The 72,089-nt window shown below is 36.7% G+C and overlaps 3 protein-coding genes, 1 long non-coding RNA gene, 1 other non-coding gene and 1 pseudogene across 8 annotated transcripts; 1 reads left to right on the top strand and 5 right to left on the bottom strand.

The window, feature by feature from the left end:
* Positions 1–4,446: 4,446 nt before the first annotated feature.
* Positions 4,447–7,363, bottom strand: LOC138906396 (uncharacterized). The gene is made up of 2 exons (XR_011413728.1): positions 7,250–7,363; positions 4,447–4,723 (listed from the first exon to the last, which is right to left on the bottom strand). It is a non-coding gene; the product is annotated as an uncharacterized lncRNA (long non-coding RNA).
* A 1,193-nt stretch (positions 7,364–8,556) lies between these two features.
* On the bottom strand, positions 8,557–9,152 carry LOC104098476 (uncharacterized). Its single transcript, XR_011413723.1, has 2 exons — positions 9,006–9,152; positions 8,557–8,664 (listed from the first exon to the last, which is right to left on the bottom strand). It is a non-coding gene; the product is annotated as an uncharacterized protein (transcript).
* A 33,738-nt stretch (positions 9,153–42,890) lies between these two features.
* On the bottom strand, positions 42,891–50,493 carry LOC104098477 (uncharacterized). Of its 2 annotated transcripts, XM_009605221.4 has the most exons (8): positions 50,371–50,493; positions 50,034–50,174; positions 49,740–49,934; positions 48,323–48,396; positions 45,458–45,607; positions 44,777–45,062; positions 43,611–43,844; positions 42,891–43,527 (listed from the first exon to the last, which is right to left on the bottom strand). In XM_009605221.4, the coding sequence occupies exons 3-8, from the start codon at positions 49,884–49,886 to the stop codon at positions 43,159–43,161; spliced, it is 1,260 nt and encodes a 419-aa protein (XP_009603516.1). In that variant the 5' UTR covers positions 49,887–49,934; positions 50,034–50,174; positions 50,371–50,493; the 3' UTR covers positions 42,891–43,158. The 2 variants fall into 2 exon arrangements, with proteins under 2 accessions (XP_009603516.1, XP_009603517.1); XM_009605222.4 differs by lacking the exon at positions 50,371–50,493 and having other exon boundaries at positions 49,740–49,928; positions 50,034–50,173.
* On the bottom strand, positions 44,490–44,554 carry LOC117277292 (U6 spliceosomal RNA; annotated as a pseudogene).
* Positions 50,494–52,351: 1,858 nt separating the features above from the next.
* Positions 52,352–53,544, bottom strand: LOC104098478 (pentatricopeptide repeat-containing protein At4g38150-like). The gene has a single exon (XM_009605223.4). The coding sequence runs from the start codon at positions 53,455–53,457 to the stop codon at positions 52,498–52,500; it is 960 nt and encodes a 319-aa protein (XP_009603518.1). The 5' UTR covers positions 53,458–53,544; the 3' UTR covers positions 52,352–52,497.
* Positions 53,545–65,667: 12,123 nt separating this feature from the next.
* On the top strand, positions 65,668–71,784 carry LOC104098479 (NADPH:adrenodoxin oxidoreductase, mitochondrial). 3 transcript variants are annotated; one of them, XM_070179519.1, is made up of 13 exons: positions 65,668–65,854; positions 65,965–66,035; positions 66,605–66,740; positions 66,850–66,903; positions 67,048–67,164; positions 67,842–67,951; positions 68,040–68,113; positions 68,272–68,333; positions 69,216–69,414; positions 69,972–70,035; positions 70,654–70,721; positions 70,990–71,132; positions 71,262–71,784. In XM_070179519.1, exons 1-13 carry the CDS (start codon positions 65,738–65,740, stop codon positions 71,493–71,495), a joined length of 1,449 nt encoding a protein of 482 aa, XP_070035620.1. In that variant the 5' UTR covers positions 65,668–65,737; the 3' UTR covers positions 71,496–71,784. The 3 variants fall into 3 exon arrangements, with proteins under 3 accessions (XP_070035620.1, XP_070035616.1, XP_070035611.1); XM_070179515.1 differs by having other exon boundaries at positions 65,965–66,069; positions 66,627–66,740; positions 69,975–70,035; XM_070179510.1 differs by having other exon boundaries at positions 65,669–65,854; positions 65,965–66,069; positions 66,627–66,740.
* Positions 71,785–72,089: the final 305 nt, after the last annotated feature.

Here is a 72,089-nt window from a genome sequence, read left to right as displayed (position 1 = left end):
GGACCGCACAATGGGTATGCGGGTCGCATAATGGACAGCAAAACTGATGCCCGAAACTCGGCTGCACTGGTCAGGTCTGCGACCATTTTGCAATTCGTATACCACTTTTGCAGTTCGCATAATGATTCTGCTGTCGCACATCTGACCGCAGAATCACATTCTTCCAGCCTTTAGTAATTTGGTTATAACTTCTTGTAGGTGTGTCCAAATGACGAACGATTTGAAGCATTAGAAACTACACTCGAGGATCTTTCATTTTATAAGTTGTTAATAACGCCTTATATAAATATAGATATGCTCGTCCAAAGTTTGGCCTTGTGCATACTCATTTAAAACTTTAGACCCCACACCACTTATAATATATCTCGTACACTTATTATCATATCCAATTGATATCCATCATATTAATAGTACTCGTCTGTACATAAAATAATATAATTAGCACACATCAACTTTCTTAATTGTACTTAAGTACTTCAAAAATTTTTGGGGTGTTACACAAGGTTCCTGGCCCTGATGGGCTTCACCTATTCTTTTACCAAAGGTATTGGAGTATTGTGGGGAATTCAGTAGTTGAATGATGCAAGTCATATTTTAACACACACTCCATGGATGAGACCATGAACCAAACTCTCCTTTGTCTCATCCCCAAGTGTCCCCAAACCATTATGCTCAAAAACTTCAGACCAATAGGGCTTTGTAACACCATCTACAAGATCATCACTAAGATCATTGTCAATAGGATCAATCCCCTTCTCCCTGCTATAATTGGCCCTAGCCATGCGAGTTTTCTATCTAATAGAATGGCCTCAAATAATACAATCATTGTCCAAGAATACATCACCTATTTTGGAAAAAATGAAAGGGAACCAGGCTCATATGATTCTCAAAATTGACTTAGAGAAAGTCTTTGACAGGTTGGAGTGGTCCTTCATTAGGGACACAATGCATGCCTTCAACTTAGCTCATCAAATATCTCTATCCTAGTGAATGGTGGCAAAACTGACACCTTCAAGCCTTCTAGGGGTATCAGACAAGAGGACCCAATCTCCCCTTACATGTTCATTCTGTGCATAGAGAGGCTCTCCAGGTCAATTAATAAAGTTGTCCAGGATAAACAATGGCTCCCTATCAGTATCAGTAGGTCTGGCCCAAACATTTCTCATCTCTTCTTTGCTGATAACCTTACATTATTTGCAAAAGCAAATATTAGGAACTGCACCATAATATACTTTATCCTGCAATCCTTCAATGAGGCTTCTGAGCAAAAAATCAATCTCATCAAGTCCAGGGTTCTCTTCTCCTCTAAAACAAATCCTGACACAATGAAATATCTCACAAATGCTCTTTCAATCCAAGCTACTACATCTTATGAAAAGTACCTAGGATTCCCTATGTTCCATAGGAGACCCACCATTAGTGACTTTTAATTCATACTAGACAATATGTAATCCAAGCTAGCTGGCTGGAAAACAAATTGTCTAAATATGACTGGAAGAATCATCCTTGCCAAAGCCTCCCTTCGCAGCATCCCAAACCATGTTATGCAATACATCAAATTGCCCACCAAGACTACAAACCAAATTGATAGAATTCAGAGGAATTTTATCGGGGGCACCACTCCAAATAAGAAAAAAATACACCTGGTTAGCTGGGACAAAGTCACTAGGTAGAAGTCACATGGTGGGCTGGGCTTACAGAAATCTAAGTATATAAATAAAGCCTCCCATGTTGGGATGGCCTGGAGGATCTACCATAACACCTCCAGTTTATGGGCTAGAGTCCTGATCTCTAAGCACTGTAACTGGAATCATATCCCCCAAAAAACTCAAATCTCCAACCTGGCAATGTATTCTCTAAGATTGGGATACATGCAATAAGGCCAGTAGAGGGGTTGTCCACAAGAAAAACGGGGTGAGCTTCATCAACGATGTCTGGATCCCAAACCAATCAGCAAATAGGGACATGATTGAGGGCCCATTAACCCCAAATGACATAGCTACCAAAGTAGACACTATCCACAATTCTGAGAACTACGATACCTCATCCATCTCCATAGACATCCTTGAGAAAATTACTAATTTGATCAAATAAACCTTCATCCCTACTAACTCTGCCAAGGAAGACAAACTAATATGGGGGTTGACTCCAAACGGGTCTTTCACCACCAAATCAGCATATACCTTCCTTAGCAACAACAAAGAGAATTTGTTGAAAGAGGAGGAAGGTAACTTCAAATGGATATGGAAGTTAAAAGCTTCTAACAAAATAAAAAACTTCATCTGGTTGCTTGCTCAAGATGGGCTGCTAACTGGAGCTTTCCTGCACAAAATTGGGGTTAATTGCAACCCTCAATATTATTTTTGCTCAACAATGCCTGAAATCAATAACCGCATTACCTTTGAATGCCCCAATGCAACCCAATTATGGTAGGAAATACTAGTCAAGGGAACTACTAAAAGCAAGCAATTGAATCCCAGCTTCTCAGCACAGCTTTGGCCAACAACCTGGAATAAGCTAAAGAAGCTATCTTTTAATAATATTATCCCCTAGGAAAATATCCTTCCTTTTTTGCTTCTAGCACATCTGGCTAGCAAGAAACCACAACCTTTCCAATAGTAAGAAAGATAACATCTCAGCAAAAAATACCATCTTCAAATCAATAGAGTACTATATGCTGGCGCAACAAGGTGTTGTCAGGAAGTCATTCCATACCAGAGTTAAATGGGAGCCCCCTAGGAGCGGACACTATAAACTCAACACGGAAGGGGCTGCCAAGGGCAACCCAGGCATTGGGAGAATTGGTGGGGTATTATGAAATTATAATGGGGATTGGAATATGGGGTATATGAAAAATATACCACACACCACCAATACCATGGCAGAATTAAAATCACTGCTAAAAGGTCTCCAACTAAACATAACAAAATGGATGGGTTCCTCTGGACAGAGCTATAGATTCGGCTGAAGTAATAAAAATGCTACTCATATGCAATATAACTTATGATCATATGATTTGTGAATGCAAATGATTGATGTAAATGATGGACATGGTGGTGGTGAGACACAGCTACAGGGAGCAGAATAGAGTGGCTGATGCATTGGCAAAAGAAGGCAGCAAATTCAATTTTTTTGGGTAGAACTACCATGCTATCAGTTTCTCCGATGTATGCAAATGATGTATTTTTGACAAACATCCTAGGAACTGAAGTAGTTAGAAATTTTTTGGCATGTAATATTGATGCAATTGAACAAAATATGGCTGCTTTAGAGGAACTACAGTACCCCCACTTAGTGAGTAATCTGCATTGTAATTCCTGACTATATATATATATATATATATATATATATATATATATATATATATATATATATATATATTTTCCCGTTGACCAAAAAAAAAAGTACTGAAGTTTTATTCAGTCAATTTTGTATGAATCATTTTTTTCATTTTCATGTCATTTTCCAAGATTTAATTATTTCTAAATGTGTTCGATGGGAGCTGGATTTGAAGATGTACCTGCGTCCCGGTTGTAGCTGTCTCTTGTTCGTGGTAGCCTTAGATCTATAAAACTATGTTTATGTACTTTTCAAGCAGACGATATATTTATTTTATTTCATCTTTGTAAACACTATTCTTAGAGGCTCATGGTTTGAACTACCAGTCCTTGAAAAATGTATAAGACTCAGATAAAATCTTTACTTAACTGTCTTATTAAATATCATTGGAATTGGATAGTTGTTAATTGGCTTACCTAGCGGTTGGGTTAGGTACCATCACGACTAGCTGGATTTTGGACCGTGACAAAAAGCCGTGGCCCGTCGCATAGCAGACTTCTTACTTCATTAATAAGAGTGAAGGATTGTACTAACTACAACAGAAGGAAAATGGCACGGCATCACCCTTCGTGCTTTACACTCACATGACATGGCATAGCATCATCCTTCGTGCTTTACACTCAAATAAAATAGCACGGCATCACCCTTCGTGCTTTACACTCACATGAAATGGCACGACATCACCCTTCGTGCTTTACACTCTCACTCACATGATAATATATATATATATATATATAGCTTTACACTCACATGAAATGGCAAGACATCACCCTTCGTGCCTTACACTCTCACTCACATGATAATATATATATATATATATATATATATATATATATATATATATATATATATATATATATATATACACACAATGGTACGGCATCACCCTTCGTACTTTACACTCTTTCTCACATGATAATGTATATGAAATGGAACGGCATCACCCTTCGTGTTTTATACTCTTCCTCGTTAGTTTTGAAAAAAAGTTACAAGCTCTTGAATTATATTTGCAAATACTATTTCGGGATGAAGTATTTTTAACTTTCATATATAAATTTTCTAGGCCAGCAAAATTTTATTCAAGTGAAGTTCAATTTCAAACACGACTTCTAACTTTTAAAAAAAAAAATCTTCAGCTTCAAATATTCTTTTTTTTTTTCAATTATAACTCAATGTTCTTCAAATGCAAACCTTATGTTCTGGTCACAAAATGTTCAGCAATAACATTCAATCTGCAGGCATATCTGCAATCAAGACAGGTCGGATTTGTCACAGTATTAAATGGAGGAAAATACAAAAAATAAGTGGAACATATAATTCAGTAAAGTAAGAATTAGGTCCATTGTCCATACTGCTATGCTTTAATGTTCCCTGCTTTTCGTATCTGCAAGGAAGGGAAAAATAGATAGAAAAAAAATGGTGGGAGCACCAAGACAAGCTTTAAAGTCTTAAACATATGAACACGAATCAGTTGTTGTTGCCCATTGGTCTGACATATTGATCCATAAAATCTTGACAACATGGGCCAAGTAACTACTAAATCAATTGTTTCTGCTTTAAACTTTTGCAGAAGAAATTAGGAACATTAGAGAGTGGCCTCACAATCACTTGTCATTATTCATGTTAAAACCATCTTAGTTTTTTTTGAAAATCTAACTGGATTCTTCCAACTCAAGCATAAGGAGAAGATAGAAGATATTAAAAAACTATCTTAGGGAGAGTTCATTCTATAAACACTATGAATTTAAGACCAAAACTTGATCTCTTCCATTTGCAACATAGCATCACATTCGATATTTTAATTTTTAATAAGATTAGTTACTTCTATAATTCGATCGCTTTTCGCTCAGCTTATTTTTTACAGTTTTCTTAAAAATCTTTCGCAAACAAGCTTTGGCAGTACGATAAAGCAAAACCAGCTATTTTTGTCTCTATACTTTTTCTATTTTCCGAGGTTGAACAATTTGAAGTATGAAAAGTTTATATAATACACGAATTGTCAAGTAAGTAATTGACTCTCTAGAGAAGATATTAAAAATTGATTGAGCAGTATATTTAAGATATTGTCATGTATTATGGGGGTTCATCGATATATCATATGGTAATGTCATTTCTAATAAGTGGGATCATTCCAAACATTTTGTGTATTCTTTCCTTAAATTAACTTTTCCTATTGTAAATATACATGCTATAAACTAGAGACATTTGTATGACTAATTATTTTATTGCAAAAACACAATTAATGGTTTAAACACTTTACATTTTTAAGCAAAGATGTAAAGTACTCTTGTTTAAACAAATTAAATGTTTCCTATGTATCCTATGTATTTTACATTTTTAACTCATGCAAAGATGTAAAATACTCTTGAAACATTTGAAGCAAAGATGAAGAACTAATGGTTTAAACAAACCTGAGTCACATACATCTCTTGTTTCTACTTGATTTGGTCTTAAACCGTTGCTAAACGTATCCAAATCGTTGCTATTTATCTATTTGAAGTAGTAACGTGTAAATGCTACAAAATGTTCCTAACCCGCCGCTATATTTTTTCTATTATTAGTAAGTATATAGAGAGAGGCTATTGTACTCACCAGGGAACCTTTAACATATATATTTTAGGGAAAATGCCATTATTACCCCTGTACTATTGCAAATATTACACGTTTGTCCTCCGTTTCACTTTACATCCAAAACCCACCTTACCATTAACAAACTTAATGAAATTGCCCCTAACCTTAACGGATGGCCAATGTGGCAGCTGACCCACTTTATTTTTTCCATGTCAGCTGCCACGTCACTTATTTACTCAATTAAAAAAAAATTAAAACATATCCCCCAACCCCCCCCCCCCCGGACTCCCTACTTCTTCTTCTTCCATGAGTTCTTCATCTTTGCTTTAAATTTTTCAATCCAAACTAGGCCACGTTTTTCATCAAACTGACTCAAGTTGTAAGCATAACTTCTCAACATTAATATTCTCAACAAATTCCAACTAACACTTTGCTTAAACTTCAGCAAATTAGAATACCCATTTTATGTTCTCAAGCATTCTTACAAATCCTTCAATGGTAATTTTTTTTCAAATCTATACACATCAATGTTATTCTTCCCGTTTCAAGCTCCAATTTTTAATTTTTTCACTCGATTTCAGTAGGAAACAAGCAAGAATTTCAGATTCTTGAGTCTTTTTTTAACTTCAAATTTCGGCAACCCAAAAAATGGAGTAAAAATTTGTTCTTCACTTAAATCCACGAAATTAATGTTTGATTCACGATTTTAAGCTCCAAACAACAACACCCATCTGATTTCCTTCATATATAATCAACGGATCGAATTGTCAACTTCAATTTTTCGACACCCAAAGAACACACCATAGTTGATTTCGAGATTCTCACCACTAAATTTCCAAACTTGAAACAGAGATGAGTGATAGCACCAGTGAATCCAAACAACTTCATAAAAGATCAGAAAATTCTCCAACGGCGAACACAGGTGGCCTCAAAATATTGTATTTTTTCATAATCATTCAATCAGATAGAGACTTAGGAAAAACTATACCCACAATTTATTTAAGCACAAGATTAGAATGCACGTCCAGACTACTATAGCAACATCACAATTGAAAATTTAGTAACAACATTTTCAACCATCAAAGACGTAGCATCTGACAAATAAGAGCAGTCGAGAAAATCATGGGCCAGAGACGGAGAAACAGTGAAAGTGTGAGCGACACCAAATCATGGTCAATCACAAGCAATCGACGAAGCATACTAATTTCACAACAGAAAAATCACAGTAGTAGGCTAACGAGCGACGTCCAAACAACAAAGTCACCGAAAACTTAGCAGTCACTGGAGTTTGTGTATTCTGGCCAGATTAAGAGAAAAGAAAGGCCACCAAATGACATACCGGTCACATCCGTTCAGATTCGACCAGATCCATGGTTTCAGATGGACCTTCAACGAGATGGAGTTTCCAGTGATAGAGGTTCCACCGTTTTGGCCGCTGCTTTTGTCGTAACTCAAGAAGAATGAAAGAGAAGGGGAATAGTTGAGTGGAGACTAGGCTGACTTGGCAGCTGACATGGAAAAAAAGGAGTGGGTCAGCTGCCACATTGACCATCCTTTAGGGTTAGGGACAATTCCATCAAGTTTGTTAATGATAGGGTGGGTTCTCGACGTAAAGTGAAACGGAGGACAAGTGTATATTATTTACAATAGTACAGGGGTAATAATGACCTTTTTAACTACGATTATCTTAATGAGCTACAAAAAGAAATTGTCACAAAATACTTTATACTCAAGTACTCATTTTCTTGTAGCTCAACAACAAACTAAACCGTTTAGACATAATTTTCTTTTTCCTATTTTCCAAAAATATTTTCAAATTAGCAGTTGGTTATATATTTAATTGAAGTACTAAAGACGGGCTTCAAATTTTGAAGATGAGTTTCAGATTTGAAAAGGTGATTTTTACGTCTTTTTCAAGTAAACAATGTTTTTCTCTCACAAAACTGTAATATTTTTTCAAGTAAAATGCATGTCCAAACACAATTTCAATATTCAAATACTTTTTTTCTAATTTAACTTCAAAAACTTTTTTTTTTTTTTTCAAATCTCACATTTTTTTATGTCCAAACGCCTACTAAATCATTCAATATCTAAATCCGCATCCACATCTTTTGAACCAACTGAAGTTTATCCTCATCGCAATTATTGGCTAACTACTGATTTTTAGTTTATTCCCTCTTCTTTTCTTGAACGGAGTTTAAAGGTTAGCCACTTAACAATTCATTGAAGATATCAAGAAAAGTAAAAAATAAAAAGGAAACATATCGAGGTGTAAATGTATCCATAACCTGCTGTGAGCAGAAACATGGAACTCCAATTACACACACACGCACACCCTTTTGAACCTTTTAACTTTCCAATGTGTTGTAGTATTGATAAACAATAAAACTCTTCTGATTAAAAGTCGGCGTAAAAGCCAATATCAAAAGGTATTCCTTCGGGATTTAACAGTGGAATGAGAAAGGACAGGAAATCCCCAATGACAAGAAAATACAATGGCAGGACATACATCTTCCATATTCTTCATTCTTTTCACTATCTCCCCATATATTCTAGCAATCCTCCTTGGCAATATTACCATAGAAAATGCCTTCCAATTCAGCTTTCTAGACCGGGATAACTTGATACCTTTCAATCTTCCATTCATTTTCTTGATTAGCCAACACCTTCTTGGCCTACTTGCAACTTTCAGATCTTCAACTTCGCCAAGTCTCACATATCTTCCTTGAAACCCCATCTCCGGCAACATAATATCTTCAAAATTTAAATGATTCTTGGACTATTTGCAGAAAATAACATTCTCCAATCAAGTATTTATAGAAGAAAGAAGCAAAAGAAGATGTTAAAAGAGAAAGAATGCATGTGCCGTCAGTTAGCACATGGAGAATCTTGCTCTTTGTATTACTTCAAAGAGGTAGCTAGATGGCTAGGATCATATTATAGAACAAGTGCATTGCATATAAGGGGAAAAATTAAAGGAGAAGTTAGAGAGCAGAGTACTAAAACATGTCGAGTATTTAAACAAGAAAAGATGCTCTCCTATTCTTTTGGACACATGGCTAGCACAATGGATTTCAAGCTTTAAACAGACTTACCAGCTCAATATTCTGCATTGCCGCTCTCCTCTGTTACAGAGTTTTGTTTGTTTCCTTTGATAATGTAATTAGCAGATGATGAGTGGAATGGAATATTATTGTCATGTGCAATGATTGATGTGAAAATTTTAAAAAATGGAATGCCAATGATTTGTTTGGAAGATGTGGACTTTTTGCAGCTTTCCATTCTGAAACAATACAAATTTATAGTCATTTTTAATGTATTTGACAGAGATTAGTTTGGAAACTTTCGTCTATGGACAGAGATTGGTCAAGGACTAGGAGCTAATCAGTCTAAATTGTCTATTTTCGATAAAACGAATGTTCTAAATGTTGTTTAGTCTAAGGGATTCACGTCTAGCTAAGGCTAATGACATAATTGAGGTCTATGTTACGAATGCTAAGTATGGCTTAGAAGAGGTCATTAAGTATTTAAACTGTCTTAATTTGGCTAAAGGGTAAGTCATTTGTCTTGTTGATCAGTGCTTTCACTATTCTAATTTAGTTAATCAAAGGCAATTAGATGTAAAGATTTAAAATCCTAAGATACAAGCTACGGCCTACGGGGATCAAAAATGGTTTTAAGTTAGCTCCTAACAGTATTGTCTAGAGAAGAGTAGGATCCTACGGACCGAGTTTGTGTCAACATTAATAAACTCTGAAGCTAATGTAACATACAAAGTTTAAAACAAATGATTGGATCTACTTAATTTTTCTCTTATATCGGATTCTACTTTTTTCTAGGAAGAATGGAAAAAAGTAAAATATTTACTCGATCTATTACCGACTATTTTTAAATTATCATTTAATATATTTTCAGGTCATTGATACGCTTACCATTAGCAAATCGTTTAATATACTGAAAAGCTTTGAACCCAGTCAACATCTTAACAGGATGATTCACGTGCCAAAGTATTTTTGGAAGTATGTTAGGATTCATTTTTTATTTTTAAATCTATTTGGGAAGTAGGAACGCAACTTACTTTTTCTAACGCATTTGACTTTCGATATTTCAGCATCCCAGAGGGAGATACTTTTCCATTGGACGATCTATGTCATAAAGTAAAAATAAACACGATTGTTCTCCTATATTTTTCCCCAGTACGCATCTAGTAATAGGATTTTAATTTACACATCTTTGACATGATAAAACACGCAGTTAAGTTTTCAACCTAAGCAATGAGTATTTTTTATGCCTTTACCATGTTTTTAGTCAACTAGTTTGGTTTGATTATTTAAGTCTGTATACTAGCTATATTTGGTCAAAGTAACACTGTGTACATGGTCCTCCTCAAATAAATTTCAACGGTAAATAAAATCTTGGTCATTTAAGAGTCTAGTTATTATAAACGCCAAAGGCCAATTTACTAATATACTTTTGAAAATGGTCTAAGAATACCTCTCGTTATACTATTGGGTTATCTATATCCCTGCAGTCAAACTTTGGGTTCAAATATACCCCAGAGAGACACGCGGCATCGTCCTGTTGGCAGAGGCGGACCTACGTTAAGGGTTGAGGGGTCACGTGACCTCGTTAGCCTCTGCCAAAAGCATGTATATAGTATTATATATATATATATATATATGTACATTTATATGGGACCCCTTAAATATTTTAAGTGTGCCCCCAGAAACAAAGAGGCAGATAGGAGAACTGGTTGCTTTGAGCACTTAAATTCCCAACTTTGCTGGTGACGCAAGTTCGAAACCCATGTTCAACTTTTTCCTCCTCATTTCTATTTTTATTCTTTGAGTACAATGTAATTTATATTTAATAGCAAATTGCTTTATCTTTTACTTTTATCTCTTTTTTTGAATTCAATTATAATTTAGTACTAATATATAATAGTCAACTTAATTAATATTTTAGTTCTTTGAATACAATGTAATTTATATTTAATAGCAAATTGCTTTATTTTTTACTTTTATCTCTTTTTTTTTGAATTTATTTATAGTTTAGTACTAATACACAATAGTCAACTTAATTAATTTTATTCCTTTTCTTCCCATAGCACCCATTTTGCGAAGAAATCTCTCTCTCTCTCTCTCTCTCTCTCTCTCTCTCTCTATATATATATATATATATATATATATATATATATATATATTTGTGCGATTCCCTTTTTTTCTTTAGAACTTTTTTCTTAATAATACTTGGATGATAAGTTATCATAATCGTTAAGTTTTCAAAGAGTTGCACGCCGAATTTTATCGCTAGTGATTAGCATACAGTGGTGCCCCTGTCGTGCTCAAATCCTGGGTCCGCCTCTACCTGTTGCTCAAATCCTGGGTCCGCCTCTACCTGTTGGTTAATTAAAAAGACCCATTACTCATATACGATTTTTTTTTATTTGTAAAAACAGAAAAAAATTGAAATTATTTTTACTAAAAACTAAAAAAAAACGAAAATATTTTTTTTTCAGTTTTTATAAAAAAACTGCCTTAGAAAAAACTGAAAAATATTTTCAAAAATAATATTTTTGTAAAAACTGAAAAAAACAAAAGCTGAAAATCAATTTTCAAAAGCAATTTTTTTGTAAAAACTGGAAAAAAAACTGAAATAATTTTTACTAAAAATTGAAAAAAACGAAAATATTTTTTTTTCCAGTTTTTACAAAAAACACTGCTTTAAAAAAAGCTGAAAAATATTTTCTAAAATAATATTTTTGTAAAAACTGAAAAAAAAACTAAAAAGCAATTTTCTAAAGCAATGTTTTTGTAAAAACTGAAAAAATAATTTATTTATTTTTTCAGTTTTTAGATAAAAATATTTCAGTTTTTTTCAGTTTTTAATTACTTTAGAAAATTGGTTTTCAATTTTGTTTTCCAGTTTTTACAAAAATATTGTTTTAGAAAAGAAAAAATCAGTATTTTTAAAGCAGTTTTTTTTGTAAAAATTGAAAAAAATATATATATATTCATTTTTTTGAGTTTTTAGTAAAAATAATTTCAATCTTTTCTAGTTTTTACAACAAAAAAAATATTTTTCGTGTATGGAAAATGAGTCTTTTTAATTAATTAGGAGATATTTAGAATAGAACAACAGGACGATAACACGTGTCCCTCCGTTTAAATGAGGGGTATATTTGAACCCAAAGTATAACTGCAGGGGTATAGATAACCCAATAGTATAACGAGGGGTATTCTTAAACCATTTTCGAAAATAGATGGGTATATTTGGCCCTTTGCCGTATTATAAATATAAGAGACTTATCTTTTTTTAACAATTATTTGAGCTGTACTGAAGTCAGAAACAAACCTCAGCTCATTTGATTGTCTGAACCTGGTTCGAGAATTGAAAATATTCGTAACCACTGATAAGATTGAAGATTTATCCAAAACCATTTAAATTAGGAGAACTTGCTCTATTATTATGAGCTAAAGTAAACTTTAGGAATAAATATGATTAATCAAAGATTGAATAGCACACTGACAGTCTGACACGAGTCTATGGTTAGATCATCATTATTGAGACTCTATATGGATATTGTTATATGAATCATTAAAAACTGCATGCCTGCATCTTGTAACTTGTTAAGTCCATATCAACTTTAAAATATTAGATTATTATAGAGCACCTTCATTCATATTTGTTAACTTTGCAAAATCAAGTGTGATTGAAGGATTCATTAAGGGAGATTATGGTTCGAGAAGCTTCTCAGTAGAGAAGACTAAGACCAAAAGAAACAAATGAAGAATGAAAATGAGTCGGTCCCCTCATTAGAGTTGGGCCTACTTCTTTATATACACAACCCGATAACCCGGTCCACTACTTTACAAATATCAGTTCACCACCCAAAACTAAAGAAAAGAATGACTATTCTATTAAGAGAAACTCTGTTACAAATAAATATTTTGGGCGAGAAGCCAAATACTCATGTTCTCGATTTTGGGCCTGAAGCCAAATACTCAGAAAGCCCAACACCCCTTTCAAGTTGAAGGGGGAGACCACCTTCAACTTGCCCAGAAATGAATGATGGAGAGCACTAAGCAATGGTTTGGTAAACACATCCGCAAGTTGGTGAGCAGTGGGCACATGATGTAATTGAATCATCCCTTCAAGCAACTTAGTCTAGATGAAGTGACAATCCACCTCGATGTACTAGGTACGTTCGTGAAACATTGGGTTCCTGGCTATGTGAATGGCTGCTAAATTATTACAAAAAACAGGAATAGGATATGAAACAGGGACATCGATATCATGCAACAATCTGGATAACCATGTTAGTTCAACAACTACTTTGCTAACAGCACGATATTCAGCTTCAACCGAAGACAGAGAAACCACTGGTTGCTTCTTAGATTTCCACTCAATAAGACTATTACTCAGGAAGATGCAGAAACCAGCGACAGATTTGCGTGTGTCTAGACAGGCAGCCCAATCACTGTCTGAGTAGTCATGCACAGAAAGATCAGAAGAATCAGAATAAAACAAGCCAACATCAATAGTACCCTTGAGGTATCGAAGCAAGTGAAGGGCAACAACCACAAGAGGAAGTCTAGGAGTCTTCAAAAATTGACTCAAGTGTTAAACTCCAAAAGAAATTGTGTGTGTCAAAAAAAGTAACTTGCCAACAAGACTTTTATACTTTTCTGGATTAGGCAGAACATTACCAACATCAGCATGTAATTTGTTATTCAATCCCAAATGGCTAACCACAGTACTCACTTCTGAACAGTTAGACTTCTTTAACAAATCAGTAACAAACTTCTATTGATTAAGGACAACACCCACATAAAACACTAACTTCAATTCCCCAAAAAATAATGTAAGAACCTCAAATCTTTAATCTTGAACTCATTATCTAGAAAATATTTCAAAGTAGTAATTTCATGCGAGTCATGACCTATGAGGATTATGTCCTCAACATACACTGCTAAAATTACTAGATGACCAGGAGACCCTTTAATGAATAAAGAATAGTTACTAAGGGAATGATTGTACCCCATAGAACAAAGAGCATGAGATAATTTAGCATAACAATGTCTTGAAACTTGACTTAACCCATAAAGGGACTTCCTTAGTTTACAGCAGAAGTGGAAGTAGAAGGAGCAGAAGAAAAAGAAAGGCCAGGAGGCAGTTTCATGTAGACCTCTTCATCCAAGTCACCATGAAGGAATGCATTATTAACATCAAGTAGGAATAAAGGCCACTTTTTCTTAACTGCAACAACAATAAGGCATTTAACAGTAGATAATTTCACGACAGGCGATAAGGTTTCATTAAAGTTCACCCCTTCAACTTGTGTATCCCCTCGAATAACAAGCCTAGCTTTGTATCTCTCTACACTACCATCAGCCTTATACAGTCATACCTCTCTATAATAACATCCCTATATAACAACACTTCACTAAAAAACCAAGCTATTTCGGAATCAATTTTCATATTATGTTATAATATATGTTCTATATAACAATATTTCGCTATAACATCCAAAAATATTCGGAACAAACGAGGCTGTTATAGAGAGATTTGACTGTACTTAATTTTATAGACCTATTTACACCCAATGGACTTCTTACCCTGTGGTAACTCAATAATATCCCAAGTTTGATTTGCTTCTAGAGCTTCAAATTCTTTCCTCATGGCATCCTGTCAGGCTGGGATAGGATCTGCCTGGAAATATGTGTAAGGTTCAAAGGCTTCATGTTGAGTAATAGAAAAGGAGAGAGATGAGGGAAGTTGGTAAACATAATCCTTCAGATAAGATGGATGAGAATGGACTCTACTGGATTTTCTCAAAGGAGGTGATGAAGAAGAAGTGATATCAGGAGATGTAGGAGGGACAATGGCAGGAATGATATCAGGATTGAAAGGAGTAGGAAAAATAGGAACATGAGGAATAGGGTCAGATAGGACAGGAGCAGGAGAATGAACAGTACTAGTACCAGGATAAGACGTAGCAACAGGAAAATCAGGAATAGGGTCAGAACTAGGAACAAAAGGTAGAGATTGTGATGTTATTGGCAAAGAAGACTCGGAAGGAACAAGGAAAGAGAAATCATAGGGAAAAGGAAAATGGTATATATTCATGAAAAACCATATCTCTAGAATGAGGCATTGTTTAGACTGCAAATTATATAGTTTATATTCCTTCTTAGTAAAAGGGTAACCAAAAAATATACAGGGAAGAGCTCTAGGCTTTAATTTGTCTCTTTGGAAAATTAGAACAGTGGCATAGCAAAGGCACCCAAAGGTTCTAAGGTGAGAGTAACTTGGTGCCTTACCATACAACAACTCATAAGGAGACTTGTTGTTGAGTAACCTGGAAGGAAGTTTGTTCATAATATAGGTAGTTGTTAAAAGACAATCCCCCCCCCCCCCCCCCAAAAAAAAAAATCTTATAGGAACTTTGGATTGGAACAATAAGGCCCTAGAAGCTTCAAGTAGTGTTCTATATTGTAACGACCCGGCCGATTATTTCGGGAGTTATATCCCTGTTTCCCCCATTTCTATTTCCGTTATCCTCTTAAGCTATATTATGATATACCGGGTTAGTTGGTTCGAGTCTGGAAGGAACTCGGAGTGAAATGAGACACTTAGTCTCATAATTGAAAATTTTAAGTTAGAAATGTGGACCGGATATGGACCTATGTGTAAACGGCCTCGGATTTGAATTTTGATGATTCCAATAGCTCCGTATGATAATTTTGGGCTTAGAAGCATGTACGGAATATTATTTGGAAGTCCGTAGAGGAATTAGGCTTGAAATGCGGAAAGTTTAATTTTTGAGAAGTTTGACCACGGGGTTAACTTTTTGATATCGGGGTCGGAATCCGATTACGGAAATTGGAATAGCTCCGTTATTTCATTTATAACTTGTGTGCCAAATTTAAAGTCATTCCGGATTCATTTAACATGTTTTGGCACAAGATTTGTAAATTAAAAAGTTTGGAAACTCAAAAGATCGAATTGGGGTGTGAATTATAATTTTAGCATCGTTTGACATGATATGAGACCCCGAGTAAGTCCGTATGATGTTTTAGAACTTGTTGGTATATTTGGTTGAGAACCCGAGGGTCTCGGGTGAATTTCGGGTGGTCAACGAAATTTAATTTTGGCATTTCAAGAACGTTCGACGTTGTTACTTCGAGAATAAGTGGTATCACATTAAGCAAATGTATTCCAAATTAATATTTGATTGAATAATTAGATCCGTATTAAAATTTTGGAGCCATACCAAAAAGAATCGTCGAATTCGGACATCGTATGAGAGAGTTATTCCCATTTCCGTATCGGAAAGAATTTTTCGTCGCCGCGAGCGCCCAGGGTAGCGTGGGGCGCTAGCCCTGGCGCTGGGATATTTAAGGGTACTGGAAATTGCGCCACAGGCAGCGCCCCACGCTACCTGTGACGCTCAAAAATATCAGAGGCTCTATAAACGGGTCTTTTGGCCATTTTTGACATAAAAATAGTTGGGGAGCTCGGTTTGGGCGATTTTCAGAGGCAAACTTCACAAATTGGACTGGGGTAAGTGATCTTAACTTGATTTGGTCTGTTATTCATGAATCTAACATTATTTCCAGCACTTATTTCATGATTTGGGGGATTAGAATAGAAATGTTTCAAAAATTGATTTGAGGGTTTGAAGGCCGAATCGGAGTCGGAATTTAGAAAATTTTATATGGTTGGACTCGTGATTGAAAGGGCGTTAATATTTTATAACTTTTGTTGGGTTCCGAGACGTGGGACCCACTATTGATTTTTGAGTTAATTTCGGATTTATTTGTGAAATTTAGCATTTTCATATGGAATTGATTCCTACACCTCGTGTTGATTGTATCAAATTATTTTGACTAAGATTCGAGGCATTTGGAGACCGAATCGCGAGAAAAAGGCTTATTGGAATAAAGAATTGCTCGGATTGAGGTAAGTAACGATTGTAAATCTAGTCCTGAGGGTATGAAACCCCGGATTTTGTATCATTCTACTATTTTTAGTGACGCACATGCTAGGTGACGGGCATGTGGGTGTGCACAGTTGGGGATTTGTGACTTGGTCTGCCCCATAGCAATTGTAAAGTTGCATACTTTGTTGAAACCATTGATACTTATATGATTTAGAAAGATTTATGTAAATTGGGCTGAATGCCATGTTTGGGCCTTGCGCCAATGCTGTTTGGACCCTTAGGGGTTGTTTCTTACCATCCTCTCATTATTTTCGATTGAAAATCTATACTCAGTCATGTTTATGCTTGTTTACCGCATAACTCAGTTTATGACTCTATTTTGATGCATATAAATATTTTGGGCTGAATGCCCTATTTTACTGAAATGCGCGAGTGGCTTGAGATACTTATGACTGAGTGAGGCCGAGGGCCTGATTTGTGAGGATGAGTGTGGATCGGGGCTGCCCGCCTGCAGCATACTTGTAACTGAGTGAGGCCGAGGGCCTGATTGGTGAGGATGAGTGTGGATCGGGGCTGCCCGCCTGCAGCATACTTTATTATTATCGCACGTGAGTTGTCCGTGCAGATTATAGCGCTTGGGCTGAAGGAGCCCCTCCGGAGTCTGTACACATCCCTAGTGAGCGCAGGTACCTACTGAGTGCGAGTGCCGAGTGCTGAGTGACTGGGAGGCACGAGTGACTGTGAGGTATGCCCGAGTGGCAAGAGTGATTGTGAGGTATGCCCGAGTGGCAAGAGTGATTGTGAGGTATGCCCGAGTGGCACGAGTGACTGTGAGGTTTGCCCGACGGGCTGTATATGAGTGATGTTTTGCCCGAGGAGCTGTTTATGATTTCATCATTTTGCTCACCTTTGCATTGAGCCTTTGTTTGAAAAAAAACAAAACTGTTGGAAAAATATCTTTAAATGATTTTTACTGAGACCGGGTTTAAACGAGATGATTTGATTCAGACATTGATTTTTAAAGCATGTTGTATTTTACTGAGATTTCATGATATGAATATTATATGTTTTATTGCTCGTCACTACTGCTTGGCGTACTCACGTTACTCCCTGCACCTTGTGTGCAGATCCAGGTGTAGCTGGACACGGTAGCGGTTGTTGATTGTTCTGATTGCAGATTTTCCCGAGGATAGCAGGGTAGCTGCCTGGCGATCGCAGCCCTGCTCTTCTCCCTCTTTTCTTCCTCTAGTAGTATTTAGCTATTCTTCCAGGCTGAGTTAGCCTTGATATTGTTAGATAGATTATAGTAGATGCTCATGACTAGTGACACCCCGATGTCGGACTTTTCCTTCCGCACTTTTATTTTGATTGGGAACTTCTTTACGAAGGTTTTTTTATGTTAAATAACATTAAAATTATCTTTGAAATGAGAATATCGGTTTGTTTTGGAAATGAGTCGGCTTGCCTAGTTCCACGATAGGCGCCATCACGATAGGGGTTAGTTTGGGTCGTAACATATATTTTCTTTCCACCACACCATTTTGTTGAGGGCTGTGGGGATAACTAGTCTGATGAATAATCTCATGTTCAGAGAAAAAAGAAATAGCTGCAAGACTAGAGCCTAATTCTAATGCATTATCGGATATAATATTCTATATTGTGACATGAAACTGAGTTTTTACTGTAGCAACAAAAGCTTTAAGCAAAGAAAAAGCATTACTCTTAGACCCCATGAGATGAGTCCAAGTGCTTCTAGAAAAATCATCAACAATAGTAAGAAAATATCTAGAATCAGAATAAGTGGGAGTATGATATGGGCCCCAAGTGCCAACATGAATGAGTAGGAAAGATTTGGAAGTGTTAATGGAACATTCAGGAAAAGGCAGTCTAGTTTGCCTAGCCATATGACAAATAGTACAAGGAAAAGATTGTGTAGATGAGATAGTGGAGAAAATCTTTGAAATGATTTTCATTTTTTTAAAAAGGAACGTGAGCTAGTCTGTTATGTCAAACAACATCCATTTTATTCATAGCAGCCTTATTACATGTGGAAGAATCTATATGTACAGAAGAAGAAGGAAAAGAACTAGAGTTACACAAAGATGGAAAGTTATTGTAGTTTGAAACATTTGTCAAAGAGTGCTAAAGTTGAGATGATTGTTCCCAAACAAACTAGTACAAGCCATTATCCAGTTTACCAACATTCAGAGGCTTCTTCAGAGAAGGGCCCTGTATAATACACGAGATTCTGGTAAACTGAACTATGCAGTCAAATTATTCAGTAATTTTATGTACAAAATGAGATTATGTTTAAATAAAGGCAGTTAAAGAACATTGTGAAGGATAATGGACTTAGTTAAAGCAAAAGATCTTGTACGAGTAACTTTAACCTTGTATCCATTTGGAAAAGAGACAAGAAAAAGAATAGGTAATGGTGTTATGTTAATGAGATAGTCTTTGTTAGATATCATATGGTCAGATGCACCAGAGTCAACTATCCAGGTTAAAGAATCTGACTTACTCAGTAAAGAAGAATTAAAACTATACACAATATTTTTAGGCAATAAAGTACCAGCAAAATTAGCAGAACTTAAGGTGCTAAGTTGAGGTCCAGAATTAGAAACATGAGTCTTCTGAAGTAAGGATATCAATTGAGCATACATCTACTGTGTCAATCCATGCACTACAGACCCTTGATCAGTCTGATTTGCAGTAGGATTTGACAGAGAATTGGTAGAAACATTCTGAGAAGAAGAGAAGTCAAAGTCTACAACCACATTTCCAGCTGTCTTTCTGTCTTTAGTGAATTTGAAGTTTAGAGGAAATCCATTGAGTTTGTAGCACTTATTAATCAAGTGCCCTGACTTCTTACAGTATTTACATATGAGACTAGACTTAGGTTGATCAAAAACCACCCTTTGATTATACTGCCTCCGTTGTGGCTGAGGTTGAGTGAACTTGACTATTAGAATTGACATCGAAGGAAGCAGATTCAAGGTGAAACTAAGAATTTGTAATGACTTGCATTTGTTTTTCATCTTGTAGAAGGATGTTATAAACACAGTCAAGAGATGGTAAATGATGCATCATTAACAAAATTACCCCATTTAAACCCATGAGGAACTGATGGACTTTGTCCTCTTCTTTCTTATTTTGCAAACCTTTCTTAACAGCACAACTACAAGAGTTGGCATGACTACTACACATAACTCCTAACTCATCCCATATTTTCTTAAGTTTGTTAAAATAGGAAGCAATGTCAAGAGATCCCTGGTAAGTGGATGGCAGTTCTCTTTTTAATTCAAACACTTTGGTCCTATTTACTATCCCATATCTATTATTAAGTTGTCTTTACATACTTTTCGCAGTATCTGAATATTGTACAATCTCAGCTATATCTGGTGAGAGTGAGCTGGCCAGCCATGATATGACCATATTATTACAACGATCTTATTGCCTAAACTGAGGAGAATTCTCAGGAGGCTTAACACAAGTCCCATCAATAAATCCGATCTTATTTCTAGCAAACAATGAAACTATCATACTACGCTTTCAACCTTCAAACCCATTTTTCGAGAACAGTACCGCAACAAGAGAAACTCCAGGTACATCAGAAGAAAGAATAAATAAAGGGAAAGAGGGTTCAAATGTGTATGCAGATGATGAGGATGAGGAAGATAAAGGAGGATCGAGACTACCCATATCAACCAAACAACAGTAATAACCAGATGTTCAAAGAGATTAATTGAAGACTGCTAATCAAAATTTCAGCGAGTAATAGCGTACAATACCACACAGTTAAGAAAAGAATCAGCTAAGGAACGAGCATACCAGACTTCTTCGCAACCTGAAGAAGCAAAGGCCTTTAGCAGCATAAATACTAGGTCCGACAGAGAAATCTAAATTCTTCGATTGGATCGCAAACTTCGAGAGAAACAGCATAGAGCATCAAATCAAGGCAGTTCTATTGATGAATAAGAGAAATCACGCCGGAAACTTTGAAAATTTTCCAGCAAATCAATGGAAGTGCACATTTCCGACGAAAGCGAAAAACTCAATAAAACCAAATGAGTGTAACATCGAACGATGTGGGAGAACGGGGATCAACGAAAATCCCGCTCTGATACCATGTTAACTTTGCAAAATTAAGCGTGATTGAAGGATTCATTAATGAAGGTTAGGGTTTGAGAAGCTTCTCATCAGAGAAGACTAAGACCAAAAGAAACAGAGGAAGAATGAAAATGAATCGGTCCCCTCATTAGAGTTGGGCCTACTTTTTTATATACACAACCCGACAACCCGGTCTAATACCTTTTACAAATATCAGTTCACAACCCAAAACTAAAAGAAAAGAATGACTATTCTATTAAGAAAAACTCTGTTACAAATAAATATTTTGGGCCAGAAGCCAAACACTCATGTTCTCGATTTTGGGCCTGAAGCCAAATACTTAAATAGACTAATAATATTTTAATCATACGGATTGTTCAGTGATATCTTCTGTGAAAAGATACATTGTTATAAATTATACTACTTATTTTAGCTAGTTTAAAAGAAAATGAAAAGAATATCAATCCCCCCTCCCCTCCCTCCCCCCCCCCCCCCCCACCAAAAACAAATCCCTCTATGATCTATGCAATATTATAACACCTCCGCACACATTAAGGGGCCGTTTGGCCATAGGGTTTTTTTCACTTTTTCGAAATTAATGTTTAGTCATAAAACTTTCAATTTTCACTGGAAGATGAATTTTGGAATTATATTCATATCTAAAGACAATTCTAATTTTCATATTATTTTGAATATCTGTATTTCGTTTAGTCCAAGTGACTCTTAGTAATAATCAAAAAGCAACTCCTAATAATCAAATTTTGAGCATGCCTAATCATAAGAGCAAAATATAATTTTATATATTGTTCTCCAAACCTTCAAAATTGAAAATTATAGTTCATTTCAAAGTCATTACTTTTTAGGGAAAAGATCCAAAATTGCTTCTCTACTGTGGTATATTGTTTAGTTTTGCCAACCGTTATACTTTTCGTTCAAATCTATCTCTACCGTTAACAAAGTTTATACAATTGTCCCTAACCCTAACGTCCCTCCACTGTGGCAGCTGACCCCTCTAATATTTTATCCATGTCAGTAGCCAAGTCAGCAGGTCCCACTAATTAACCCACCCTTTTTCTCCACCCTCATCTCTCTCCTGTTGTATCCGCCTGCAACCTACCGGAAAGCACCCATCACCACAAGAAACTAGACAACTCTGAAGACGATGTAAAGATGAGATATGAGACAAGCATCTCTGAAAATTCTAATAAGCTTTATCTGGGTTCCTATGAAACACAATAATTTAAAGTCAAAGACAATACCCATGTGCCCAGAGTTACAGAACATTTATTTCGAAGTTTGTTTGTTTGACAAGAGTCGGATGCTCTAGTTGTTAGCACCTTCCACTTCCAATCAACAAGTTGTGAGTTCGAGTCACCCAAGAGTAAGGTAAGAGTTCTTGGAGGGAGGGAGCGAGGGTCTATCGGAAACAGCCTCTCTATCCCAGGGTAAGGGTAAGGTCTGCGTACACACTACCTTCCTCATACCACACTAGTGGATTATACTGAGTTGTTGTTATTGTTGTTGTTGTTTGTTTGTTCCTAAAATCTCCTCTGCAATATTTTCCACCAGAACCCTCCCACCCCTCATCCTTTTCTCCAGACGGAAACACCACCTCTCCACCACTTTTGCACCACAGCATCTGAAATTTAGGTACTCGCGTCTTCAATTATTTGGTCAAGAACGGGAGGTGCAGGGCCTTCTCTGAATCAATTTTGTGAGCTATTCCAGTCTTTTCAATTACTGGAATGCAATCTCATAATTATCCCGATTGATGTCTATAGCTAGAATCTGAAGTAATTTAGTAAATTAGTACAAATTTATAAATTGCAATTATCCTCTATGAGAAGCAGTTGGTGAAATTTAATTACCTTGCCATCATCGGGAAGAGCCATGGCAGTAGCAACAAGAGTTTAATGAGTTTTTGGCATTAATGAGTTTAAGAAGCATGCTCAAGAATTGACCTTCATCAACTCTTAATTAGCGGCCACAATGTGGAGTCAGCCTTCTTGAATTTCTTGGAAAATATATATAACCTGCTGTCAAGGAAGACTTTGCTAATAGGTCCTGGTGCTAATGGAAATAACATCAAAGAAACCAACACTGGTTGCTTAAAAGATTAGTTCTGATTTTGAAGTTAGTGAGATGAAGAAATTATCTTCTACTTCTTTCTAATAGATCTTACTAGAAGGGAAACAAATTTAATTTGTTCTGTTAATTTATTCATGGGACAGTTACGGTCAATGGGTTGTTGGAAACGGGGATGGGTCTAATAATTTGTTTGTAGGACCAGCTAATTTAGTGACCTGGCAATTTATTCGAGGGACATGGGTGCCACAATGGACATGGACAAAATATTTGGTGGGACCTGCTAACTTGGCTGCTGACATTGACAAAATATTAAAGGGGTCAGCGTTAGGATTGGGGTAATTATGCAAACTTTGTTAATGGTAGGGATAGAAAATCAAGTGAAAGTACGCAAAGTAGAAGTTGTATATGTTAATTTCTGCTAAACCAAACTCCGTATACGTATTTTGCTACATCATTTGTGCAAACCGAAAACAATTTTTTCATTTTTTAATTTATTGGGTAAAAAATGATACAAGAAATGGATGTTTTTCTATTAAGAATTCGGGTTACTGGTTGACTTAATTAATACGGGAGAAATTCAAAATAATCAAATTTACAATTGAAAATTGAAAAATAGCCATAATTTCAAAAGTAATCGAAATTTAGCCATTTTTCATGTAAAGATAAATCTGAACGAAAACACTGTTCAAAATTCAAAAAATATTCTAGTATAATATACTGGAGTTCCACTATAATATTGTGATGACCCAAAAGGTCATCTTATATTTTATAACTCGAATCGGTGCTCTTAAGCCTTAAAAATCTCATTTTTTTATCCTCCTCAATTTGCGTGCGCAGTCCGGACAGGTTTCCGGAAAGCTTTTATGTTGAAAACTAATGAAAATAAGAATTTTTGCCTTAAAAGTTAATTTTAGTTGACTTCGGTCAATATTTTTAGTAAACGGGTCCAGATCCGTGCTTTGACGGTCCCGGTGGATCCGAATCGAATTATGGGACCTGGGCGTATTCCCGGAATCGAATTTGGAGGTCCCTAGCTTGAGTTGTGAATTTTTGATGAAAATTAAAAGTTTGAAAATTATTTGTTTTTAAGAATTGATTGATATTTGGCATTGTTAGTATCGGGTCCGTATTTTGGTCCCGGAGCCCGGTACAGGCTCTACGATATTTAAGACATGTCTGTAAAATTTGGTGAGAAACGGAGTTGATTTGACATGATTCGGACGTCCAGTTGAGAAGTTATGGATTTTAAAGTGTTCTTGAGAATTTCATTTGAATTGTTGCTAAATTTAGAGTTCTAGGTGTTATTTTGGCGATTTGATAGCTCGAGCAAATTCGTATGATATTTTTAGACTTATGTGCATGTTTGGTTTGGAGCCTCGAGGGCTCGGGTGAGTTTCGGATAGGCCACGAGATGTTTTGGACTTTGGAAATCTGGTTTTTCTGCAAAATCTGTGTTCTGGCATGTCCTTCTTCGCGTTTGCGAAGGTATTCTCGCGAACGCGAAGAGTAATCCGGTGAGGCGGAGAATCCTTCATCGCGAACGCGAAGGCCTGGTCGCGAACGCGAAGTGATGGGGGATTTACCCTTCGCGAACGCGACCTGCTCATCGCGAAAGCGAAGCACTTGGGGACCTGGGGGAGGGTTGGTCGTTCTTTCATCGCGAACGCGAACAACATCTCACGGACGCGAAGGCCAGGGGAGCGTAACCATCGCGAACGCGAGCAACATTTCGCGAACGCGAAGACTTGGCAGCCAGTACCCTTCGCGAATGCGACAGTGGCCTCGCGAACGCGATGCACACTGTCGCCCAGTGCATAAAACAGAATTAAACACGGGTTTAAGCCATTTCTTCAACATTTTTCAAGAACCAAACGGGTAGAGGCGATTTTCAAGAGTCATTTTCTTCTCCAAAGTGTTGGTAAGTAATTCTAAACCATTTTCTTTCAATTACCCATTACATTCCTTGAATTATCAACCAAAAATCTAGAGTTTTTATGGTAGAATTAGGGGTTTGGGTAGAAAATAGGAATTTCGGGAATTTGGGGATTTAGACCTCAATTTGAGGTTGGATTCAAAAATTAATTACATATTCGGGCTCGGGGATGAATGGGTAAAAGGATTTTGGTCCGAACCTCGGGCTTTGACCAAGCGGGCCCTTGGTCGATTTTTCTACTTTTTGGAGGAAAATTTGGGAAATTTAATTTATGCAATATAATTGATTCCTTTAGCAATATTTAATATTATTGAGTCATTTTTGAAAGGATACGAGTGGTTTGGAGGTGAATTCCAAAGGAAAAGTTGTGATTGAGGATTAATTGGCCTTCGGAGCGAGATAAGTGTTGTGTCTAACCCTGACTTGAGGGAATTAGGAACCTTAGATTAATTGCTAAGTGAAATTCATGTGAGCGGCGTATATGTGAGGTGACGAGTACCTATACGATGCCAATTTACCTGTTTTCCCATGTTTTCTCTGTTTTTCTCACATTGTCTCATTCCTATGCAAAATTGCTACGTGTTATACTAGTGTTATCCAATTATCGTTCTTATTATGTTTACGGATTTTCTGGTGATAATTGAGTTTTTATTTCAAGTTGAGATTGATATTATGGAACCAAATATTGAAGTACGATTTGTACTTGTTATTCTATCTCCCTGTTGTTATTTATGCATTGCATTATGGTAAGGGTGAGTGTTAATGCACGAAGGGTGATATCGTGCCATATTGTGAGTGTTAATACACGAAGGGTGATGCCGTGCCATATTGTGAGTATTAATGCACGAAGGGTGATGCCGTGCCATATTGTGAATGTTAATGCACGAAGGGTGATGTCGTGCCATATTGTGAGTGTTAATGCACGAAGGGTGATGTCGTGCCATGATATGAGAGTAAAAGCACGAAGGGTGATGCCGTGCCGTTTCTATTAATTTTATGGTGAGATTGAGAGTAAAAGCACGAAGGGTGATGTCGTGCATTTTTCCTTACTGTATTCACTATTCCTGTTGATTCATGGTATATTGACTGCTCCGGTGATCATTCTGTTGTATTTCTTTATCTGGTATTCCCCTCAGTATGTTTTTCCCTCCCGACATTCTATGTTTAGTTCTTCATTCCTGTTATTTGTGTATACACTGTTAAATTGTACAGGTTAATTGTAGGTGCCTTGCCTTAACCTCGTCACTATATCATCGAGGTTAGGCTCGACACTTACCAGTACATGGGGTCGGTTGTAATGATGCTGCACTCTGCACTTTCTGTGCAGATTTTGATACCGGCTCTGGTTGATCGAGATTTTGCTATTAGTCTGCTGTCTGGAGACTCAAGGTAGATCTGTCAGCGTCCACAAACCCTGAAGTCCCGTCTATCATTTCTGTTCTACTGTTTCTTTTATTCAGACAGTTGTATTTCTTTCAGACTATTACTTGTAGCAAATTTTAGAATGCTCGGGAATTATAACTCCAGATTCGGGTGGTAGTAATTAATACAGTTTTTATGATATTCTGCACTTATTATATTTTATTTTAGTTAATTATTGTTACTTAATGAATGAAAATAAGGAATTGGTTTAATAATTCTCTCACGTTAGCTTGCCTGGCAAGTGAAATGTTAGGCGCCATCACGGTCCCGTCGGTGGGAAATTTCGGGTCGTGACAGTTGTTATCAGAGCACTAGGTTGCCTAGGTCTCACTATTCACGAGCAAACTTAGTAGAGTCTGGAGGATCGGTTCGGATACATCTGTGCTTATCTTCCAGAGGCTATGAAGTTTAGGAACAAGTTTCACTTCTATTCTTCCTTGTCGTGCGATTTTTGCTTTCGCAATACTGATTGAACTCTTCTACTCTTATCCTCTCGCAGATGGAGAGAACGCATACCGCTTCCTCAGCTGAGCAGCAGCCAGAGCCTCCAGTGATAGCTCCTATGCGGGGCAGAGGTCGAGGCCGAGGTCGTACCAGAGGCCGAGGCAGGGGCAGGGCTCAGCCTAGGGCCCGAGTAGCAGCCCCAGCAGTGGAGCCTCAAATGGAGATTGGCGAGGAGGTTCCAGCCCAGATTGTTCCTATCGGACCAACTCAGGCTCCGGAGGGGTTCATTGCTACCCAATACTTCAGGACGCTTTGGTCCGTTTGGTAGGCCTTATGGAGAGTGTGGCCCATACTGGCGCATTTCCCATGGCACCAGCAGTCTCTCAGGCTGGAGGAGGAGCCCAGACTCCTACCACTCCCGCTCCAGAGCAGAAGGCTCCCCAGTATCAGGCTCCAACAGCTCAGCCAATCGGATTAGTTCAGCCGGTTATTGCGGCATAGGTCGGAGATGGGCCACCTATGTCTTCTGAATCTTTATGGAGATTGGACGGGTTTACCAAGCTCTTTCCTATTCACTTCAGTGGTGCCCTTTCAGAAGACCCCCAGGAGTATCTTGACAGTTGTCACGAGGTTCTACGGAACATAGGTATAGTGAAGACCAATGGGGTCGATTTTGCTGCATTTCAAATGACTGGTTCCGCCAAGAATGATGGAGATATTACTTGTTGACCAGACCAGCTGGGTCGCCTGCTCTTAATTGGGACCAGTTCTCTCAGCTCTTCATAGAGAAGTTTCTACCTATCACATTGAGGGAGGAGCGTCGCCGTCAGTTTGAGCGTCTCCAGCAGGGCGGTATGACGGTTACTCAGTATGAGACCCGTTTTGTGGATTTGGCCTGTCATGCCATTCTTCTGCTTCCCACCAAGAGAGAGAGGGTGAGGAGGTTTATTGATGGACTTGCTCAGCCTATCAGATTGCATATGGCTAAGGAGACTGGGAGTGAGATTTCTTTTCAGGCGGCTGCTAATGTCGCCAGACGAGTCGAGATGGTTCTTACTCAGGGAGGTCAGGGGTCTGACAAGAGGCCTTGTCATTCCGGTGAGTTCAACGGTGCCTCATCTAGAGGCAGGAGTACTTTTGGTAGAGGCCATCCTCCCAAGCCATTTCATTCAGCGCTCCGGGCATCCCACGATGCCTCAGGTGGTCGTGGGCCTCAGATGCATTATTCCGACCGGCTAGCCTACAGTGCACCACCAGCTCCTATTTGTGCACCTCCACTCCAGAGTTATCAGGGTGGTTATTCAGGTCGATAGGGTCAGTTTCAGGGTCAGCAATCACAGCAACCGAGGTTATGTTATACTTGTGGTGATCCGAGGCACATTGCCAGATTTTGCCCTCGGGCAACGGGCAGCACACAGCATCAGAGTTCTCGCGCCATAGTTCCGGCACCAGTTGCTGCACCACCTGCTCAGCCAGCCAGAGGCAGGGGTCAGGCAGCCAGAGGTAGGGGCTAGACAGTTAGAGGTGGAGGTCAGACCGTTAGAGGTGAAGACCAGCCAGCTAGAGGCCGTCCCAGGGATGTAGTTCAGGGTGGTGGGGCCCAGCCCCGGTGTTATGCTTTCCCAGTCAGGCCTGAGGCTGAGTCATTTGACACTGTTATCACAGGTACTGTTTCAGTTTGCAGTAGAGATGCTTCAGTTCTATTTGATCCGGGATTTACTTACTCCTATGTGTCATCCTATTTTGCTTCTTATTTGATTGTGCCCCGTGATTCCTTGAGTGCTCCTGTATATGTGTCCACGCTAGTGGGAGATGCTATTATTGTAGATCGTGTTTATCATTCGTGTGTGGTCACCATTGGGAGTCTTGAGACTCGTGTAGATCTTCTACTTCTCGACATGGTTGATTTTGATATCATACTGGGTATGGATTGGCTGTCACCTTATCATGCTATATTAGATTATCACGCCATGACAGTGACCTTAGCCTTGCAAGGGTTGCCTCGATTAGAGTGGAGAGAGAATCTCGGCCATTCTACCAGCAGAGTTATCTCTTACGTAAAGGCTCGGCATATGGTTGAGAAATGGTGTCTAGCTTATTTGGCTTATGTCCACGATTCTAGTGCGAAGGTTCCTTCCATAGATTCAGTTCCGGTTGTTCGTGAGTTTCTAGAGGTGTTTCTTGCAGACCTGTCCGGGATGCCACCCGACAGGGATATTAATTTCTGCATTGATTTGGCTCCGAGCACTCAGCCTATTTCCATTCTGCCATATCGCATGGCCCCGACAGAGTTGAAATAATTGAAGGAGCAGTTACAAGATTTGCTTGATAAGGGCTTCATTAGACCTGGTGTCTCGCCCTGGGTGCACCTGTGTTGTGTGTGAAGAAGAAAGATGGATCGATGAGGATGTGCATAGATTATCGGCAGTTGAACAAAGTCACCATCAAGAATAAATATCTATTACCGAGGATTGATGATTTATTTGATCAGCTTTAGGGTGCCAAGGTGTTTTCAAAAACTGATTTGAGATCTGGCTACCATCAGTTAAGGATTAGGGCATCCGATGTTCCTAAGATAATTTTTCGGACTCGGTATGGGCATTATGAGTTTTTAGTGATGTCATTTGGGTTGACAAATGCCCCAGCAGCCTTTATGGATTTGATGAACCGGGTGTTCAAACCCTACTTGGATTCCTTTGTGGTTGTGATTATTGATGATATCTTGATATACTCCCACAGTCGAGAGGAGCATGAGCAGCATCTTCAGATCGTTCTTCAGACTCTGAAAGACAACCAGTTATATGCTAAGTTCTCAAAATGCGAGTTTTGGTTGAGATCAGTTACTTTCTTGGGTCACGTTGTGTCAGTAGAGGGTATTTAGGTGGATCCTAAGAAGATTGAGGCAGTCCAGAACTGGCCTAGACCCACATCAGCTACAGAGATCCGTAGTTCCTGGGTTCGGCAGACTATTACCGTCGATTTGTGGAGGGGTTTTCATCTATAGCAACCCCGTTGACCAGATTGACCTAGAAGGGTGCCCCGTTCAGGTGGTCAGACAAGTGTGAAGCGAGCTTTCAGAAGCTCAAGACAGCTTTGACTACGGCACCGGTATTGGTGTTACCCACAGGTTCAGGATCTTATACAGTATATTGTGATGCATCTCGTATTGGTCTGGGTACGGTATTGATGCAGGGTGGCAAGGTTATTGCATATGCGTCACGGCAGCTGAAGGTTCACGAGAAGAATTACCCTGTTCATGATCTAGAGCTGGCAGCCATTGTTCACGCGATGAAGATTTGGAGGCACTATCTTTACGGCATGCCATGTGAGTTATTCACTGATCATCGGAGCTTGCAATATTTGTTCAAGCAGAAGGAACTCAATTTGAGGCAGAGGAGGTGGCTGGAGCTATTGAAAGACTACGATATCACTATATTGTATCATCCCGGAAAGGCCAATGTGGTGGCCGATGCTTTAAGTACAAAGTCAGTCAGTATGGGTAGCCTTGCATATATTCCAGTTAGTGAGAGACCGCTTGTATTGGATGTTCAGGCCTTGGCCAATCAGTTCGTGAGGTTAGATGTTTCTGAGTGCAACCGTGTTCTAGCTTGTATAGTTGCTCAGTCTTCTTTATTTGAGCGCATCAGAGATCGGCAAGATGACGATCCTCATTTACTTGTCCTTAGAGACACAGTGCGGCACGGTGATGCCAAGCAGGTTACTGTTGGAGATGACGGAGTTTTGAGGATGCAGGATCGTATTTGTGTGCCTAATATGGATGGACTTCGTGAGTTAATCCTTGAGGAGTCCCACAGTTCCCGATATTCTATTCATTCGGATGCCGCCAAGATGTATCAAGACTTGAGGCAGCATTATTAGTAGAGGCGAATGAAAAAGGACATAGTTGCCTATGTAGCTCAGTGCCTAAATTGCCAGGAGCTAAAGTGTGAGCATCAGAGACCTGGTGGTTTACTTCAGAGGTTAGATATTCCCGAGTGGAAGTGGGAGCGTATCACTATGGACTTTGTTGTTGGACTCCCACGGACTCAGAGAAGGTTCGATGCAGTTTGGGTCATTGTGGACAGGCTGACTAAGTCAGCTCATTTCATTCCCGTGGCAGTTACCTATTCCTCGGAGCGGTTGGCAGAGATTTATATTCGTGAGATCGTTCGTCTTCACGGTGTGCCCGTGTCTATCATTTCTGATCGAGGTACACAGTTTATCTCGTACTTTTGGAGGGCAGTTCAGCGTAAGTTGGGTATGCGGGTTGAGTTAAGCACAACATTTCATCCTCAGACAGACGGGCAGTCCGAGCGTACTATTCAGATCTTGGAGGATATGCTCAACGCCTGTGTTATTGACTTTGGAGGTTCTTGGGATCAGTTTTTGCTGTTAGCGGAGTTTGCCTACAATAACAACTACCAGTTAAGCATTCAGATGGCTCCCTATGAGGCATTATATGGTAGACGGTATAGGTCGCCAGTTGGGTGGTTCGAGCCCGGGGAGGCTCGGTTATTGGGTATAGATTTAGTACAGGAGGCCTTCGACAAGGTCAAGATTATACAGGATCAACTTCGTACAGCTCAGTCCAGGCAAAAGAATTATGCTGACCATAAAGTTTGTGATATTGCATTTATGGTTGGAGAAAGAATATTGCTTCGGGTATCGCCCATGAAGGATGTTATGAGATTTGGAAAGAAGGGCAAGTTGAGCCCTAGGTATATCGGGCCATTTGAGATCCTCGAGAGAGTGAGGGAGGTAGCTTATCGACTTGCGTTGCCTCCAGGGTTATCCTCAGTTCATCCGGTATTCCATGTGTCTATACTCTAAAAATATCATGGTGACTCGTCCCACGTGTTAGATTTCAACTCTGTCCAGTTGGACAGGGATTTGACTTACGAGGAGGAACCGGTGGCCATTCTAGACCGGCAAGTTCGTCAGTTGAGGTCAAAGAGTTACCCTTCAGTTCGAGTGCAGTGGAGAGGTCAGCCTATTGAGGCAGCTACTTGGGAGTCCGAGCCTGATACGCGGAGTAGATATCCCCACCTTTTCACCAGCCCAAGTATTTTTCTATGTCCGTTCGAGTACGAACGGTTGTTTTAGAGGTGGAGAATGTGATGACCCAAAAGGTCATCTTATGTTTTAGAACTCGAATCGGCGCTCTTAAGCCTTAAAAATCTTATTTTTTTACCCTTCTCGATTTGCGTGCGCAGTCCGGGCAGGTTTCCGGAAAGCTTTTATGTTGAAAACTAATGAAAATAAGAATTTTTGCCTTAAAAGTTAATTTTAGTTGACTTCGGTCAATATTTTTGGTAAACGGGACCGAATCCGTACTTTTACAATGCGGGTGGGTCTGTATCGAATTATGGGACCTAGACATATGCACGGAATCGAATTTGGAGGTACCTAGCTTGAGTTATGAATTTTTGATGAAAATTAAAAGTTTGGAAATTATTTATTTTTAAGAATTGATTGATATTTGGCATTGTTAGTATCGGGACCGTATTTTGGTCCCGGAGCCCGGTACAGGTTCATTACGATATTTAAGACATGTCTATGAAATTTGGTGAGAAACGGAGTTTATTTGACGTGATTCGGACGTCCAGTTAAGAAGTTATGGATTTTAAAGTGTTCTTGAGAATTTTTATTTGAATTGGTGCTAAATTTAGAGTTCTAGGTGTTATTTTGGCGATTTGATAGCTCGAGCAAATTCGTATGATATTTTTAGACTTATGTGCATGTTTGGTTTGGAGCCTCGAGGGCTCGGGTGAGTTTCGGATAGGCCACGAGATGTTTTGGACTTTGGAAATCTGGTTTTTCTGCAAAATCTGTGTTCTGGCATGTCCTTCTTCGCGTTTGCGAAGGTACTCTCGCGAATGCGAAGAGTAATCCGGTGAGGCGGAGAATCCTTCATCGCGAACGCAAAGGCCTGGTCGCGAACGCGAAGTGATGGGGGATTTACCCTTCGCGAACGCGACCTGCTCATCGCGAAAGCGAAGCACTTGGGGACCTGGGGGAGGGTTGGTCGTTCTTTCATCGCGAACGCGAACAACATCTCACGAACGCGAAGGCCAGGGGAGCGTAACCATTGCGAACGCGAGCAACATTTCACGAACGCGAAGACTTGGCAGCCAGTACCCTTCGCGAACGCGACAGTGGCCTCGCGAACGCGATGCACACTGTCGCCCAGTGCATAAAACAGAATTAAACACGGGTTTAAGCCATTTCTTCAACATTTTTCAAGAACCAAACGGGTAGAGGCGATTTTCAAGAGTCATTTTCTTCCCGAAAGTGTTGGTAAGTGATTCTAAACCATTTTCTTTCAATTACCCATTACATTCCTTGAATTATCAACCAAAAATCTAGAGTTTTTATGGTAGAATTAGGGGTTTGGGTAAAAAATAGGGATTTCGAGAATTTGGGTATTTAGACCTCAATTTGAGGTCGGATTCCAAAACTAATTACATATTCGGGCTCGGGGGTGAATGGGTAAAAGAATTTTGGTCCAAACTTCGAGTTTTGACCAAGCGGGCCCGAGGTCAATTTTTTTTACTTTTTGGAGGAAAATTTGAGAAATTTAATTTATGCAATATAATTGATTCCTTTAGCAATATTTGATATTATTGAGTCATTTTTGAAAGGATACGAGTGGTTTTGAGGTGAATTCCAAAGGAAAAGTTGTGATTGAGGATTAATTGGCCTTCGGAGCGAGATAAGTGTTGTGTCTAACCTTGACTTGAGGGAATTAGGAACCTTAGATTAATTGCTAAGTGAAATTCATGTGAGCGGCGTATGTGAGGTGACAAGTACCTATACGACACCAATTTACCTGTTTTTTCATGTTTTCTCTGTTTTTCTGACATTGTCTCATTCTTATGCCAAATTGCTACGTGTTATACTAGTGTTATCCAAATTATCATTCTTATTATGTTTACGGATTTTCTGGTGATAATTGAGTTTTTATTTCAAGTTGAGATTGATATTATGGAACCAAATGTTGAAGTACGGTTTGTACTTGTTATTCTATCTCCCTGTTGTTATTTATGCATTGCATTATGGTAAGGGAGAGTGTTAATGCACGAAGGGTGATGCCGTGCCATATTGTGAGTGTTAATGCACGAAGGGTGATGCCGTGCCATATTGTGAGTATTAATGCACGAAGGGTGATGCTGTGCCATATTGTGAGTGTTAATGCACGAAGGGTGATGCCATGCTATAGTTTGAGTGTTAATGCACGAAGGGTGATGTCGTGCCATGATATAAGAGTAAAAGCACGAAGGGTGATGCCGTGCCGTTTCTATTAATTTTATGGTGAGATTGAGAGTAAAAGCACGAAGGGTGATGCCGTGTATTTTTCCTTACTGTATTCACTATTCCTGTTGATTCATGGTATATTGACTGCTCCGGTGATCATTCTGTTGTAGTTCTTTATCTGGTATTCCCCCTCAGTATATTTTTCCCTCCCGATATTTTCTGTTTAGTTCCTCATTCCTGTTATTTGCGTATACACTGTTAAATTATACAGGTTGATTGTAGGTGCCTTGCCTTAGCCTCGTCACTATTTCGTCGAGGTTAGGCTCGACACTTACCAGTACATGGGGTCGGTTGTCTTGATGCTGTACTCTGCACTTTCTGTGCAGATTTTGATACCGGCTCTGGTTGATCGAGATTTTGCTATTGGTCCATTGTCCGGAGACTCAAAGTAGATCTGTCGGCGTCCACAAACCTTGAAGTCCCCGTCTATCATTTCTGTTCTATTGTTTCTTTTATTCAGACAGTTGTATTTCTTTCAGACTATTACTTGTAGTAAATTCTAGAATGCTCTTGAATTGTGACTCCAGATACGGGTGGTAGTAATTAATACAGTTTTTATGATATTCCGCACTTATTATCTTTTATTTTAGTTAATTATTGTTACTTAATAAATGAAAATAAGGAATTGGTTTAATGATTCTCTAACGTTGGCTTGCCTGGCAAGTGAAATGTTAGGTGCCATCACGGTCCCGTCGGTGAAAAATTTCGGGTCGTGACAAATATACTGGTCCAGCATAATATGCTGGAAGTTTATACATAGGTGCTCCAATCTCCAGTATATTATGCTGAAACTTTTCGCGTGTTGGAGTTCCAGCATAATATGCTGGAAGTTCATACACATATGCACCAATCTCTAATATATTATGCTGGACTGATGCGTGTTGCAGCAAAATAGTGGCTATTTTTCAATGACTTTGTAAATGATGCCTATTTTTGAATTATCAGTCCGAAAACTGACTTGCACGTGCTATTTTTACAATTAGTACACGTTAAAGGTCAATTTTGTGCGATTTTCTTAATTAATTAATTTAGACTATTACGTTAAGATGTTAGCCTATTTAATTCTCAACTTTTTCACAGATATAATGATATAAAAGCAGAAAAACCAAACTGGATTCAGACTGATGAGTCATGTCAACATGGTTCAAATTATCAGACATTGACCATCGGTGACAAGCCTATATTTCTTTACCAGCTTTCAAATTCGTCGCACGTCTATTGTCTTAATCACATAATAATCAAATTCCTAGTATTATGTCAGCAAAACAAATAATTCGTGAAAATAATAAACATGATTAAAAAGTAATGTTAGGGAAAAAGAGAGAGGTTAGGTATCTAGTCGATCTTGTGGTAAATATATAATGAACTATCATGATGATTCCAAATGGCAACGCAATGGAAATTTGACACAAGAATGTCAACATCACCACTCAATGTTTTGTACGTGGAACTGTTTGGTATAAGCCATAGAAGTCCATGATAATAATAATTGAGATAGGTCAAAACTCAAACCTAATTATTTACTACATGATATTATTGCTGTCCTGATACATAGTCATGTGCACATCTGAGAATTACACTATTTACTTCTTCTCAATTATCAGACGACTGGTAGTTATAATTCATAATGGAGGATATAATAAAGTAGTTACAGATTTAATATGATTCCCAACTCCAATGGGTTATTCATCATCTTTAATTTTATAGGTTGTATATATATCTTGCAATATAATTTGAGAAAAACATCGCATATTTTAGGCCACGAGAGAAGTCCGATTGGCCCCAAGACATAATAAGAGTGGCACCTGATCTCAAACCTTGTTTTAAGGAAGCTAAGATTGGAAATACGATTAGGTGTGACTGAAAAATTAAAGAGTATGATAGTGTAATTTCTTGATTTAATCAATTTTATCATAAACAACTAATTATAGTACGTGGTTGCATAAAAAGTTAATTTTTTACAGCTACTAACCAACAGTTATTTAATACCCGAAACCTACTTGACATTGACCTCAAGCTTTAACTTACGTTGAGAAATGGATTATATCGAAAACAACTATAGTTCTGACACTACTCATTTTATCATCTGGAAATTCATGAAGTCAGAAATTTCTATACGAAGTACCAGTAATCATTTTTTGACTAAACATGATTTTATTATTTGAAAAAGTTATTATTAAATCCCCACCACTTTTTAGGCACTTTGTAGCACCCGACGGAAGTACACTGGATTAAGAGTTCTTTTTTATACGTATACAATTTAAAGGTTCCACACACTTTTTGTCTTAAGTTATAGAATAACATTTTTTTTATTTAGAATGTAGAAAATATTTGGCAGGATTGCACTGATAATATAATACTACATAGCTTTTGCATGTGTCTAGAATTCAAATTCATCTAACCATTAGATTTCGTTTTATTTGTGAGATTTTCTATATCACTAATTTTTAAATTATTGTTTTGAGATTTCTTTATGTTGTTATTCATATGATATATAAGTAAAATCTTGTTCGTGGGGACTAATACCATCACTTATAATGAAATAAAAGGAGTAATATACTAACTCAACAAATTTAGTGATGAATTGATGATAATAATTAAACCTAAATCCTAGTACATATTTATTAGGAAAGAGGGAACTAAGATTGAAATTGCAAATTTTGTGATTACGATTTCGCTTTATATTCAAATGAAAAAGGGCTTAACCATAATCCATACTTATCTTAAATCATATAATTTATTTAAATCATATAATTTATACATAGTAAAAATCTAAAGAATACATGTTACTTGATGACAGTTAACAAAAATTTATATACAAAATACTATAAGTTTCGCATTCATTTACATGATTCGTGTTTCTCCAAAGGCATTCTCCTTTTGTTAGGACTCCTACTTGTAATTTCTTAAGACGAAAACCAAATGAACTAGTGTCCACTGAAGTCGTGGCACTGTGTTCTAGAATAAAAAATTAAATTAAATCATATTGGGTTTGTTGTCGACTTGTCCTCTTAGATATTGGTCAAATCAACCCTTATATGGTGAAATCACTGAAATGAGATGGTTGAATATGGGATGGGAAATTTTTTATTTTCAATACCTTATCCAATCTAAATCACGTAAATATGTCTGGTCAAAGCAAGGAAATAGAAGTAAAAGCGAACAATGTTGCACACGCAATTTGGATGAGAAAAAGGACGCCAAATATAGACAAATCATTAAATCATGACACAAGCCTCACTTATTGTCCTTATTAGAGTTTCTTTTCTGCTGGGACAAAAATGGACTGACGCAAATAAATGCCAAGAAATCAGCAACAACAAAAAAAAAAAAGACATTCAAAAATTGAAAATCTTAACATGAACAGACCTTAATTATTTCACCGAATATTATTTTTTCTAGTGCTAACTCTTTTCCACCTTTCTTGATCCAATATTATAAATTTTACTTCCGTAAACCAATGCGCATTTGAGTCTTATCTTCTTAAGAAAGTTCTTTTAAAATATGCATGCATCTCGTTTTCCACTTTTTTCAACTTCCCAAGTGGAAAAACAAAATGCCAGAAAAGAAGGGGGAGTGATGAATGTCTCCTTTGGCTTTTGCCATGGCAGCTCTCCCCAAGTTTACACTAAAAAATTACAGAAACGTTTAAAAAAAAACCTAGATTCATGTGCAAACTTCCAAGAGTAATTAATGCAGGAAACCTGCCAAATTGAACTAACAGTTGGCATCAATCTTTTCTTGATTCTTCAGCTTTTACAACTAATTATCAATTCTATAGAATGACATTCCACATCCATGATTAAATAATCACCACAACTACCCATCAATTTCTTGAAATAAAATTAGTCAAACGTAAACACAAAAGTCAATAATTTTAGGTTAGGAAAATTGTAAATATACATACCTTATGCAAATGAGCATCTAAAGCAAGGTTACTGTTACGAGTTTACAGCCTAATTTCATTTCCCATTCAAAAGTCAAAATTATGTGATATCATCCCAAAAAAGAAACTGTACTAATGTTAATGTATTAACAGATGATCTGTAAACCACAAAAAATATTACGTACATTTATTATTTGTGGCCCCAGAGTGTTAGGCATTTTAGTAAATTTCAGATTCTTCTCATTCTTTACCTACTTGTTCTTTCAAGTTGTTTTGCTATAATTAATGGTAGTATCATCTTCCAGAGCAACCAACACTGCTATAGAACAATACATGTACACAAGAATGAAATCTACTCATATTATTCTAACACACCAAAGACCAAATTATTCACTTCTTGAGTCCCTAATCTGAATAAAACTCTGAATTTATTACTAGAATCAGTATCCAAAAAGTTGTCAAGAACAGAAAAATAGAACTAAGATACCATCAAAGCTTTGACTAGACTAATGAAATATAGTATGTTTACATACTTAAAAAGTAACTGGAGAAAAATCAATTAGTCAGCAGAGAACTTCCCATTTATTTTTTCTCCTTCAGTACTATAGTAGAAACACACCCAATTTACTACTACATAAATCCCAAATAAACCAAAAGAATACTAAAAATAAATATATAAAAAAGGTCCACCCTACCAGAAACAAGAAGATGAACACCCAGTAGTATAACAATTATTACTGGAATTGTGAAGTCGGCGAAAAACCCTTCTTCTTCTATAGCCAAAGATGCCATATTTGAGCCTCAACCAAACCAATTTTCTGATTTTTCTTGCTGATTTGAGCTTTACCCATATCACCCTTTTCACTCTAAAGAAAGAATTTTTCATCTTCTCAGTAACACTCTGCTTCCTGCTAAATTGATAGCTTCTCAAAAAAAGCTGCCTCTTTTCTAAATCAGTGTATCCTGTTTCTGTTCTGAACATGTTTACGGCCCCATAAGATATCTGTTTTACAACCATATTGTCCATATTATACATATACAGATATACTGGTCTTCTGTATATATATATGTTAAGAGAGAAATAGGAGTTTAATTTGCAGTGGGAGAAAGAATTACAGGGTAGTGGTATATAATGGCCGTGATATATAGGTGAAGAGAGAGGGTTAGTTGGAGTATGAATGCTCTCTATATTTTAGGCCATGCTCTGTATTAATTAATTTAATGCCATCGTGGGGATGTGCCTACATTTTAAATGTAATCGACTTTTTTTTTCTTTCTCTCCTTTTATTTTTTGTTTTGCATTGAATTTTTAACAAGTGATTTTCTTTTTAAATAATGGTGGCATATTTTGAATCGGCTTAGAATCTCCACAAAAATTCGATTTGATATCTGCTTTAGCTCTTATTAAGTGTCTGATAATATTATTTATCAAAATTTAAACAAATGAAAAATCACCTTTTGTTTTTTTACTAGAATTTGAACCCTAATATTACATTTTTTTCGTCTATTTCATTACCCTTTAGGTTGTGCCTTAGGTGCTACACAAGGAAAATTTCGATCAAATTAGTCTTCGTTTTCCCTTTTTTTTATTACTATATTTTGCCCCCTGCTTTTAAGTTGTCACGTGAATTTGTGGGTGTCGTGAGAAATTAGATCAAGTTTTGGAGAGAGAATCACGTGACTTGGAAGGGGTTTTTTTTGGTTAGTTTTTGCATGTTTGGCAATTTAAGCAGTTAGGAATTAGGATCTGTTTTTTATATTTGAGACGTGGGATAACTCACCCACGTCAGTTATTTTTGATTTCTTGATTTTGCACTTTCTTCTTTTTCCTTTTTGGAATTTTCGGGAAAAATGTAAAAATTTGATTATATATTTTCCTTGTTTTGATTTATTGCAAGAGTAATGTAAGCATGATAGGATCTTCTCCCATTTAATTTTCTTCATTCATCATTTATTCAAGCATGCAATTTGAGGATGTCACACGATTTTTCTAGTATTTATATTTGTTAGACAATAAATGGTCTACTCTTCCAAATTAAGTCTCTAGTTTCTTTTTTATCTGATATTATATTTAAACTTTGTTTTTTGTGGATAAATTCTTTATTTTTCGATTTAAGAACGAATAAATATATCGTGTTATTTATTTTCAATAACTCGAAGTACATATGCCAGCAAATTAAGATCTCCCCTCGTATTATAATAATGCAAATCCAGATTGCCCTAATTGTTTGCGCTAAAGACGTTAAAGAATTAAACAGGAAATGAATTTTACTAGATTAGAAAAAATCGAATTTAGTTTATGATACTAGTTTTTACTAGATAACCAAATTTTACTTACAAAGCTCAAGCATTACGTGCAGAATTCCAGACATAAAGCTCCCAAACTATATCATATACGATAAAGTTTTACAAAGTTTATCTCAAATAATTAGCGGTATAAAGTATAAACCAAACCACATAATTGAATCCTATAAATGTCTTTTATCAAGTCAATTGTAAATTACATAGTCATAGAGCTTTAGATAATCCAATTATGATAAGAAGACGAATCTTAAGGAACAATCAGAGACAAAGGGATTCCTTAAACCCACTGAACTCCTAAGTTTCTTACAAAAATAATCTTACATAAAGATAAGGCGGCGCCAGGAAATGTCATTAATTATCTTAATACGAATCACATAGATATTCAAGAAAGAAAGGTTGGAAAAATAAAGAAGTCAAACGTTAGCAATGAAAATAAATCACAGAATTCAGATTTTATCATAATAGGTGTAACGAATCCCTTACATTTGTGTATGTCTTCCAATACAAGTATTTACAGCAAACAAATTACTTACTTCTACACCAAGAATTGCAGGCGCCACTTACCCTAAATTATTGGAGTATAGCTAAAGAGAGAAAAACTATCAAAATAATGATTCATCTTCTATTAATTTCTAATTTATCTCCACCTTTATACTATAAACAAACCGGCATTTATCCATAATAATTATTTTACCATATAAGCTACATGCTGTTCCGTTCTCAACTTCTAAGAATATCTTCTTCAATTAAATTCACGTACTTTAATATAAAAATATCCATAATTTTCTTGATGTTCCCAGTTGTGTTTTAAATTAAAAGACATCATAGTTTGTTGATCCTAAACCTGAGCAAGCACTTCATGCATAGTCCTCCAACCCTTAATTATTACCATCCACATTGGCCATTAATTTGAAGAATCAAGATTGAGATTAACTTAATTATATCTATTAATAAAATCTAATTATAATAAGAGTGTTGAGATCTCAAGTTAGAGCTTCCTTAAGCGTGAACCATACGATTGCGAATTAAAAGTTATAAAAAGAAGATATCTTGAGTTATTCATTAATATTGCAAGCGACGACTAATTGAACAATCACAAGTAGGAGGATAATCATGTAATGATTTTATTCTAGTGTTATAGCTAGTTTAATTTGTTTGTCAGTCTTTTGTTCAACCAAAAAGCAAGGTGATTTATTTGTCCCAAGTGTAGAAAAACACCACGCCACAACAATCGAAGATACATAAAATACTTTCATAATCTTTTCTCGTGCTAGAGTGGTATCTTCTAACTTACTTTTTTCACAAAAATAATATATCTTTGATTTGAAGTCCTGTACAGAACCAAATAAATAAAACAGATAAATCCTCTTGAATAGATACGCGGAATGAAACTGTTGGTCAAACAAAGAGAACGAGGGAAACAAAAATGACCGATCACATTTAAAATATGTCTTTTCCTTCCTTCCCTTTTTGTTTTTTTTCCCTTATCTTATTTCACCTAAAAAAACCAAAATGTTTCGTGATTTCCCACCTTATAAAATGGCCCATCATAGATGTGAAAATAAAATAAAATATATATATATATATATATATATATAAAACTGATGAACAATATTTTTGATATATGGCAACTACAAAAACAAAGGGACAACGCTTAATTCAGTGTTATGTAATAACGCGTTGCGAGACCTCCAACAGACGTGTTTGGCTGCACCTACTTACAGACATTAAAATAGCACATAAAAGGCGTGGGCAGAACGCTCAAGTATATATATGGCGTTTGTTTTATATTAATCATGTTTCTAATGGCGTATGTTTTATTTTAATCATGTTTCTGATGGCATAGGTTTTATATTAATCACGTTTCTGAAAAGTTTTTTGTACATGCCTCACACCTTTCACGTACTCCGTTTCAATTTAGATGTTATAGTTTGACTTTAAGAAAGAAAAATAAGACTTTTAAAATATGTGGTTCTAAAAGATAAGGGGTAAAAGTTTTGTAAGGTCATGTATAAAAGCTTTTCATTAAGGGTAAAACGGATAAAATGAATAGTTTAAAATTAAATTATTTCCAAATGGACTAATAAGGATAGTATATCATTTAAACTTAAACGGAGGGAGTATCAATTAGGGCATGCCTAACATTAAAATGAATAAAGTGCAGTAATAAAGTTCTTAGACTTGGTGAAGTAAACATTTTAATCCATGTTCTTTTACTGTTTAATGATATCCACATCTGTTTTTTAAAAGAGAATTTGTTGGAATTAAAAATTCTCAAAATTTCACCTTCAAAAAATTCATCTCCTTAAGATAAAAGAACCCTTTTAAGTTTTAAGTATTGCTTGCGTTGACAACCAATAGAAGCTAATCATTACTACACAAGTTCGCATCCACAGATCTAATGACCAAGACCAACACTGTTAAGTCAACCAACAGGAGCTAATCATTCAGATATTTAACTAAAAAACAAAAATGTGAATGGAAAATATAGAAGGCGTAACATCGGCTTTCTATAAACACAACCTCCAGCAAACTCCAATAAAAGTTCCCTTAGTAATATATAATGAGCTAGAGTTAAATCATTCGAGTGCAAACATAACTGAGGTTTCTCTAATTACACTACATATGGAAATAGGATCAAACAATAAAAAAGAAATGGCTGAAAACTAGCTTTGCCTACATTTACAGACTAAGTTACAACTCTGAGCTCCATAGCAACACAATCTGGATCGCTAGTGCACATCTAATTCCCAACAAAAAATAAAGAAAAATTCACACACGGATGAAAATCCAATGTCATTATCATCTTGTCCCAGAATTGGCTGCAGGTACCTTAGATGGATAATTTGAAATGTCTACGTCAATCAGTGATAGGTCATAGGGCGCTGAAACATTATTTGATGCATCCATAAGCAGCGAGCAATTCATTGCTTCGGATTTCCCTGTCTGGTGTCCTGCACCAGGATTTTGTGGATTGTTGTTATTAGCAGAGGGAGAGAGACTAGATAATTGTACATCTTCCTGTTTGTTTCCAAATATGTGCTTATTTTTCCTAACAGTATCCATCTCTGGGCCAGTTGGGACGAATGTCCTTGCCCTGTACTTAGTTGCACCCCCCTCTTCACCATCACCATGATTATAGAGAACATAATCATGATAAGTAGGAGCGAACTGCATCCATGGTAGAACATAGAATCTGTTAGGACACGAGTAAAAATACAGCACAGGGGAAAATGAGCAAGTGACTGTCTTACCTGGTGGACCGTGTCATGGTAAAAGTCATTTAGCATAAGGGCATGTCCAAGGCTAGCAGTAAAACCACGAGAAGGACCAATGTTTGCACCAGCATATTCCTTATATGGGAAGGCATAAAGATGAGCAAAAGCTGCAATAAGCATCTCAACACAAATTATAAAATTCTGAAATTCAGCAGCTTCCTCGGTATCTTTAATAAGTCTAGATTTTGCAGCAAGAAACACCAGAACACCCTGGGAGAGGAAGTTAAGAAGAATCATGAAAACTTGACACATAATTCAATGCAAAAATGTAATTCAAAAAACAAGAGCCAGCCAATTGCTATTATTTCAGTAAAAGCTCTGTTATACAGCATCACATAACAAAAATTAAAGGCAGATAAAGATAAGATAGTCCATCTTTCAGCTAGTTGAACCCCATTAAAAAAATATGACCAATTTAGATATATCAATAAGGCAGCATCACTTCAACAGCAAGCAAATTACCACATCTTAACTAAACAGGTAAAAACTATTTGTTCCTCCCTGTTTAGATTTGGCTTGAAAGGAGAAAATGTTGAAGTGTGTCAAAATTACGTCAAGTCACCTTTTTAGCTCAACTTGTGAACCAAAAAAAACAAATAGCTCAACTTGTGAACCAAAAACCAAAAAAAAATGAAGATCAAGGCATATAGCTGGTTCACAGAAAACAAAAGATTTTAGGTATAGAACAGTTTTACCCACGTGTATCAATTAGCACCTTGTAAGAACAACAATTCTTCAGCTTGTTATAATGAGTCAAATAACTGCCAATCTCTACTAGGACCAAACAATTAACTACAAGTAACATTGGTATAGCGCAAGCTGACCTTGACAGCAACATCATGAAAAAGTTATTTGTGCACAGGGGCCATACTAATCTTCTCCATATCGTTCCAATTTTATCTGATTTCCCCATAGGGCAAATGTTATAAAAAATTATTATTATATTTTTTGTGTTAACAGAATCAATTAGTAATAAAAGCACCAAATTATGCCGCAATTATGAAAGCAAAAAAAGTTTAATAGTTTTAAAAAGGGAACAATTTTGCTTACTTAGCACTAAAGGGAAAAATAGGATGTAACTAAGCAAACCAGGTGAGTGAAAATATATGATTCCAAATCAAAATTAGGAAAAAAAAACATACCTGCCAGTATGTAAGGAATACGACAGATTTTATAATGATAAACTTCGGAACTGGATTAAATGGCCGGAGCAAATCTTTGCATGCCACGTAAAACAAAGCCAAGGCATAAAGTGCCATCGAGTATGAGATAGTATATATAATTGTGAGGTAGAGGTACGACTGCATTGGACTGAAATTTCCATCCTCGTATTTTCCTTTTGCATAAAGTATGATTGTAACTGCCACTAATATGGGCTTGAGAATCACAAACTGCAAACATCCCTGCTTGCACCTTCGAATAAAGCGCCTGAGTTTCTTGAACATTATCAGAAATACAGTTCAAACAAAAAATAAACAAGAGACCTAAAGTCAATACATGAAATTAATTAACTACATTGCAACATGGAAACCTACATAGTTGAAATGTAAAACATGGTAATAATAATTTGGTCACAGAAATCAAGGGAATCGTAAATTCAACAGCACCAAGACTATTCAAAATATCCATTGAAACTTTTTTCAGTCATCTCAAATTCAAGTGAAGAAACGCACTGCAACCAATCATATAACCATCAATATGAGTCTCCTACATAGAGGTGTGAGTAATATATAAATTTTAAGAATGGTTCATGCTGGAGAATCCTCAAGGAGTTGCTCGTAATTGACAAAATAAAAAAAGCTCTACGCATAAGCGCAACTTACCCATCCAAAGGAAGTGGAGGAAAGCAGCAGGTCATCAGACACCAATTTGGCTTTAGAACTCGGCCACTCAAACTTAGAACAACAGACCCTGGGCCGCCAACCCATGCCAGGCACAGTGATAGAAAATTATATATGACCCAAGCCTCGTATCTGAAATTAAAAGTAAATATTCACAAATTAATGAAAAGATCTCACCATAAGAGATGTCTAAACATAAGCATATGAAAGATGCAAACTCATGCAAATGCAAACTTAATGATTGATCTTAAGAAATATATGTTGTGTCAATTTACTAGCACAGAGATTAAAAAAGAAAAGGTTGAACTTTTTCCGGCATATTTGAGAGACTTAAAACTTAATGATTGATTTTAAGACCAGAAATGTGTACAAGTTAGGAGTATTGTTAGAAGATGTCAAATAAAAAAAAGCAAAGCTATTAAAACAGGTTGTGTTGGGACATTTACATCACATCAAGTGTTTGACAAGAATCCTTTTTGCTCGTTTACAGATTTGTAAATCAGTATAGAGAAACGTGTGAGGTGTAAATTACCTTCGGTATTATTGAATAACGGAATGAAAATTGTCTAAATCATGTCAAATGGATACAGAGGTGCCATCCAACAATCCCAACTAATATGGGATTGGGGTGCAGTTCTTGCAAATTAACAATTGTCTGCCCTCTAAATCACTAAGAAAAAAAAAATTAGTTGTCACTAGCACATAGATCACATGAGATATGTCCCCCAATTACTTTTCTTCCATTCCAACACAAACCCTCATCTACATGGCTACTTAACAAATTGCTAAGACCCTCCATCAAAATAAAACCGACTTCAAATATCTACATCACTGAGGTTCTCCATCGAATTTCTGGCTTCTTCCACCCACGTCGCCGATATTTCCCATGTCGGAACCATGTATATACCTCATGCAGCTACGTCGATTGTGGCTGGAACCGACTTTTTCATCCATCTCACATAATCTAGCCCACCACAAATGCAATTTGTGCCTTGTCTCTACATCTAGCTCCATAATCCTCCACAATTGTCACCAATGATCTTAAAGCATTTTCCACCACAGATGTAGTTGACGACCACAAAGTGTAGTCCACAGATGCTTAACCTATAAATTCCTACTTGCTAAATGCCGCTACTGATGCCCAGCAGTCAAACAACAGTTTTTTTTTATGAAGTACGTTTTAAAGTTAAATAACAGTTTGTGCCTCCTCTAATGTCGTTCTCCCGCATTAAATATATGAGCCTCCTCTTCTATTTCAGACAACTTTAGACAGCAAGAAAAACATTCTCTCCATCCTATTTTTGCACAAAGATGGTTCATTCAGATGTCTCATTGTTATATACTAGGCTTAAGTTATTTTGTGAATCAAAACTTTAGCAATAACTGCAATCATAAACAATACTGCAATAGAAAAATAGGCCAGGTAACACAGAGGACCGCTCTAAAAAGGAACTAAAAACTCGGAATATGTTGAAGATTGATGTCTGAGAATTGTGGTGATCTAAAGAGGTTGGGTTAGACAGCTTGAAAGTTTTCAGAACTTGAAGAGATGGTCTAGTTGGATGAGGTCAGTATGACAGAGGAAGTGTAGTTTTCCGAAATTCTTGAACAGAAAGTCTAGGTGGATGATGATGATCGCAGAAGATGCCTATGTCATAACTGAGGTTGGTTGGATAAAGGTTCCTTGTGGGTCTTTAAGTAAATCTTAAACTTTCAGCTAAGAGTCTCCTCTCCCCGAAAAGGTCTCTCTCCGAATAGTTTTCACTATATTGATTCTTAGACATCCGGGACATCTGTATCTCAGGGTTTGGATATTTCAGTCGATCTTCAGTCAGAGGGATATCACCTATTATAACTTGCAATTATTTTACAATCTCAGCAAGTGTATGTCAACAATGTTTTACGCCGTTTGACAAATTTTAAGGCTTCCTTCGACATTCTTCAAGGTTCTAGGTTTGATATGCTTCAAGCTTCTTCTTTTTTTGGGGGGGTGAAGTAAGTAGGATATCATTAACAAAGGCATCAAGAAGATGCAAGGATTACAAAAGAAGGAAATTCTCAGCCCACAAAAAGACGAAAAAGACTAACAATAAGCTTCTTTGGTTTTTTTGACTTAACAAATCAGTATTCAGTAGCAGTCCACAAATTGAGTAATTAACTTGACAGTTCAATAATCTTTGGTGTATGAATGACATATCAGAATACATCCGTGCATTAGTGGTTGAACGAAGCATGGAGTGATCTTTATTCTTCAATTTATAGAAGAATACAGCATTGTGCAATTAACCGATGTAACTTCAAATCTTCAATCTATACATATTTTTTGCAAAGGTAATATTGCACATATAAAGCAAAAATGCAAGTATAGACACGTATACCAAGTCAAGCAACTCGACTGGAAGATGCGTATCCATATTTCATAAAATCTCTAGCGCACTGGAAGCTCAACAATTTTGCATGCAGTCGAGCTCAACAGTGGCATCCAGTCCCCATTTAGCATAGGATAAAACAACAGAGTTTTTGACATAAAGCAATCTCATTGAACCCACAAAACTTTTGACTATAACCCATCTACGATGATGCAAAGCTTTAAAGGTCGACATAGAAACACAATCGTAAAAAAGGATATTTTTAAGAATAAATACATGTTTCTTCACACGACAAAGCCCTCTCATGAAAACTACCATTCCATCTGTATTCATGATTGCTACTTATTGCATGAGTTTAGAACACAGAGGGAAAAAACAGGGTACCATTCCATGGAGCAAACAATGAGCAGTCATATTATAATACCACCATCAAGAAAAAGAATTACACCACGAAAATACAAACTTGAACAATACTTACATTTCACGAATGGAATTGAAATAGATGGCACTCTCATTTAGGATGAGTGACAAGAATGACGTTAGTGCATAAACCTGTCAAGGAAACAAGAAGAATTTTAAAAAATAAAAGAGTTGGAACATAGCTATAAATTTCGCACAATGTAATATACAGCCCAGAGTCAAGCTAGTTTTGAAAACATATTTGTCATGGTCATACATACAAAATTTGCATTCCCATGTTATTAACAAAAATTAACACCATAACAACCAGACTAAAGCAAATATACCTGATTTCAAGTTCCATAAAGATTCATAACTCTAATATTCACCTACCTGTTGGGGTACATTCAATGCATGTGTTTTCTTTAATTTAGTTTTACTTAGTATTATCTAAAACAAAAAATTATAAAATTCTACTAGGATTGTGAAAATTGCAGTTGAAAAATGTAACCATCATTGTGAAAATAGTCTAGAACGCAGGGTTTTTTATTTATTAGTCAATGGCAAACTGTTGACAGGAGTCATAGGACAATTGCACATTTGAACACCACATCCAGATTTTAACCTCCAGTCATAGACAACTTTGAAACTAGTTCTTCCATTAATGGACAAAGATCTATAAACTTAACAGCATTAAGTGTCAATGAATTTGAAATCCCTACATGCACATATTTCCTCCTACTTCTGTTTTTAACAAATACCACAGTTTCTATATCTTCTACACCAGCTTGCCCAGATTAAACTCACCAACTTTCCAATTTAGTTCCTGTCAAAATTTGTGGACATCCTACCTCCAGTGGGATTACAATTCTTTTAAGTTTTATCTAATATCAACAAAACGGCAGTATGAACCCGTTCAAAAATCAACTTGATCCCTACTTCTGGACCTACAAAATTTTAAATACAATGAGGTCTATTGGTCAAGCCGAGCGTCTATCGTTAACAACCTATCTACTTTCATTAATTAGGGGTAAGGTCTGTACACACTACCCTCCCCATACCCCACTTGGTGGGATTATACTGGGTTTGTTGTTGTTATAGTAATGAGGTCTATTGGTCATCTTATACCTACATACAGCCAAATGAATTAACTTGCAGCTGTTTAGTCAACTTTTTTAAGAATTGTTTTTGAAAAGAAGTGCATGCTGCAGGCAAAAGGAAAATATGTTTAGATAGTTGTAATTTTTGAAGATTATGAGTATTTAGTGAGTAGAAGAACTACTCAAACCACGTCGTCAAAGAAAAACATTTTTTTTTTGGATAACCTTGGTATCAAAGCCCAAATTCTTAAAATCTTTTTTTGCAAAAACTTCTTTAGAAAACATAAACAAACAAGTTTTGATTATGCAGATGATCAAATACAGTAAGTAGTCTAGAATATTACATTTGCAGGTTTGACGGGGAAGAAGAATAAAGGCCAAGAGAGAGAGACTCACAGGAACCATAAAGATGATGCGGACAATGTATCGTTGATAAGTAGGCTCAGTGTAATTCAAAAGGTGTCTGTATATGTGCAAAAGCGCCAGTCCAATAGCACCAACGGTGCAAGGCAATGCAATGAGGATATAGTATATCGGCGCCATTTGTTCGGCAAGCTACCAACAATCAAACATAAACACCCTTCTCTGAAACTTCAGAAATATAACCAAATCAGTACCATTGAAACAATTTATGAAATAAATAGATAAATAAATCCAACAAAATAGGGGGAAAAACAAGAATTCACTTACAGAACTAAAGAAAGAGCTCAAAACCCCCTATAGCTGAGAACTTCTTTCCTTCACCAAATAGAAGAAACTGTTGCTACAATTCAAGACTTGGGCTTGTTTAACTTTAATTGGGAGTACACCGACCTCGGGGCTCAGGAAACCCTAATTAAATACAAATGTTAAGATTTAACATATCAATCAATGTGTAATTCTATAAAAATGTACATAATTCATTTAATGATCAAAGAAATTAAACAAAACTTCAAATTCTAACTGGGGTTTTCCCTATATAAAAAAGAGAATGGATATGTTCGCGAAATATTTAAAGAAAATCAGAAATGGGTAAAGCAATACTCACCTTATCGATGCAATCGGGGGGGGGAAAGATATTAAAGAAGTGCGCAAAACTGGGTCATTGGGGAATTGTCGGAGAAAGTGAAAGTTCAATGAAGACGATGGAACTATATAGATCTGCGATTTAATAAATCAAAAGAAAAAAAAAGGTTTGGCCAAAGCGCTGTAAGTGAATTGTGGGGGCTTGTGGGACAAGGGGGAGCAATAATGGCGGCTTCAGGGAGAGACGTATTTTATTTGCTGGAATGGGAAAACAGATATCGCTTCAACAAAACTTGCCAGCAAAGGATAAAATCTTTTTCCTTCATTTTTCTTTTTCTTAACTGTAATTCTTGTTTCGTAAAAAGAGACAGGTGGCATTCAATTTTTATTTAAGAGATATTCGTTGAGTTGTCTCTGATTCGACTATTCAGATAATTAAATCAATTAGTAACAATCACTAATCATTAACATTTTGTTTTTTCCTTTTTAAATTTTGATTCTCAATCATATTCGAAATAACACTTGCTTTTTACTCTATTTAAATTGCGTGTATACGCATAGAATTTGGGGAAAACATTTATACTTTTTAAAATAAAAGGAGATATTTTTTAGAATTGGAGTTGACTTTTTCTTTAGCAGCATTTCCATTGATAAATTTGCACTATGCATCGTAATTATTGTACTCGGTCAAACTACAAGGATAATGTTTTCTTCTTAAATCAAAGACAAAGATAATATGTGTGAAAAAATTAGAACTGCTTACTATAATTGTATAGCCATTTTAAGAGCAGACTACTTGTAATAAAACAAGATATAGAGGATTGTAATTTTTCACACACATTATTTCAGGGATTATAATCACAAAGATGTGCATTGAAAAAGTGATACCAAACTTGACAATTTTGTAAAGGCAGCTTTCTCTATTTTGCCTTGGAAATGAAGAATGAGCATTTATACGTGAGAAAGATACATAATAAGCTTTTTGGGAAGTGGTAATAAGGATAGGTTTTAAAAAAGTCACAGATGGGATATTCATATAGTGCATTCTTTGATAAGATAAAACGCAAGTAAGAAACATAGATCTGTATAAAACTAACTGTTAAATGGCTGTTAAGACTACCACTGTATTCAACAAGGAAGACAAGCTAAGAGGTCAAAGACGAGTTGCACTAATCCATTGGACATTCTCAAATATTTTTCTAACATCTAGAACTTGTCGCTGCATAACAATCACAATCCTGTTTGATTCTGACACTATTTCTTTATTTATCTTTTTCAAAGCACATTTTTTCTGTGTCTATACAAAAATACAGACGACACCATTCAGTTAAAATTTATAGACCATCATATTTGGTAAAGGTCGAAAATGTCTCTTTAGAGAACACGATAGGACACAAAGACAGGACATACTAGACGAGTATCAATTGTACACTACGACTTCTTTTCTTCTTTTCTTTTCCCTTTGGTGGTAAATTTCTGATAAAAGAACAAAGACCCTCGTGCTTAATGATCTACTACAGCTGCATGTTTAGGATGTGAGAAACCAAAGGTTTTCTCATTAGAAAAATTCTGTAGGCTTTGTAAGGGAAAAGGGTAGCAGAAGCACCAAAGACTAAAAGAGGGCCACTTTATAGGATTATAATCCAGAGACTTTGTTCATCGCTCTGGTTGAACGGTACTCGCAGAAAAGGATGGCAGTGCTATTAGCCAGAGGTTAACTATCAGATCTCCCAAATGTGATTTGGGGTGCAAATTGGAATTTGTTAGTCCTACATCTGTTAAGGAGCTTTGGAGTCACCAGCCGAGCAAGTGGTCGCCATGCTTGGTGGAGTTCGTCAAACTATAGAAATAACTTCATAAAAAAGTAGCATCATTTTTGGTCATTACCAGATACCGCAAGATCAATGTGAATTTTGGGAACTAGGATGAAGCTTTCATGAGTCTTTCGGGTAGAAGATTTTGTTGATTCCAAATATTATATGAAGTTCATCCGAAAGAAGTAATTGCCAAGAACTAGAAAATCAAATTTCCTCAAGCACAAAGTTCTCTGCATGTTTTAGTAATCTGTTTCCATATGACAATAAACAAGAATCTCCCTAGTACAACAATTTACACAGCAAACAGCTATTAAGTAAAAAAAAAACATCTTTTACTTGCCATAGAAAACCTGCATTATGGTCCTATGAAGTGGTCCTCTTTTATTCTTCAACACCTCCCTCATCTTAATCTCTTCAGGCACAGCTCCTTTGCTCTTCACTATCTCCAATAACTCTTTTCCTTCTTCCTCCATTCCTGCCTTCACCAACCCTTCATAACTACCCAAACAAGTAGCTGCATTGGGCTTCATCCCCCTTTTCTCCACCATCTCCAGCACATACTTTTTCGCCTCTTTCACAAACTTCCCTTCTCCACTCTCCGCTAACGACTTGATCAAAACACTATACGTATACGCATTGGGAAGCACCCCATTTGCCAGCATCCGCAGGTAGACCTTGTGAGCCTCCTTGGGCTGTCCCGCATTGGCATATGCCTCGATCACCGCTGTATGAGCCACAACATCTGGCATTTGATTCTTGTCCTTGATTTGAGAGAATAGTTCCAATGCCTCGTGAGTCAACCCGTCCTTTGACAATCCGTCGAACATCTTCACTGCATTGTTGATCAGCCCATCTGAGCGCATCTCCTGAAACACTTCTTGCAAATTCGTCGGGTCTTCAGGTTCCTCAATTACGGGTTTCTTATTAAATGGATCGTATGGTGGTGGTAATTTGGATTTGTCTATCTGTTTAGTCGACGATTTCGTATCCGCCTCAGAATCGGAGTCCTCTGAATCAGATAATGAGAAATTGACTAATGTGTTTCGCTTCGGTGGAGCTGCAGTTGGGGTATTCGAAATGGGTGTTTCTGGGGTGGTAGTAGTGGTGGAAAATGGTGTGCTTCTGAATGAGCTAATTGTGGAAACTGAAAAGGAGGACACTGTTTTGGGGATTTGGGTTGGGAAAGAGGAGTAGTGGTAACGAAGGGAATAAGAGGAAAGCAGACGGCGAAGTATTGAGGTGGAAAACGCTGGAGAGACGGTGAGCCACCGGGTAATGGTTATTCCGGCCATCGGCGATGTGACGGAGTACAACGTTAAATGTGATAGTAGCAGCTCCGTTTTGATTTGCTGGAACGGGTTAATGCCTTTTCCCGCTCTTAAGACATGAGATTAGGCTGTTTTGGCCCATGAAATAGTAGGACTCTCAAAAGCCCAATTTCAGGTGAATTACCTCCAATTATTTCGGGGATCTTTTACAAATACCCACTCAGCAAATTATTTACCAGCCCAGCCCCTAGAAACCCATATTTTAGCCGTAGTTTACACTCTAATTACTATTTTTTTTACGTGCGTTTGAGCGTAAATGATAGTGAATTGTACTTATTACGTGTTTTATGCGTTGCAGGAAGTGATTCCAAGTTAAAAAGATAAATTGGAGCTAAATCGAATAATTTGGAGCTTTGAAGTATGAGTAAAAGCCCAAAGAATTAAACGGGAATTACGTTCAGGGGTCGAGGACCAAGTCCGAATATCAAAATGTGAAAGAAACAACTTACTCTGGAAAAAAATACAATGACTCGTCGCATGGGGCACCGCGAGGCGCAACGCGATAGTGTAAAACTTGCCTGACATACAAAATTCAAGTCCTCTATAAATCCCCATAGGCATGTCGCATGGCACAGCGCGGGGCGCGGGGCGCCTGTGCATTTTCCTTGGTGTATTTTCTGTTTCAACTTAGAAAGGGTAGTTTCGTCGGGACTCACTTCTATACGGTATAAATACACTAAAATACGTTTTGAAGGGACTTTTGACCTACGAAAGATTTGAGAAGCAACTAAGGCAAGAAGATATAAGAATTCATCAAGATTTCAACCAACAATCAGTGCAATACGGGATATCGAATCATTAGCATTGATGTTTTCTATGTTTTTAAACTTTATTAAGATGACTTTTTCCATAGCTATGGAGTAATTTCCCTTAGGATGTTAACATATATGGTGTATTGATAACTTGATTAGGGATTCGATTCTTGACAATTGTTGAAATTAATTGGTAGAGTTTTAATTCGTATTGTGAAGTTATTTATTATTTTGCTTAATCGAAAGAGAACCTTGATATTGAATTTCTTTACATTTTATGCTCTTGTTTAATTTCATGATTCAAAAAGGTAATCGAAAAAGCCTCTTGAATTATTAATCGAACTAGAAAATAGGAAAATATTCATGAAAAGTTTCCTTTTGGACCATAACTATCATTTTATCGTTGCAATTGTTTATCGTGCTTCAATTGGATTAATTACTGAAATTAACATTTAATCGAAATAGGAACATTAACTTCAAGGGTAATCTGATTATCTGTTGAATTCATAAGTTTCAACAGTATTATAGAGTGACATAACTCAAGAATTGTGTTACACCCCATGTTTTCGTACATAAAAGTACGACATGAGTAAATTGATGAAATCTCGGAAATGAGATATTACATCACGCATTTTCGTACGTTAAAGTTTCATCGTAAATTAATCGTTGTAAGTTCGGGAATAGGATTATTTTGAGATTATAAGCATTATACTATTTCAAATAAGTGACGAGTAAATTCATGAAGGTGGGAGGGTAAGCACATCGAAGAAAATGAATTTCGTCGAAGTTTGACATTTGGGATAAAATACGGCCCGAGCTAAAATATCCGGTATTTATGGACTAGTACCATACAAGGTACCACACGGCCATGATAGTAAGGTGTATAAAGTGTATTAAAAGTGAGTAGTGTTTTATGTAATTTGAGATAATTCTTAATTATGTGGATAATTGGGTAATTATAAATTTTTAAGTGGGAGATTAATTTGTAAATTGGATTTTGTGGATAATTATTTATGTGAAGATTTTAGATAATTCTAAGGAGACAACCTTCACGTGGGTTTATGAAGACTTGGCAGCAAGTTAAAGTCAATTTAATAACGCTTAAATTTATGTGAAAGGTGATATTTTAAGAGATTTTACGGTGGCTAAAGTAAGCCTTATAAGTAGGGCCTCTACACCACTGTAAAAAGGGACCTTTCTAATTCATTTCATTCTTTATAAGAAAGAATGTCATACATATCAGCTTTGGCGAAGTAAATTGATTCAACAATATTCTTAGATATCCCTTGCAAACACGTAGAAAGGGAAGTTTATATGAGTCATCCTTACACTTTATCTTCCATTGATATCAAGAATTCACTTTGGTAGAGTTATAGAAAGGGAAAATCCAAGGACAAAAAGGTGAGGGATTTTGAAATTCATACGAGATTCCATATTGTAATAGCAACGGGAGTTCCTGGATTAGCAAAAGAATTCATACGAAATTATACTGCGTAATAGCAACGGGATTTTGCGATTCTAAGAGAGTACGGTGCAATCTTTCTCAAGAATATCATACGGATTTTTTCTACTTCGATCCGTCGTTACGTGTTGTCGCAATCAATGGGTGTTAAAGGGATTGTCAATGAAATCGGTTCAGGTATGTTAAGGCTATCCCTTCTTTCTTTTTGGCATGATCCGTACGATACAAACTAAACGAGCAAATGGACAACTTTCATAAATGACTCTAATCATAGAAGTATTAGAGATGCCTACATTCTTGATTCCCCATGTGAATTATTATTATTATATCTTTTGTTCATGGGTCTCAGAAAAATACGTAGTTGATAAAGATTATCCGAAAGGTATATTGATCTTATTAACGTATTTTTATGCATTTCATTCATTTATACATGTACATTGACTCATGACAAGATGGCATTATATACACATATATTATATGTATGGGATATGGGAAAAGGTTACGGCGTTATATACGTACCACCACCTGATCAACTAGTATACGTTGATGATTTGCCCACAGTGGCCGAGATGATATGATGGGATGCCCTCAAAGGCTTGATGATGTTATGAACGCATATACCTATGCATGGTAAGGCATTTATATGCATATGCATAACATTATAATATTAAATGATTTACACAGCTATTCAGACTTACATGTCGAGTCTTTTATTCCATGTTTCTCTCATGCCTATTATTTACTAATTTTTATTCCTTACATACTTGGTATATTATTTGTACTGACGTTCCTTTTGCCTGGGAATGCTGCGTTTCATGCCCGCAGGTCCCGATAGACAGGTCGAGAGTCATCCAAGTAGGCTATCAGCTCAGCAGAAGATGTTGGTGCGCTTCATTTGCTCCGGAGTTGCTTGTTTTGTCAGTATGATTTAGATGTATATTATTTGGTATGGCGGGGACCTGTCCCGACCTTTATGATAAGTATGTAGTCTTAGAGGTTTGTAGACAGATGTCATGTATACAGATACTTGTATGGACTTGTGGGCCTATATTTTAAGTATATAATGGATCACATTGGCCTTATAGGCCCGTATGTCACCTGTATGAGTTTCTATATCAGGTTGGGTCATTCTATGTCTAGTATTCCCTCATGTTTTATTCTAGTTATATCATGACAGCCTTTGTGGCTCATTTACCCATGATAGTATGATACCAAATATACGTTACGTCGGTACTCGGTTGAGTAAGGTACTTGGTGCCCGTCGCTGCCCATCGGTTTGGGTCATGACAAAAGTGGTATCAGAGTAGTTCTGTCCTAGAGAGTCTACAAGTCGCGTCTAGTAGAGTTTTGTTTATGAGTGTGTTGTGCACCACACTTATAAGCAGGAGGCTACAGGGCATCTAGGATTGTCACTCTTTCTTCTTACTCTAGATCGTGTGGTAGAGCTCAGTTGTAGGAATTCAATCTCCTAAACTCTATCTTATTCATAATACAACGATACCTACGTCTGGAAAGACGGTTGGTAAGGGATTGAATGCAACTGTGGAAGAGCTGAGTTAGAGGAACTCGATTTTGCATCATGCTTATGCTGAGTAAATGTAAGGTCTCCAGCAGATCATGTGTGTACTAAGACGTGTGCGCTTCTGGAAAAGGAGCCCTAAGGCATGAATATCTATCCACCCATATGGTAAAAAGTAACGAGAAATTCAGAAGGTAGATACAAGCTTCAACAAGTAAAAGAAGCAAGGTGAGAAGGGTACTAGGTACCCATTTAATGAAGATTATCGGTATTTACAAGTCACGCAGAAAAATATAAGCATTTTGAGTTACCTTCAACATTAACTGAGGTATGTATAATTGGCCACACCCATCTCAGCTATGCCCTATGGAAACTAACAGATATGGTTTAAGAGAAGGACAGGATATCAGGATCCGGCTGGGGCTTGAGTAACCCAAAATGATGGATTGATTGTTTGCGTCAGTTGACATTTTCGAAGGATATTGCAAATGTGCTAATAGATCTCCTTGTGAGACACCCATATGGTGCACTCTAAAATAGTACAACTAGATATGAGTAGTACAAAGATAGACATTCAAAACCTGAAAGGGATAACTATTACCTTAGTATGGTCCCGTCCCTAGTAGAGCGAGGATGTTAGGCAACTCGAAGAGCCATGGGATGAAGCAAGGAGAGCTAAAAACAAAAGAATGTCTTGTTGAGGTTTCAAAATAAAGTGATAAACATAAATGTTAGCAGGAAAATAAGAAGAGAGTTAATGAAGTATTATGAGTAAGATGTGATACATGGATGACAATGGTAGATCAAAAAAATGACAGTATTACAGAGTCTAAAGTCAAGTGAAGGGAATGACGAGAGGTGACAGGCCCTGAGACAACAAAAGAGTATAGGCAATAAAGTCATACCCTTATTTCAAGAAATAAGTTCATGACTCTAATGTGGTTGCCAAAAGGAAAAGTTAGACCCCAGAGTAATAGAAATCAGTATGGATTGATGAACAAGATAAACTAAACATGAACTAGGGACTGAATAATAATCGGCATCTTGAGAATTTCAGAGATTGCGTCCCGACGATAATAGAATGGACGACAGAAGAATATCCTTGAAAGGTCATTCAGGAAGACGCTTCCCTAAAGCAAGTTACACCAAGTGTCACCCTCGCGAGTGAGGAATTTTGTTATCCTTGGTACATAAGGATTACCGCAAAGCGACTAAGGATCATCGATGATGTGAAAAGATGCCAAAGATGATAAGGTAAAACATCTATACGTAGATCATCGTAGCACTAAATCTCAGTGCTCCCCTAAATGGGGAAATATAGTGTGATGTGGCATTAAGTCAGAATTTAGTGGTTCTAGTAACTATGGAATGGTAAAGGAAGAATACGATAAAAATGAGAAAGGGATGAGATTGCACTCATTCAAATCCTATAGATATGTTGTGATTCAAGAACATTATGCAAACACGATGTCAAGGAGAGGAATTAAGGGTTCCTGCCCAAGATGTTATTGATAAATAAGGAGCCAGTGCGATAGGTAAGTTAAGACAAAGGAAATATCCCAAGAAATATTACACGGAAGATTGATATGAGAGTGGACCAATGATTGGTTAGTAGTTGATTCAGGAAGAGCCTAGTTATGGCTAGATAAAAGGATACAGACAAATCAATATACGTGCAAGATAAACAGGGTAAACCCCAACATGAGGAATTCAATCTCACAGATATGACATCGTGACCTTGAGAAATATTCAGATAGGAGTTGGGGTAGTTAAAGATACCGTATGAATATTATGGAAATAAAAGAGAGTCCCACTGGGAAGACGGGCAAATATCAAGTTCATAAGCAACCCTACAAGCACAAGGGCGTGGAGCTACGGATAATTATAGGCGAAGAAAGGCATCAAAAATTCCGTCGAGTATACGATGTAATAAGCTCACAGTTTTACAAGAGTCAGAGGATCCTCCCTAAGTACTACAATGAAATACTAGCTGAGAAAATAGGGAAGAAGGCTTCAACCTAAGCACAGTGACCTAAAGAGAAAATGGTCGTGTAATAACAGTCTCACTACAAAATTGTATGTACTCCATAAGAAAGTGGCCCCTATCGTGGCTATGAACGGGAAAAAAAAAAATCAAAAGGTGATATTCAAAATCATATGGGTTGTACGGAATTCGAATATGTGTAGGCACTAAGATAAGCCAAATATTCATGCAATGAGCGGTAGAACGACCAGGAAAAGTAATTGCTTACATTTAAAGAAAGCTGAGAAGGAACGGAAGGAATTATTCGATCAATAATCCAGAGTTAGTTACATTATGAACGCACTTAAGATTTCGGAGTATTATTCATGCAGCATATATGTTGCCAATCATACAGCCATAGAAGACTCCGGTCGTAGACAAGGAAATGAATTGTTAAAATATTGTATCCAGGATATTCCATAGCGTCCATGAAAGGCTAAAGTAATACTTTGAGCCACATATCGGAAGATAGCTTAAGCATAAAGGCTGACAGAAGGAGGAGAAAACTAAAGAGTTGCATCAACGAAGTAAATCAGGAATCTGATTATTGGACCCAAAATAATTATAGACCTCGTGATTGAGAATATTGCAGGATTACTCTTAGATATCAGAGGTACGAGAGAGATAGTACAATAGCCATATTCTATAATGGCTATACGATAAAGCCAGTCAGAAGAGTACCAGCCTCATAAGAAGTCAGTATGAAGCTCCCACTTGATTGTGCATGTACCAAAGGTGCAAATGTTATAATAAAAGCTTCAAGTTGTGGATGTGAATTGTACCTATGTGGAAGGGAGATCATGAAAGAGATAGAAGATATGATGCGAGATTTTAAGGCAAAGGTAAACAATGTACGAGATACTCAAATGCAGAAGGTTGTGAACAATTCATACTTCGGATAAAAGGCTAGAAGCGCGAGGATTCAGTATCCAGGAATGATAGTGGCATCGTCAGTGGCATATCTTCCAGCCTATGGTTTCTAGGTATTGAGAGATCTAGTCAAGAGAGCAAAGATGAGTTGGAGACAATATGATGTCTCGCTTGATGTTCCAGAATAACATAAGAAAATCTATGGTGCAAGCAAGTTGAAGAAAGGTGGCGAATAATATAAATAGATACATGTAAGTCGCAAGCTAAAGTATGGTAAAGCGACAAGGTTTTAGGAAGACAGGAGTAAGGATAAGAAAGGGCGAGTGAGAAGGTGACGAGAATGGATAAGTCCTCAGGATTAAGCCCATAAAAACAAGAAGAGCTAATGGTTTATCTAAGTTATACAAGGCTCAGTATAGCCTGAATGAACTCAAAGGAGTCTAAGACTAATGGAATTTAGAAGAGATGGAATGCTGCCATGATAGTACAATGAGGGTGTAATTGTGATAGATAAAGGATGACGTTTGGGCCTTCGATTGAGTAATAATTTGAAGAGGATATCATGAATTGCACGGGATTAAAATACCCACGTAAGTGAATCACATTAGGATGCTACAAAATACAGTTATTGAAGTACAATATCGCCGCTAAGTGGATCAGGAAAATCACTTCAAATACTCCTCGATGCAACGTAAGCCCTAGTGGCAAGGTATTACGCAAGAAGTTTCAAGTAATCAGTGGTATATTGTAGATCAGTATTGAGGTGAATCAAAAATGGATGGACAAAAGTAACAAAGTATGAGGTGAGATTAGGCCGTCATTCTTAAGATGAACAAAAATGAGAAAATATTAAAGGACTTAGATTTATATATATGGGATAAAAAACGAAAGTAACCTGGAGTTCGATAGCAGACCTCAGTAACGATAAATCGAAGTAAGAGTTATGGTATAGTATGACCTACCTAGATGCAGTAAAGTCATACGAATGGATAACCGGGTCTATGAAATAAGATATAGCAATATTCGTAAGTTCAACAAAGTATCGAGCAAAGAACTTTAGTATACCTAGAGATGCCCAAATAGACATCTTATCAAGCTCTGTATATGCTTACAAAGTGAGGCCTAGAGATTGGCTAAAAACTGGAGGAAAAAGGAGAGAAGAGTCGCATAGGCGCACATATAAGGAAAAAGTCGTACAGGCTCCATGACAGAAGGTAGCAAGAGTTACGAGATTGGAAGAATTTCGATCACATACCATGGTGTGAGAAAGAGGCCTAAAGGGGTAATTCCCTGGCCTTTGGATTTATTCAAAGAACAGTTGCCTAAATGGCAAGAAGAGTATTAAAGTGTTCGCAAGAGCTATAGGTTATGAGAACGATAAATGCATCAGTCAACATCCGAGGACGAATATTCCAAAAGGGGGAATGATGTTACACCCCATGTTTTCGTACATAAAAGTATGCCATGAGTAAATTGATGAAATCTCTGAAATGAGATATTACATCCCGCATTTTTGTACGATAAAGTTTCGTCGTAAGTTAATCGTTGTAAGTTCGGGAATGAGATTATTTTGAGATTATAAGTATTATGCTATTTCAAACAAGTGACGAGTAAATTCATGAAGGTGAGAGGGTAAGCACATCGAAAAAAATAAATTTCGTTGAAGTTTGACATTTGGGATAAAATATGGCCCGAGCTAAAATAGCCGGTATTTATGGACTAGTACCATACAAGGTACCACATGCCCATGATAGTAAGGTATATAGAGTGTATTAAAAGTGAGTAGTATTTTATGTAATTTGAGATAATTCTTAATTATGTGGATAATTAGGTAATTATGAATTTTTAAGTGGGAGATTAATTTATAAATTAGATTTTGTGGATAATTATTTAGGTAAAGATTTTGGATCATTCTAAGGGGACAACCTTCACGTGGGTTTATGAAGACTTGGCAGCAAGTTAAAGCCAATTTAATGACACTTAAATTTATATGAAAGGTGACATTTTAAGAGATTTTTAAGTGGCTAAAGTAAGCCTTATAAGTGGGGCCTCCAAACCACTACAAAAAGGGACCTTTCTGATTCATTTCATTCTTTATAAGAAAGAATGTCATACGGATCTGCTTTGGCAAAGTAAATTGATTCAACAATATTCTTAGTCATCCCTTGCAAACACGTAGAAAGGGAAGTTTATATGAGTCATCCTTACACTTTATCTTCCATTGATCACAAGAATTCACTTGGGCAGAGTTATAGAAAGGGAAAAGACAAGGGCGAAATGGCAAGGGATTTTGAAATTCATACGAGACTCCATATTGTAATAGCAGCGGGAGTTCTTAGATTAGCAAAGGAATTCATACAAAATTATACTACGTAATAGCAACGGTATTTTACGATTCTAAGGGAGTACGGTGCAATCTTTCTCAAGAATATCATACAGATTTTTTCCTACTTCGATCCGCCGTTACGTGTTGTCGCAATCAACGGGTGTTAAATGGATTGTCAAGAGAATCAGTTCAGGTATGTTAAGGCTATCTCCTCTTTCTTTTTGGCATGATTCGTACATTACAAACGAAACAAGCAAATGCACAACTTTCATAAATGACTCTATTCATAAAAGTATTAGAGATGCCTATGTTCTTGATTTTCCATGTGAATTATTATTATTATATCTTCTGTTCATGGGTCTCAGAAAAAAATACGTAGTTGATAAAGATTATCCGAAAGGTATATTGATCTTATTAACGTATTTCTTATGTATTTTATTTATTTATACATGTACATTGACCCATGACCAGATGGCGTTATATACGCGTATATTATATGTATATGGGATATGTGAAAAGGTTACGGCGTTATATACGCACCACCACCTGATCAGTTGTATACGTTGATGATTTGCCCACAGTGGCCGAGATGATATGATGGGATGCCCTCGAAGGCTTGATGATGTTATGAACGCATATACCTATGCATAGTAAGTCATTTATACGCATATGCGTGACATTATAATATTAAATGATTCACAGAGCTATTCAGACTTAGATGTCGAGTCTTTTACTCCATGTTTCTCTCATGTCTATTATTTACTAATTTTCATTCCTTACATATTCGGTACATTATTTGTACTGACGTCCCTTTTGTCTGGGGACGCTGCGTTTCATGCCCGCAGGTCCGATAAACAGGTCGAGAGTCCTCCAAGTAGGCTATCAGGCTATCAGCTCAGCGGAAGATGTTGGTGCGCTCCATTTGCTCTAGAGTTGCTTGTTTGGTCAGTATGATTTAGACGTGAATTGTTTGGTATGTCGGGCCCTGTCCCGACCTTTATTATAAGTATGTACTCTTAGAGCCTTGTAGACAGATGTCATGTATACAGATACTTGTATGGCCTTGTCGGCCTATATTTTAAGTATATAATGGATCACATTGACCTTATAGGGCCGTATGTCACCTGTATGAGTTTTTATATCATGTTGGGTCATCCTATGTCTAGTATTCCCTCATGTTTTATTCTAGTTATATCATGACAACCTTTCCGGCTCATTTACCTATGATAGTATAATACGAAATATACGTTACGTCGGTACTTGGTTGAGTAGTGCCCATCGCGGCCCATCGGTTTGGGTCATGATAAATTGGATCCTGAGTCAATTATCTTGCACATGTCTAGTCAATTACCCTTATTTCTCTCATTGATATTTCTTTGTTGATCGACTGTTGTCTTTCGTGATCAATTGTTAATTGTTTAATTTTAATAATCAACCGTAGTTTATAATCATTCAATCACGTGTTAATTTTCCTTGATAGTAATTAATTAAAAAATATTCGACCACTATTTAAATCCAATTCCTGTGGATACAATAATTTAACTATACTATCTTTGACTAGCAAGCAATAATTTTGTGTTATGTTTTGTGCTCGTCAATGGGTAGGTAGGTTGGGTAATTAGTTTTAACTGGGCAAGTATATATTGTAACTAGTTTTGAAATGGGTAGAGAAGGGTAATTGGTTTAAGCTCAATGGGTATTTTGCATAAATTGCTCATTATTTTGTAAGAATTTCGCCAATTGTCCCTTTTTGTATCAACTGTTTAATAAATATTCCTCTTTTTATTTTTCTTTCTTGCAAATTTACAATTAATAAAATTTTTAGATCACGATCTAAAAATAATGTTTGTGCAAATTGAAAATTTCATGAGAAAACGGTAGACCACAATCTAAAATTGTGTAAGTTATTGCAAATATTTGATCACATTTTAATATTTTCTGAGCAATTGAAAATCATATGAGCAAATAATTTTGCATTATTAAGGGCTATATTTTCACAACTTTTTAAAACATGGACAAAATCTAAACAATACCTAAAAAGGAACATTTGCATTAATCAGCCGATTATTTTTCTTGCTATTTGCACAAAGGTGAGAGTGTTGCTCTTTAAAATATTGACACAAGTTAAAATTATTTTTAAGTAATAAAAGTCATTACATATAAAAAGAAATTGCTAAACTTTGCATGAAGAATATGAAAGAAGTTTGCCGCAATAAAAGTTCAATTGTGATTTTTGCCTATGTGAACTTGTTCATATTAAGGAGAAATACATTGTTTGGTTAACATCCGTTTTAAAACTTGTCATGTTATGAATGAATCTTTATAAAATAATTAATTTGAAATTGCAGAGGCAAAGTAATTATTACTATAGTAAGTCTAATGATGAACTGAAACGTGACCGCCGTTAAGAAGCATTCAACCAAACCTTATAATGGAATTAAGTACATCCATTTTTTAAAGTTCTATTAAGTTTCTATAATTATAATTGTCACGAATACCACCAACATCCATGATAATACAAAGCACATGTCAAAAAGTAGTACTCCCTCGGTCCCTCCGTTCCAATTTATGTGAATCTGTTTGATTGGACACGAAGTTTAATAAAAAATAAAATTTTTGAAATTTATGATCCTAAACAAGTCAAAAGTGGGTCCAGAGTATTTGTGTAATTATAAAAGCTTTTCATTAAGGATATAATTATAAGTTTAAGCTAAATTGTTTTCAAATTTAGAAAGTGGTCATTCTTTTTGGAACAGACCAAAAAGTAAATAAGTTCACATAAACTGAAACAGAGGGAGTAGTAATTAGCTTACAATAAGAATTGGTGTACGAAGAAAATGAATAAATTCTTGTGACTTTTATTTTCAAATAGAAACGCATTATTTATTAAATTTAGATTAATATGAGATTACTGAAAACAAGGCAGTCAAAGTATATACAAAACAAGTTTTATTGTGTATTGGCCGAGTTTAATGATTATTACTTGAATTCTTCTTTCCTTATCCTTCTTTAGCTTTTGCTAATTTATCTCTAATGTTAACTTTGAATCCAAATTACCCATTGCCGGAAAACGAAATCAGACATCTTTTTAAGAATTGAAATTTAGGACAGTGGTCTAAAAGTTACTATTACTATGAAATTGGAAGAAACATATCTGTCTATATTTTAAATGCATTACAAATGTAGGCTATGTTTTAAACAGTAGCCTCTAAAAGTGGCTAATAGTGCGCTTAACCCGTTGCCAAAGCAGACAGAAATTTTCTCCATTACCGGAATAGAGAAATCTGGAGAGATGGCTGTTTCAAGAGCACTCAGAAGGTTCTGGAGAAGCTATTCAACGGTTTCGTCGGAGCGATTACGCTTTTGCATCGTCGGCAGCGGACCTGCCGGTTTCTACACTGCTGATAAGGTACCGTACCTCTATCACTGCTTTGAATTTTCTACAAATTCTCATTTTCCTATTATTGCAACTGAAGTTAGGAACTTAGAGAATTTTTATTTTTGACTACTTTATAACAGATATTGAAAGCTCACGAGGGTGCTGAAGTTGATATAGTGGATCGATTACCGACGCCATTTGGATTAGTCAGGTCCGGAGTCGCTCCTGATCATCCTGATACCAAGGTCTTTCACTTTATGGGAAATAAATTTAGCTTTAGCTGCTTGAAATTTTTAATTTTTTAATTTTTTATTTAAATGCACAAGTTTGCATCTTGTTTATATTATTTGCGCAGTTCTAATAGTACTCCCTCTATTTTATAGTAGTATAGTATGACATATTACTATTTGGAGAAGGACACAGATTTTGCTGTGACCATATTTGTTTTCAGTTATTTCTTAAATATTTAAGTGATAAAAATTCTTATTTATAGTACCTTTTATATAAACCAAATATGTAAATATTTATCTCCAAAAGATTGAGAATTACCCAATTACTTTCAATAACGAATTCCAATCCTGTATTTCACTATACGCAAAATCAAAGAAATTTTTGAGTAATTAACAGAATGCTTCTATTAATCTATTTGAGACAATGAAAGCAACTTTCAAGTAATAACCAACGAAACAAAATGCCACACGAATTGGAGCGTTGTACAATAACCTTTTGGACTTTTTTAAGTTTAAAACTTCATGAGGTACTGCTCTTATTTGTGCTTAGTTTACCAGAACACTTGCAACAGATTGTGACAAACCAGTTTTCTCGGGTTGTTCAAAATGGACGTTGCTCATTCATCGGGAATGTGTCGCTCGGAGCCTCCATATCCTTGGCTGAGCTGCGTGAATTATATGATGTGGTAAGACTTTACATAGTGATGAGGATGCATTTGATTCTCTGACATTTTTTACTTGTTTAGTGTAGTATGTATTAATCACGAGATTCGAAGTTAATATATCATTTCACAGGTGGTGCTTTCTTATGGAGCTGAAAGTGATCAAGCTCTAGGAATACCAGTAGAGGTATGTGTACACAACGGGTTTCTTTCCTTTATAATTAGTGTCTTAGGGAATAAATATTACTGATGGTGTCATTTGATCAATCTTCTGCTACTTTGCTTCTGTTATTTTTTGAAGAAACATAGTTTCTGTTTTATCCATCTATAGGAGTTGGCTGGGATATATGCTGCCAGAGAATTTGTTTGGTGGTATAATGGCCACCCAGACTGCAGAAATCTGGCACCAGATTTGAAGAGCTCTGATACTGCTGTAATTATTGGTCAGGTATGTCTATAATGCCCATAATACTGTTACATGTGTTAGCAGCGGCGCAATTATGGTAAAATTGTACTTCTAAGGAACACTACCGATGCTTTTAGTTAGAATTTGTTGCTATAGATTATCTCATTGGATAAGTTGGTTGTTTTTCTTTTGCCATTTATTGAACTTTCAATGACATGCGGATTTCACTACAAGAAAATAAACCACTATTTGCTTAAATTTAAATAGCATGGCAAGTTCTTTTTTTTGGTTAATAATTGCCCTACCAAATCTTTTCCTCTATCTCTGTGCCTGTTGGTCTGTCTTTGTCCTGTTGTATAATTCAACCACAGCCAAAGTTTATTTTGTAGACATCATATCTGCTAATGTTTAGAACTGGGGCTAAGGGATAGTTTCTGGTGTTTAGTTGATAACGACTGTATCTTGCTCCAAATTGGATGCTTTACATTAATATGCCCATCAACTCATCAGTTTATAGTCTGAGTTGTCTATGGGGATATTGGCAAATGCATTATTGTTTCGTCAGATAAGGTATCTTTTCCGTGACATGTTGGCTTTATTTGAAGCAAAGTCTTCTCTAGGAAATCACCTTAGAACTTATTATTTGCTTAAAACTTTGTAAATGAATAGGCACAGGGGAATATAGCTCTTTGCTAAGTGATTTTTGCACTTCTGTTAAGGGAAATGTAGCTCTTGACGTGGCCCGTATCCTTTTACGACCAACTTCAGAATTGGCAACAACTGATATCGCATCCCATACCTTGGCAGCTTTAGAAGAGAGCTCCATTAGGTCTGCCTTCTGTCTTCTGTCTTCTGCTTTTGCAATTAAGTGTCATGTGTTGTAGTTAAATGATGAGCTTATGCTTGAATATTGCCAGAAAAGTATATTTGGTTGGACGACGTGGAGCAGCACAAGCAGCCTTCACGGCAAAAGAGCTGCGTGAAGTTCTGGGTGAGTTCATAGAACTATTTGTCTGTCTAGGATTGCTGGTTCCCGTTCCTCCCACTTTCATTCACCATCTTCATTTAACTTTACCTTGCAAGATAATTAGATCCAAATATTGTTTGCAAAAGTAATTAACTTCTTAGATGAAATCTGTGTTGTTTCAGGTATTAAGGATCTATTCATTGAAATTCAGCAAGCAGATTTAAGTAAAACCCCAGCAGATGAGGTACACCTGCTATCTGTATTACTAATTCAGGCTCCTAAGGAAATGATGTATAAATGTGAAGCCCTTAAACTTTACTCTTTTGTAGCGTAATAGCTTCCATTACTTTTCTTCAATGACAAACCCTTCGACCGTTTGTAGGGAAGTAACTTGCCCCTCCTTTGCGCTTCAACTACCATATAAAAACAAGAAAAAGAAAATGAGGATACAATCACATGATTGAGAGAAAATACCTAAATGGTCGGCTAACTACAAGGGTAAGTTTAAATTTGATCCTTCAATGATATCCCAATGGTTTGGTAGTAAAATATGAAAATTCTTTCTGACTTGTCTCTCTAAACGAAGAAAGTAAAAGATGAGTAAATAAAGTGCAAGAACGAGAATAATGTGTGGTGATGGGTCTTGTTGAGAAAAGAGAAGCCTATCTGGCTGAGAAAGCTGATCGGATGTGTTAGAGTCCAAATTGGTTGACAGAGTGAGTTGTTGTCTACTTGTATAGTTTTGGGAAAGTCCCACCTCATGAGCTAGCTTTCGAGGTTGAGTTAGAACTAAGGTCCATGTTTCTTCACATGGTATTTGGGTGTCTTCAATCTTGGTAGAGACTAAAACAGTTTTCACTTTTCACTACCGTCCGATGGTGCAAGTCAAAAATATGAAAACCAGTTTCTGCATTAACTGTGTTTGAACCAAAAACTATTTTTCAATTTTTTGAAGCAAACACCACTTTAAGTTAAGAGGAATTTGATGAGCTTTGCTCCAAGAATTTTACTATTGCTTCAGACATCGAAAAAGCAAAAAACTAATTTCACTATTGCTTCAGTGCACTATTTTTATGCTTAACTCTCCCCAAGTTGAGTGTTCTGTTCTTTTGTTTTGTATGCAAAGGAAGAACTAAAGAGAAACCGGATTAAAAGGAGAATTCATGAACTGCTCTCCAAGGCAGCCACTTCTGCAGCTTCCGTATGTAGTCCAGGTCAAAAAGAACTGCACTTTGTCTTCTTCAGGAAACCAGACAGGTTTCTAGAATCAGATTGTAGAAGTGGCCATGTTGCTGGTTTGCGCTTGGAGAGGACAATTCTTAAAGGTAACTGTATGCTGTTAAAGCGTGTTAAAGAGACTACATGCTTACAAAAAATTTCTTGCCCTTTTTTTTTTTTTGTGTGTGGGGGGGGGGGGGGGGGGGGGGTTATTTTCTTCACTAGGAATTTTCTGCACTTCTTTTTGTTCTATTTAATGGTTTTAGCATGGAGTTGACATTGTCCAGTGAGGACTTTTAATGTTGTAAAGATTTATTGATATGATGGGGGAATCCCGCGTACTGATGTGTATACAAAAGGATCTTTTGATGAGGATTTATGTTTTGTTAGGTGCTACCTATGAATTAGTCGAGGTGCGTATAAGTTTATATGGACATTAACTTCACTTATAAAGACATGATCTACAAAACTTGGTTGAAAACCAAATAACCCCTTAATTTTTTGTGTGTTTGTGTAATTCAAGCATAAAACTGGTTTAAAAAATGTGAAAGACTTGACTTAGTGTTTGCATATGTCACCAATTATATTTTAGTAAATGTGCATGTTGCAGATCTTGTTCATGAGAGATAACTACTTCTAACTCTGAACTTCTGTCTACCTCCAGAAGATGTTGGCTCTGGGCGACAGATTGCAGTTGGTACTGGACTTTTTGATGAAATGGAATGCGGGTACACTGGTTTAGTTTCCTTTGTTTCCCACAAATTTTCTTCCTTAAATGATTTACCAACTCTCATAACCTGTATGAAACCCATCAGCTCTAGATTTTATTTCATATTGCTGTGGGAGGAAAAGCCTTTTTTATTTGCAGCTAAACCTATCTTTCGATGGATTCCCATCATATTTAAAAGAATAAAAAGAATACGAAAGAGGGAAGAAGAATATAATAGATGAAGTGGTGAGATTGGAATGATAAAGCAATCTCTGAGGAGATACAACTAGTGAGCAGAGTAGTTGAACGGCCAGTAGGGTTCTGTGACATAATAGTGACTAGTGAGTAGAAAAACCTTTAAGTTAAAGAAATGAGATAAGTCCATGTTTTTGATATATTTCTCAACTAAATTTAATTGCACTAATGACTCAATACGCTACGATGGGCACGTCCTCATAGACCAAGAAAGATGCTTTTTAACTTTTATTTTGGTGTAATCTTCCTTTGCTTCAGCCCTGCAACGTCATATATATTGCTGGGCCAGTCACTGGTCACTGCACCAGTGGGCTCCTTTTTTCTTATCTGCAGTCTGGTGTTCTGTACTGAATGTTAATGTGTTTTACTGAATTGTTTGTAGGCTGGTATTGAAGAGCGTTGGTTACAAGTCGATACCTGTTGATGGCTTGCCCTTTGATCACCATAAAGGTATGTGCTAAATCATGTCATAAGTGTTGACTGCCCTTAAAGCTCATCGCTTGGATAGATATCTCTATAAGTTGAAGTTTCCAATTCATCATTTGTATATCTATTATAGTGATTGCAAATACTTCCATTCTCATTAATGATTTTCTTCCCTTCTTTATTCCATCCCATGGATTAGTGTTTTCAGCATTCACATCAATTGCATGAAAACTTTGATTGCTGTGTGGTCCATCACTGTTGCAAATTAAATGGTCTGAGGCTGCTTTTCCAGGAATTGTTCCAAACGTTCGAGGACGTGTCTTAAGCGAAGCTTCTGGAGATGCACAAGTAGAGAAAGGCTTATATGTTTGTGGGTGGTTGAAGAGAGGACCAACTGGGATAATAGCTACAAATCTTTACTGTGCTGAAGAAACTGTAAGTACAAATCATTCACAAAATCTGCTGCTTTATTATTCTTATCATCACGACCAAGGATTTTTCTTACAAAGCTAATTGGGTTAAGTCTAGAATGTATAGTTGGCGTTGCTAATTAAGACATAACAGGTCGCTAGCATATCAGAAGACGTAGAGAGAGGATTGGTAACATCAAGCTCTAGCTTATCAAAGCCCGGAAGGGAGGGCCTCCTCCAACTGTTAGATAGCAGGAATGTCAAAATCGTTCCATTTGGTGGCTGGGAAAAGATCGACAGTGAAGAGAAAAGGAGAGGGAATCTGAAAAACAAACCCAGGGAAAAACTTACCACTTGGCAAGAATTACTAGAAGTTGCCACCAAGTGATGAAAAGTGTGTCCAGGGTGGCAGATTTTGCTCACATTTGGTTGTTTCATGGTGAAGCCTGAACTTGTAACTCCTTCAGATGTGTTGCATTTTGATTGGACCTTGGCATATAGAGGATTGACAGTGCATTTTAAGGAAACATGAGAAATAATACAGATACTAATCAGGTTGTGGCAGATGACGAGTATTGTGCGTTGGTAACACATTCATCATTTGAAATTGAGCACTGTAGTTGTATTAGAAGCTCAGCATATGCATTTTTCATTTGTCCAAGTGTGTTTTCACTCAACATATGCTCTTCTTGTTTATCGTTTTCTCCAGTTCTTTTACCGGGTCTCATTGTTAATGTTCATACAATTTGGATTATCTGACCCCTAGAAGTATACGTATATTTGGTAATTAGAGTTTGTTAGCTAGTTCATCATCGAGGCTAAAAATTACATACTTATCGTCAAGTCAAGCTTGTCAAAGCACTTGAAGAATTGGGTGCTGAAGCCTGAATTAGACTCCGTTATGGTTCACTAATGGAATGAATGAAGGTAGATTTAGTTGTGGTTCTCTTTGCTACTTTTGTTCTTGTTTCTTCAAAAGATT

Source organism: Nicotiana tomentosiformis, chromosome 1 (genome assembly GCF_000390325.3).
Source record: "Nicotiana tomentosiformis chromosome 1, ASM39032v3, whole genome shotgun sequence".
Lineage (NCBI taxonomy): Eukaryota > Viridiplantae > Streptophyta > Magnoliopsida > Solanales > Solanaceae > Nicotiana > Nicotiana tomentosiformis.
This window is presented reverse-complemented; position numbering and strand designations above follow the sequence as displayed.

Coding starts and splice junctions, on each gene's coding strand:
- LOC104098478 (XM_009605223.4), bottom strand. CDS start 53,457: ATGGCCGGAATAACCATTACCCGGTGGCTCACCGTCTCTCCAGCGTTT.
- LOC104098479 (XM_070179510.1), top strand. CDS start 65,738: ATGGCTGTTTCAAGAGCACTCAGAAGGTTCTGGAGAAGCTATTCAACG. Junction 66,070..66,626: donor CTGATCATCCTGATACCAAG/GTCTTTCACTTT, acceptor CACTTGCAACAG/ATTGTGACAAACCAGTTTTC. Junction 69,415..69,971: donor GGAGAGGACAATTCTTAAAG/GTAACTGTATGC, acceptor GTCTACCTCCAG/AAGATGTTGGCTCTGGGCGA.
- LOC104098477 (XM_009605221.4), bottom strand. CDS start 49,886: ATGGCGCCGATATACTATATCCTCATTGCATTGCCTTGCACCGTTGGT. Junction 45,063..45,457: donor CCTCCACTTCCTTTGGATGG/GTAAGTTGCGCT, acceptor CAAGAAACTCAG/GCGCTTTATTCGAAGGTGCA. Junction 43,528..43,610: donor ACCATGACACGGTCCACCAG/GTAAGACAGTCA, acceptor CCATGGATGCAG/TTCGCTCCTACTTATCATGA.